A 72,089-nucleotide genomic window follows, 5' to 3' on the forward strand; every position below is an offset into this window, starting at 1 on the left:
TTGCTGTGTCAAACTGGATCCCAACAGGTTCTACAGAAAGCTGCAGCCTCCAGAAATGAGACAGTGGTCAAAACCATAATCAGTTCTATGGTGACCAACATTTCCAAGCTGACACATTCAGCTTCCCAATGTTCATCCCTTTCACCAGAGACCAGTATTAGCAGAGAAGCAAGTGAGATCGTTGATGAGGTGATGGGTGATATTAGAATCACTAGTGAGCACAACAAAGAGGCAACACCCAGTGCTCAGTCTTCTGAAGTTTCTCTTGTTTCTTCTGAAATAGTACATGGAGTCACAGATAATCTGCTAAAGAAAATTCAGCTAAACTGTTTCAGCCCTGAGTCCAGTACTGAAGATCTGAAGAGACCTCTGCAAACCTTGAGTGAAATGGTTATAAGTATTACTGAATCTGTGATCATGCAGTTATCAGCTGTTCCAGGAATTACTATAGGCACAGCTGAGCATGACAGATGCGTCTTTCTTCAGCCTTCGGATGCAGACCAAATGATTGAAAAAGTGTACAATGACTTGCTGCAAGAAAATGGCTCCCTTATTGCATTATACTGTACAAAGCAGTAATGTCCAAAAATCAGGAAGTGTCCAATGCCATTATTGTATCTTTGGTTAAAGAGCTCTCAAAGCTCTACTTTTCAACAGCTGAGTCTTCAGCCTCAGGTGTTGGACGCGTTGTGCAGTGGACTGTTCATTAATTGTATGTCTGGCAGGATGGTGGCACTGCTTCACACCAGAGAAAATGATGGAAGGCAACTCAGGGGTAGCACTAGGTACCTGTACATCTGGGTTGTCCTGGGGTGGCACCCTTTGAGTCTGCTGAAGTTCGACAGGTGCAGTTGGAGGGAGACATTCTGTCTGTGGAAAAGCAGGTGTCAAATAAGCTTTCAGACGGTTGTGATGAACAACTTGGGTAGGTCCATCAGGGGAGTCTTTCTGTCTAATGACATACAGCACCCCATCTCCATCAGCAGGACGTATTAACTGTATGATACAGTATGGCCCTTTCCAACGTGGCGCCAGTTTACACCGTAAATGAGCTGGATCGTTCAACCAAACTAAGTCTCCCTTGTGGTAAGGTGAGTACTTTACTTTTTTGTCATGCTGGGTCTTTTGTTGTAGATGTGCAGCTTCACAATGTTCCTGGCTGGACTGATAAGCATGCTGGAGTTTACGACAAACAAATGCAGCATATTCAGCTGGTGTTCCTGGAGATGCAGATGATAGTTCAGCCTTAGGCAAAAATAACAGATGAACTGGCAACCGAGCCTCACGACCATGCACCAGATAGAATGGTGTATACCCAGTGCTAGCATGTACACTTGTATTGTAGGCAAACTGAATGGATCTCAGCAACGTGTCCCAAGCTTCATGTGTCTGATGATGGCCTGACACCTGCCGGTCCCAGTGTAAAGGTTCATGATAACCGTGGTGTTGTTGGTATGACCTGGCACCAGGACTGGGGCTTGCGAAAAGGTCGGCTTTGACTGATGCAGCTGCGTGAAGGAGATCTGCCTCTGCTGTGGTCTGGGGACTGTGGTCTCCTACGTGCAGCAGATGAAGACTGGACCTCCGGGGAATGAGAATGGGTACATGCCTGGGTGCGAGTCAGTGATGTTACAGCTGACTGCAATCTGTCCACTTGAAGTGTAAGTTTGTCTAGCTGGGCTGCTAGCTTGTCAGCACTGGTATTAGTCAAGCTATGGACTGGGGTGGAGAGAGCAGGCGGTGGAGTAGTCATTGACACTGCTGCTGGGAAGATGCCATGGAATGTGGAACGCGCTCTCTCACACTGGCCAGCTACCTTAAGAGCTACCAAGAGTGGTAACGCCAAACTCGTACAATTTTGCTTGTAACTCAAGGTCAAGTCCAGCAATGAAACGCCTCAGGATTTCTCATGTAATGGCAGTTTGCCCATAATCTGGGAAAGCTTGCAGTACAAGGCGACGCAACTCTGCTGCATACACCTCCAACCAAGGTTCATTAGGCTGACGCGGCCGTGCATTCAGATATGTTTGAAATGTCCTGAGTTCCTGTTTTTGTCCGAAAAAGGATTGCATGTGCTTGCAAGTGTTATCATAATCACATTTCACTGTATCTGGGAGACTGTCCCAATAACTAAATGCAGCACCCGCCAATCTCGATGGAAGAATTTTAGCTATTTGTGTTTTATCCATACCTGAAGTCTCACAGCACACTTGAAAACGTCTAACCCACTGTGAAAAACTTTCGGTTCCTTCACCAGTGAAATCCGCCGGCAAAACGGCTTTGAAGTGCACCACAGCAGTGAATGTGTCATCGTCAGACATGTCTGTAGACATCCTCAGTTTCAAAACTGTGACTTTCTCCTAACGGATTCACTCAAAGAATCTTCAGAAATATTATAGTGATTTTGGCCGGACGAAAAAAAAAAAACCAACAAATCCGTATGCAAAGTACAGAATAACACAAAGCCAAAAAAAATATCCAAAATGCGATCGGAGATGGCAGTATTAAAGTTAAAAGTTCTTAACTTGAAGATTTTACTTGAGGCGAACAAGTAACGAATTGCAGTACGTTTCGTTTCAAGGTAATATTGATAAAAACATATATCCTAAAGTCATTAAAATACTCAGTCAGATAATGATGCTCATCCTACTGAATCCATGAAATGCCAAAGCAGTGTAGTAAACTCACGTGTAGTCCTTTTGCGAACAGCGAATCATCCAAAAGAAATGTCCAAACGGCAAGGCACGGTGCTGAAGTTTTTGTCCGTGAAGACCCCACACACAAAAATAAAAAAAAACCCGCCGCTGCCACCAAATATGTAAAATCCTGGGTTCGGTAAAATGTTTCAGGCATTCAGGTGAAGGACAACAGAGCTTTTACTGGCCGATTATCAAACTTAATTGGTAAAACAAAAAAAAGTAAACTAGCCGATCAAGCAAGAAACGACAAAGAATCAAAATAACGGACACAGCGCGAGCCTGCATTCTGTCCTCAGCCGTCCACACCACACTTTTCCCTGGGTCAGAGATTAAATAAGACTTCACTCGCACCAAACAAACTACCACACACTGAACACTGAACATGTTAAACCAAATATGTCTCACATTAGACCCACCGTGGAAAAAGAAACGTCCACGTTTCTAAGTAACATTCCTATAAGTAAATAAAACCTTTATTTTATTTAAAACCTAGGGGGGACCTAGGTGGCAGATGAAGAGCAGCCCTTTCTGTATGTAAACCATTTTGGGATCTCTTGGATGAAAAGCACTAACAAAGACATTATTTATCAAGTAATAATTGCAGTAATAGTAATTAATTAATGCAGAGCAAGAAAAGATTAAGTGACAGCCATATGGATATTAGAGCTGATATTGTTATGAAGTTCTCTGTATTATAACTTCTCCAGAATACTGTAATTTGAAGTTTAGGAGATACTCTTATCAAGGGTGACTTGATCCTTCTCCAGAAGGTAATTACTATACTGTATGTTTACTTGCTAGAGCTTTATTGCCATTGTCTCTTCAGTTTGACTTTTACATGTCCCATGGTAGCATCTTTTAATGCATATAATGTGAAACAAATGTAGTGGTGACTTTTAAGTTCTATGCTCTTAAAATTTGTCTGTTCTGCCTCTTGCATTTTTAACATACATTTGACAAACATTGCTTTAGTCTTAAAGAGAAGCTCGCTGCCAACACCAAGGTTGAATTTGATACTCAATGTAACTCAAGGTGATACTCAACGAGACATTTTCAAGAAAAGTCAGGAAAAGTCTCAGACCTCATAACCTCAGTGAGCAGGTGCCCTATCCCATCTGGACAAGAAGAACTCATACACAAGACTACTATTCATCGACTTCAGTTCAGCTTTTTACACTATCATCCCAGAGAAACTAGTCAAGAAACTCAGTGCACTGGGTCTCAACACCACCCTCTCCAACTGGATTCGGGACTTTCTGACAGGCAGACCTCAGGCTGTCAGGCTTGGAAACCACACCTCCGGCACACTAACTCTGAACACTGGGGTCCCCCAGGGGTGTGTGCTTAGTCCATTGCTCTACTCCCTCTATACCCACGACTGTAAGGCCAAACACAACACCAACTCCATCATCAAGTTTGCCGATGACGCCACAGTTGTAGGTCTGATCACAGACAATGATGAGAGGGCCTACAGGGAGGAGGTCAATCTCCTTACAACGTGGTGTAATGACAACAACCTCACCCTCAACGTCAGCAAAACCAAGGAGCTGATCGTTGATTTCAGGAAACTGCAAACCGGACATGCCCCTATCCACATCAACGGGACTGAAGTGGAAAGGGTCAGTAACTTGAAATTCCTTGGCGTCCATATCAACGAGGACCTCACAAGGTCTCTCAATGCCACCTGCCTGATCAAGAAAGCGCAACAGCGCCTGTACTTCCTAAGACGGTTGAAGAAAGCTAAGATATGTCCCCAGATCCTCACTAACTTTTACAGATGCACTACAGAAAGCACACTGACAGGCTGCATCACAGTGTGGTATGGCAACTGCAGTGCTGCTGACCGCAAAGCCCTACAGCGGGTGGTGAGAACTGCCCAGTCCATCACTGGGGCTGCCCTCCCATCTATACAGGACATTTATGAGAGACCGTGCTTGAGGAAAGCTCTAAGCATCATCAAAGACCCCACACACCCCAGCTACAGACTTTATGATCTACTACCATCTGGAAAACGGTACTGGAGCATTCGGGCCCGGACTACCAGACAGAGACAGTTTTTACTCCCGCACTATCAAACTATTAAACTCCCAGCCTCTCTCACTCTCACCTCACCTCTCACCCATGATCTGAACCTCACAGTGCCTTCTTTCTTTCTTACCAAAAACCACAAACACACATTGAAAATCTACCTCTACCATACATCTCAAAAGCTCACTCCCCATAATTTCTATCCCTTTATTTCATTCTGTTGATGCATGTTCTTGCACATAACCAGTTACCTTTTTGCTGTTTTGCACACTGCCTGTTGTCTCTGTCTTTCTTTTGTTATACAATTGTATTGTTGTTGTTGTTTTTTTTTCTTTGTACTACTTATGTCTGAGAGCTAGCTAAATAGCATTTCATTATACCATATACCTGTATATGAGTATAATGACAAACTTTAACTTGAACTTGAGGTACTGAGGTTATGTGCAGAGCAGTTCTGTACTGTATTTCATTATGTTTTTAATACGTGTATGAATCAGCAGAAATTACCCAGAATTGGGGAAACAGGTAACAGTCATGCCACTTGCAAAACACAAATGCCCCAAGATTAAATGATTTCAGAGCAGTGGCATTGTCCTTTTTAGTTATAAAATGATTTGAGTAAATTGTAAAAAGGCATGTTCCCCACCACTTAGAGCACCTGCTGGTCAAAGATGCTACCCTAACATTACTGAATCTCTTATGAATTAATTCACATCTGAAAGGTCCCAAGATATGCCAGAGATTGATTTATACAGTAGATTTCGGATCAGCCTTTAGCACCATTCAACCATGCTTGTTAGTGGAGCGATTACTCTCAAATTTTAATCTGGACTTTAATATTGTAGTCTGGATCTTAGACTTTTGACCAACAGATCACAAAGAGTGAGGGTAAGTGGTCTTGTATCAGGGCAGCTTTGTTCTTCCACGGGGTCTCCTCAGGGCTGTGTGCTGTCCCCTATCCTGAACATTCTGTATACAGACAGCTGTAGAAGCCCTTTAGTGGACAGGCACATCATTAGGTTTGCTGATGACTTGTCAATTTCAGTCTCCTCCAAGACACAGACACTGATCATTGGCCTGTCGTGGGTTATTTTGTTGATTGGTGTAACAGCTCCTTCCTTCAGCATAGTGTGTCAAAAACCAAAGACATGATCATCGATTAGAGAAAGCAACCACCAGCTGCAAAACCAACAGTTATTGAAGAGCAAGAAATTGAAGTTGTCAACAGTTACAAATATCTTGGCACTGTTGTTAATTACAAACTAACCTTTGAGGAAAACACAGATTCCATATGTAAAAAGAAATAACAGTGATAGTTCCTCCTAAGAAAAATCTGCTCTTTTAATGCGTGTACTACAACAATGACTTTGTTCTTTAGAACTTTCTTTGAATCCGTCTTAACATTCATTCATACAGGTGTAATAAAACCAAACTGAGCAGGATTGTGAAGCTAGCTAACAAAATTATTGGTGTACAACTACAGCTTTCAGACAACTACATCAAGCAAATAGCGCTAAAGGCCAATATAATCATTGATTGTCATGACCACCCCTTGAACAGTGAATTTCACTTCCTTCCATCTGGATGTTGATTTAGATGGCCCAGATTCTAGACCAATAGAACTAAGTCATCTTTTATTCACACAGTTATCTACCTGCTTAATTTAGATAACTCACTGTACATTTATTTTATATATAATGCAGTCTGTAAGTATTTGGACAGTGACAATTTTTCTTGTTTTGGCTCTGTACTCCAGCACATTGGGTTTGAAATGAAACAATGGATATGAGGTTAAAGTGCAGAATGTCAGCTTTAATTCGAGGGTATTTACGTCTATATTGGGTGAACCATATAGGAATCACAGCCCTTTTTATACATAGTCCTCCTATTTTAGGGGACCAAAAGTATTTGGACATTTGGCTGCTCAGTTGTTTCTTGGCCAGCTGTGTGTATTTGCATCATTAGTTCATGCGCAAGAGAGCTAACAAAAGGTCTAGAGCTGGTTCTAGATGTAGCTTTTGCATCGAGTCTGTTGCTGCTGTCTCTCAACATGAGGACCAAAGAAGTGTTAATGCCATTAAAGTGGGTCATCGTGAGGCTGGAAAATCAGAATAAATCAATCAGAGACATAGTCTTAATTTCAAAGTAACAATTTTACATTTCAAAATGAAAAACTAATTGAATACAGATGCAGCCATTCAAAGTTCGCGGTACAAACCCCATACCGCACGCAACTATGCACAAGCCCCCGCGCCGTACCGCGGTACGTGATTGGCTGGCCAAAATGCCCAACAGGGGCACCCATGGGGCATTGATCGGTAGTGAAAAGATTTAATCATTTCATCTCTTTACTGTGCACATTTTAATCCGCTTAGTATTGAATATTTATATGGAATTTTACCACTAAAGGGAAATTTTAGTAGCTGAGCATAAAAAGAATAGAAGCATAATGCATCTGGTTATAGGTCATAATGTTTATGTTACTAAATTAATATAGTTTATGTAAAGTGTATATTGCTGGTATTGGTAGTTTAAAGAAAAAAATACACACCAGTATTCCATTTCTTCCTAAACATTTTAAGCATCAAAGTCTCACATGTGGTTATTTCGGAAACGTTTTTACGTGCTCCTTCTGACCATATTGTTTATATACTTTGTGAGAAAAGTGATATTTTAACCTCTTCTGCGAATACGCTCGCTATCGGAGTAAACAAAAGCATACTTATAGAACTTGATTAATAGGGAATATCATATGGATTCACGTATCTAAATAAATTAGATAACTATATTCATGTACTGTTGCACAAACAGTAGTATAAGACTTTCTATTGGTATGTGTATGGCTCAGAGCACTGGGGCCATGAGTTCATCCTCAGACCTGGGGTTTGTATGTTCTACATGTGTTTGCTTGGGTTGTCTTCAGCTAATTGGCTTTTGTGAAAATTGTCCGTGATGTGAGTGAATCCTGCTTCTGGCTCCCCTGTATTGGATAAAGCAGTTAGAAAAGGGATGGATTAAAACCTTCATAACCTTTATAGAATTCTTTCCTTTACCACTAATTTTACTACTGGAAACCACTGTAATTTTAAATCATATCCATTCAGCTATCAACTATTTTACCACAATAGTACATTTTACCTGTTGTACTGTACATCCTTCTGAAACAGTGCTGCTGTGCATTCCATTGCAAAAAACACCACCTACAGTACATTCTGCTACCTGAGAGTCGCATTGAAACACTAAAGAAAACATACTCATTAAGTGCAATTTGAGACTTTACATCTCATTTAATATGGAGACCATAGACTGACACTGACTCAGTACATACAGTGAAAGTGGTTCAAGCTTTTAGAGACATCCTGTAAAATCTCACTGTCAGCCTCTGAGTCTGCAGATTGATTAAGACGCACAGTCTTTGGGGTGGGAATTCTTTCTTATTGGCTTATTTGCTGACGAGGGAGAGTTGACACATTCAAGAACACCATCCACAATTCAGAGGCAAGGTTATTAGATCTGCAGCAGGTGATTAAGAGACTCTTCTCCGGCTCCTCTTTTCATTGTACAGGGAGATGGCTGGGAGCAGCACTCTGATAATGGACACTGCCACCCACGCCACTATATTCTCCACCATGTCATTCAGTTCTTCCATTGTTGTCCGTTTTAAAGCAACAGCATGAATGTAGGTTAACCACGGAGGACTAACATTGTCTTTTATTGCTTTTAACAGGGTGTCAGCTGAGCATTAGACAGGATTCATCCATTCTCCCAGCAAACAGTGATAGGCTGATTTCTTTTTAAGGTCTTATTTTGTTTCAACTTCTCCTTGGAATATGTCATATTCTATTCTCATTTTTTCTACAGCCTATTCTGGACTTTTCTTTCATTTCCTTTCCCTTCTTACCTCTCTCCCTCCTATTCCTTCTCTCTCCCAAAACCAAACCATTGTGCATTTTACTACACTGTATTACAATTAAAACACAAGATGAAAGGTTCTTATAAAATAGCTACAAATTATTTGTTTCTGGTACTAAATCTGGGTTTTGAAAATCATACTGCTTGGGGCACATTGCATTCTCTTCTTCTGACAAGATACCAAGGGTTTTGAGTCCCAGCTGGGTTTCTTCACAAGTCTTTTTCATAGGAACCCAATTCAAACAGATTACATACAGTAATTTCTAATTTTCTCAGGCAATGCAATAGATGCTGTTAATGGAATACAAGTACATTTTAAAAGACAACCTTAGATAATGTGACAATCAGTGCACTTCTTTTCAGTCCTTCAGATATCCCTTGTGGTGCCTCCGGGGGAAAGTTTATGTAAATGAGAGAAGTACTCACACCACACTTTTCTTTCCTGAGTTTCGTGGCGTTTCTTCCTCCAATTATCTTCCAAATCCAGTCCGTAATCCGCTCTCTTAATCCTGTTCCGATCCGAGTTACTAAAATCCGTAATAAAGCCAATCCGCGATGTATCCTTATCCACTATCCGCAATCCAAAAACCATAAACCTTTTCTCCTTTCAGTAGTCCGTTATTCCTTAGTCCGATCTTTATCATAAACCTCTTTCCTCTCTCTTCCTCCAAACCGCATTCACCTGATCGGCTTCCGCCCTGTTCTTATATTCACTTATATTTCACTTCAATTTCGGTTCCTGATGCGGCTCAGCTGTGTCTCATTGTTTCTCAGGGTAGACCCTTTCCATATACCGGTCAGCTGATTCTTTTTGGCAGCCATTTTGCTTAGGTCCATATCTAGTATTTTAAGTAGGTAATTCCGAAAATCCCTGTTATGAATGACCCTTCCCCTGGTCATCTTACACCCTTTACTTGGCTGGCCTGTAATGTGGGTGTTATATTCTATGATTTTCTCCTCGTTTTATTTATTACCTTGTCCAGTAGGTGGCAGAATGAGCACAGTAAGGAACTAGGCTTAAGGAGCAATATTTGTTTAATCAAACTGACATCTTCCTCTAAAATATGTTTTTTTCGGTAGTGGTATGAAAAACACAACCTGAAAATATAGTAATGAAAATGAAAAGTCAAAGCTTGTGCAACCAGGTGATGAGCAGCTGGGCCCGGGAATCGGGAACAGCGCCTCGTGCAGGCTGGTAGACCCTCGCTACCAGCCTGCTGTACGCCTGACTTGTACGTATCTCTGGAAACTCTCCCATGGCTCTTTCTAATTTTTTAGGTAAAATCTGAAGTAATAAGGCTTTTTTAAAAGGAATGTAAATTTTTGTTTACTGATGTCATAGTTTCGGTTTAAGGTTTACGCGTTTATATTTGTTTTAAGAGTATCAAAAGTGTATTCGGGCTCTGCGGGTTATCAGAGACGAAATTGAACTTCGTTAGCTAACTGTGTGAAGTCGCTAGATGAAAACTGTCTGTGTGTTGTGAGTTAAGTTCTTAGTGAGTTGAGTTGTTATGTTGTGTCGCGTTTAAATGGTGTTATAGTAAACGTCTTAAACAGGGGAAAACAACATGTACGAGGGTAGGAGTCAGACTCTCGCTACCAGCCTGCTGTAAACCTGACTTGTACATATCTCTGGAAACCTTCCCGTGTTTTTTTCTATTTTTTTATAAAATAAACTTTAAAAAAGGGAGCCGTGTGTGAGTTCCTCTTGCGCGCGCCGGTGAGTGCACACGATCAACGGTAAAGCTGCCAGAACTGAGAGGGCCCCGCTAGAGGTCACCACAGCCAGGCAGAATAGGGACTGTGACGTAAACTTGAGCAGTGCGTTATGGGAGTTGTAGTTCATAAAGCCAACGCGATGTCCGTGAGCAACTATAGCCAGTTCTAAAACCCAGCTCCCCTTAAGTGAGGATTACACTTGCATTCCAGGGTTTTCAACCATCTTTTCCTTTTCCAACATTTCCTAAAATATTGTTTTTTTCTACTGCGTTTGATTGAAACAGTTCTTACATAAAAATAACACAAATTTTTAAAATCATTTAGAATTATATTTTAATAAACACGAGGGTGCATTCATCATTTAGCATAATGCAGAAAGTTATCTTTTTAGAAATAAAATTGGTGAACGTGTTTCATTGAATTTGATTCCAGACGTGTGCACCTTATGTAGGGGGTTTGCGTCTTCTCCCTGCTTTCACATAATCTTCCTTTGGGTGATTCCCTCCATCTTCCATCTTCAACACATGCTTGTTCGGTTCACTGGAATGTCTACATCGCCCTGTGTGTTTGTGTATGTACCCTACAAGGGGACAAGTATACTACTAATGCCGAGTTACACCTCTGGGATTCTGGGATAGACTCCTGGTCAGCAAACCCTTAAACAGGAATAAGTAGCGTTCTGATAAAGGGTGGATAAAAGACAATTAATCAAATAGATCTTAATTTCACGACCTGTTGTTCACCAGACTGCAGAATAAACACAAGCAGGACTAACAGTTCCCAACAGACAGTCAAGTAATCAGAGAGACTACTGGAAATGAATCAGATGCCAGTTCTTCAAAGACAAAATATTATAGAAACGGAGTTCTCGTATCCTGCAGGTGATCAGACCAGCAATGTGATTGTCAGTAAGACTAGGCTAAAAACAAGCATGTGCTCATTTCATACATTCAGGATATTAAAATAATAATAATAATAATAATAATAATAATAATTGCTTACACTTATATAGCGCTCTTCTGGACACTCCACTCAAAGCGCTTTACAGGTAATGGGGACGCCCCTCCACCACCACCAATGTGCAGCCCCACATGGATGATGCGACAGCAGCCATAGTGCGCCAGAACGCTCACCACACATCAACTATTAGTGGGGAGGAGAGCAATTTAGCCAATTCATAGATGGGGGTTATTGGGAGGCCATGATTGGTAAGGGCCACTGGGAAATTTGGCCAGGTTACACCCCTACTCTTTTCGAGAAATGCCCTGGGATTTTTAATGACCACAGAGAGTCAGGACCTCAGTTTTACGTTTCATCCGAAGGATGGCGCCTGTTTACAATATAGTGTCCCTGCTGAGCTTCAGTGGGTTGCCAGTTGTGAGTTGCAGAGTGATATGGCTGCTGGATAAAATGGATTGTATGCTCTTTTTTTACTAGGGATTTGAATTTGAAGGACTGTATCCACATCTTATTGCACCCAGCCTGACCGTGTGGCTCTGCAGATCAATCAGTGAACACACATTTTGTCAGCAAATTTGATCCCTCTGTCATCCACTGAGTCTTTTTCAGACGTTCCAAGCTTTGGCATTTGTATTATGTAATCTTGGTCATAAATCCGAATGCAGATTCTGTCCAAAAGAAAGGATAATCCTCTTGCAACTAAACAGATAAGCAGTATAATTGTTGATGACTGTAATTTTCTTTGCTCTCACACTGCAACAGAAATGAAGAAACTGACCTCTGGTAATTGCAGAGCCCTTCTCCACAGCATTGAATTGGATCAAGTGATTAGACAATGGATGGATAATATTCCATGTGTCATGCTGCTGTGACTGAGAATATTGAGGACAAGACCTGTATAACTATAAATGGCTGCAATACCATAATTTACCACAATTAAAATTGCATTTCTACACTTCTTTTCCACCCCAAAGGATCCCAAAGTCCATCATGCATTGTCCACCACTATACCAGCAGTTCCTCGGAGCTACAGATGAAAAGTGGTTGAAAAGTGAGAAATTTCTTCACCAATTGTTTAAGGAAAAACTTTAGGTAGGCCAGATTAAGAATTCCAGAGTGAAATCTAGCCAGAATACAGAGGGGTTAACACACCTATTCTTATAAACAGGGATCTTAAATAACCAAGTATGAAATTTAAAGCACGGCATTGCTACGGTACAAATACCTTCAGCCGAACCGAAAACAACCAGAACACATCTCGAGGCTGAGGAATTAGGAACCTCGTGAAATGGCCGTTCCGTTGTGACGTCATCCTACCGTCGCACCCAGATTTGTTTTTAAAAAGTTTGTCTGTGCGTTTTCAATCCCTTTCTGCAGCTACCCAGCTACAGATACCAGTTTACCAATTTAACAGCTTCTTCCTGCAGATTAGGTGCCGTTTTAGACATATCTAGAAAAGACACATCAACCGCCAAAAAGCAAGACTGGGCAGAGAGAGGATGTTTTCATCCTTATTTCACCGGTGAAGCCCGACTGAAAGGAACGAGGAGACAGCAGAGTGCAAGAGTAGCGTTATAAAACGCTTCGAAAAAAAGGGTTTTATCAGACTGTAAAACCTACTGTATATACAATATACTAATATAAGAAATTAAGTCTGAAGGTGAACCGGACCCCTCGTCACATTACGGACACTACAAAAAGTAGTTATTTTTAGGATATTTTCTTCAGCAGCGCCACTTGCTTTCTATAACAAAGTAAGGAATTGAAGGGCGTATCGCGGTAGTCACTGAAAACTAGGTCTTGATATACAGAAAAAAGATACAGTTTTTAAATATAGTATAGTTGGAGATTTCCGTATGTACTGTGGCCACTGTCTTGTTATGTTGCTCTGTACAAATTACTAATCAGTCCGCGCTTTTCAAACAAGGTGTTTATTACTTTGTATTATTATTATTATTAGAGGTGTAAATTATTAAAAGGCAAACCGTGTGTTATATTTTTGGGGTCTCCAGGCTCCACTGGTAGAGCCAGACTGTTTGGGACGTGCGACCACACAGGTTTGATACCGTGAAGGCTTTGAGTTAGAATGGCGACATTCAAATTAAACATTAAATCGGACATCGCCCTTTTGTCTGGATTTTCTAATGAAAACCTAATTATATATATATAAAAAACAAGTCCGTACAGGGACGAATACTGTAGCTTCCCTGCTGCAGCTTTTAATGACGTCTTTACTTAACTTGTACACGCTGGATACGTCAGATAAGGCAACTGCTTTGCAGATCTGACGTAATAATAGACAACATTTTGGTTAGACAGTGGTTTATGCTCAAGTCCGTATTATACAAAATAAAGTTTAAACGCTCACGAACACGACGGAATTGTTTTCTCAAAATAGATTAATTGATTAATGGATTAATGGAACGAGATCAGGGATAAAAATGGAGAGAAAGAAACCGGGATCTGGAGCTGTGAGTGTACTATCCATACGTTTATATATTTCAACTTTTAGGTAGTGAATTGTAAAAAAAAACAGCATTAGTTTAGCTTTAAAATGTAAGGTTTAGTAAAACAGTAAAAACGTAGTAATATTTCTAATACTGTTTTAAAAGCTCTAGAAGGTAAAATAAATGGAACGTGATTTTAAAATTCCAGCTATGTGTTCTATTTCTGAAATCGTGGGTTAATAATTTATTGTTAACCCTTTCTGTATTTTATGGGAATATACGTACTGTACTTTTCTTTTGTTGTCTTAAAATGTCTTGCGTGAGAATATGCCTTCCCAATCTAAACCTCTAAACAGACTTAGATCCTTAGCCCAGATGCAGAGAATCAACTCGTTTGTGCAGAAGAAAAAAAAAAGAATGTTATGAACTGATTTAGCCCTCTAAACACCCTAGGGTTACTCTTCTTACCTATCTTTAAAAAGATATGTCAGGAACCGTGACCCTTAAATGCAGGGACTGCTTTTAAAAGTTAGTTTTGTAGCTGATTATGCCACCTAGCAATTCTAAAGACCTTTTCCCCCAGCAACAAGTTCTTTTTATCTTCCAGAACCACAAGTGCATCCACAGACCAGACAAGACAGTCATCCTACATAATTTCCATTTTTATTACAGTACTTTGCAATTCCAGTATCTATTATAGCCTAATCCACAGAACACATATGACAACTTATCCACTAGAGGTACTTACTTACTCACAGAACACATTGCAGACCAGCTCAAGAGCCCCATTTGAGCCCAGTTACCAAAACCAGAGTTCCAAAGGAAAAGTCCAGCTGCAAATATTCTCCCAAACCCAGTCCCAGTTGGAGACCTGGTGTGCCTGCTTCTGTCATAGCAAAGACACTCTGTGTAGTCTTAGGGATCCTCCTCAGTCCTGGCTGAGTCTGGTTTTTAATATGCCCCCCCCATTTGTCTCTGAGTCAATTTTTTGAGTAGAGAGGGGAGGAAGACAATGCTAAAGCCTTCCTCCCTTGCTCACTGTAGAGAGTCCCTGGTGTCCAAACCCTCTCCTGGGTGCTGTGGTACAAATTGGTTATTCCTGTTTCTTCTGTTTCTGTGTGCTCTGTCACTGGGGTTATTAAAGCCCCCCTACCTTTCTTGGGGGAGGTGGGGGTTGATAGTTTTGGGTGTAAGCAGAGCTAACTTCTTGGGGCTCATTGATCAAATGGCTATATACAGATGGCCAGGTGTAACATTGCTCTAGAACATTCTAGATTTTCTAGAATTGTTATGTTCTAGACCCACCTCCTCAGTCTGAGGCTCAGCTAGGCCAGTTTTGACATTCCATGTGTCTTCTCTGAACTGTGTGGTAATTAACAAGCATCTTTGATCAGTAGGAAGCCCCAGAACAAAGAAAGACACATATTACCACCCTCATTGAAGTCACTGGTCATTCTATGCAAACTTCAAGTCAGCATTGTCCTTGATACCTGCTGTTGCCCCCACAGCCATTTTATTTCACTCTGTGACAGATGAAATAATTTCTGCCATCAGCTCTGCTTGTTTTTTCTGGCGTTTTGGCTGTGGTTCTGTGAGGTACGATAGCTATGTTCTGTGTTTCAGGGCTGCTACACCATGCTGTATGCACTGCGGGGAGAGCAGCAGCTGTTGGAGAGACCCGTCGGCACTAAACTGCCGTTAATCCCAGGGTCTAAACCTCAATTTTGCAGGACTGCTCTTTTGGAGAAAGTAAGTGTAACCTAAAATGAAAAGCATGAATACATTCTCATTTAATTCTAAACATTTAAATTGTAAAAAATGACATGTTTATTCATGGTTTTCTTTCTTTTTAGGGGTAAACCAACATGTAAAATGTTATAATATGAAATGATACCTGGGACACATTAACACATTTCTGTGTGTGTTAGTATAATGTGGTTGCTGTAATGATTAAACTGTAAGCAAACTGTCCTCCCTTGGCATCTTTGTGCATATAACATCAGGAGTAAGGTTATATATTTTTCTAGACGCAGTATATTGATCACATTATTGAAATTCAGCTGTACTGTATGCCTTAAAGCTTATTGTGCTTACTGTCTTTTTGCAATTTAGTCAGTTTTAGTAGGCTACAATGACTGAGAAATTGGAATTTGATGTTCAAGAACGTAGGAAAAATGGTAACAGTGATTCTGGAGTAGTCTTCCAAGAAACTGGCGACAGCCTTCAGAGGGGGGAGAAAAAAACATTCTCATTTTTATGTTCAGAAACATAGGGGGATACATATCTGTGTTTACCTATACATATCATGTTTTAATAAAATACTTACCTTCTATTTCAGCTGCACCAGCCATCTCCTGACTTCACTCTGACTGATCCCCGCGGTTTCCTTTTGGATTCGAAGTACAACAGCCTCCATGACCCCCACCTGCGCACCTATTACCATCGCAAGGGCATGCAGGAGTCTCTGCAGAACAGAGGCTTAATCAATGAGCAGAAGAAAGTAAGGCTGTTTGCAGTTTGTGCAAAGAATGAGGCTTTTTTGGTATGGTGAAGGAGTGAGGTGTTGTCAAAAAAAAAAAACATAGACCAGGTTCTAGCTCATTTAGCTGTAATAGTTTCCAGTAGTGTGATTTAACTCATGTCTGCACTACAGCATAGATGTATTCGGTGTGCAGGCCTATGGTTGTAATCAAAGCATGTAATAGTAGATGTAATCAAAGCAGGCCTATGGTTTGTGCTAAAGTCCTTATGCTCAATAAATATTCAAACACAGAGTACTTGACTGTGCTCTAGATTTGTAAAATAAAAATAAAAACATTTTCTTTAACCTCCTAGACAGTACTTGAAACATGTTTTGTCTGTTTTCAGGTCCTCTGCTCTTTGAAAGAATACAATCAATATCGTAACTACCTAAGCAATGTGAAGTTGCAGTATGACAAAAATTATGCGACTAAACAGGTAAGTGTGATGTTTTTAAACAACCGTCCATCTGATTCTGACTCTTCATCATAGACTTCTGCCTTTATCCAGCCCTCAATCAGTAACGTTTCTGGATGAAGGCTTCCATAATATCTCTCCATTATGCACCTTTGAATATACTGCTGTCATCATGTCTTCTTCAAGGAGGTCTCTACCTTGACTGTGTTTGTATTCTAAGGATCAATTTCAGTTTTTTCTTTCAGTTTCTTCTCTAATTGCTATAAAGCTCATTTCTGTTTTAGTGTTTTGACGCTGATGATGTTGTTGCTTATGTTTGTCACTGCTCTAGCCTATTTTAGCTTCTTCTTGTTAGTTCAACCATACTGTACATCTTTTCATGCTATTTTGTGTTGTTTATAGCCCATATAGTCCTTTCTGCAAGCAGGATATGGGTTTCATATCATAAGAATAGTTACGAATGAGAGGAAGCTCCTTAGCCTGTTTGGTAATTACTTGCTAATTGGTCTGTGAGTCTCATCCAGCTGTTTCTTGAAAGAAGTCAGCGTTCAACAAGCAGACTTGTCTGTGAGGATTTTGAATATTTGAAACAGGTCTCCTTGTAGTCGTCTCTGTTCAAGATAACAGAGTTAAAAAAAGAGAGTTTTTTTTATTCATTGAGGCTGGGCAATATATCTGGATGTCTTTCTTTGTGGTAAACCACTAATTGTACCACCCCAATCGGAGCATTCAGTGCTTATCTGTACTGCTCTGTAGAGTTTAATCCATTTTCAGTGCAAACAAACGTATTTTTCCAAACACGTTAATACAGGCAGCTTTTGTGTGTAGTCCAAAACAGAATTTATAAGTCTTCTTTGCCAGACAAGGCTGAAAAACGACTTGAACTTCCATCCATCCCTTTCCATCCACGTCATCTAATCTAACTGCCTCATCTAAGGGCTGCAGGGAGCTGGGGCCTATCCCAGAAAGCAACGGGCTTAAGGCGATATACACCCTTGACCAGAATTTAGTCCATTGCACGGCACACACAGACACAAATTCACACTAGAACCAATTTTCCTAGAAACCTTTTTTTCTACCAGTATAGTATGGCTTTGGACTGTGGGAGCAAACCAGAGCAAACCGTGAAGAACCCATGTGAATATGGGGAGACCATACAAACTCCACACAGATAACAACACCTCAGGCCCAGAATAGAGCCCCTGGCCCCAGTGTTGCGAGATAACAAGGTTAACCACTGTATCCAAGATGTACATCTTAAATCGAAATGTTTAGATCAACAAACTACAGTAGCTCAGCCTTCACTCTTATACATATACAAACACATTCTATCGGTGTGAGTTCAAATGAAAAATCTAATGGAAAAAGTCAGTGTTGGTTTTGAAGTGCACACTCGGCTATAATAGTGCTTAGGAGAACTCTGCAATGAAGGGAGTGTGGCGCTCTAGTAAAAGGCTGTGCTGGCTTTCAGAAAACAATAGTGAAGAAGTTCTTGGAGCTCCAGGAGCAGAACAAGATTCCCAGGGATATCAGCTTCACCGATGTGAGGGAATGGCTCCTGGAGGAAGGATCCAAGAATATTTCAGACCAGATTATGGCTAACAGAGACAGGTAATAACATACGGAAGCTCCTCACTCTTTAACAGCAAGTTCCTGCCTTTTAGATTCCCTGATTTCTTATATTTGTATCACTTTTTTTTTGTTTCGCTGTAAATATTACTGTTATGTGGAAACATTGGATGTCAAGAATACAACTGTAAGTAAAGGTTTGCCTTAAGTGAATTAATTGTGCAAGCAAGTGGAAGTCTTGACTGAGTCAAAGTTTTCCAAAAGATGAACATTTGCTCTACAGAAATACCACATTCACAAATTCCTCTGCTGCTGTCTGACATTTTGACCTTGCCTTGTGGATTAAGCTTTCTTTGCTGTTGTTGTTTATGAAGGCACCAGGCAGGAGCTCCGAAAACCGAGGAGATATGCAGTGGTGAAATACAGCGTATGAAAGGTCTGCAGTACACCGGACAGGATGAGGTATGAGAATACAGTTTGATTTATTTTGACCAAGGGCTGCTCCTGGTCATCACCTGGATGGGAGATCTTTAATAGCTGGTTTCCTTCTGCATCTTAAACTGATTAGAGACATTTATATCCACTCTGGCAAGTGACCTTGTGACACCTCTGTAAATACAGCTTGATTGGGGAGCAAGCAAAAGAAAACAGGATCTCTAGCATAACTATTTTAAAAGATGTTGTCTTTCTGACAAGTAATTAAGCATTAATGTTGCAAAATGCTAATTAAAAAAATTCTCTCACCTTATTCTGTATATGCCTCTTCCAGCCGAACAGATTTCTGCAGAGTAGATACCCTTAGTAAATCATGTTACTTTATTGTCACACTTAGACTTCAGACACTTTTCATATGCTTTTATGAATCTTACATTTCACACTGTAGCTTAACTCACTTTTAAAACACATAGTTTATTCACTCCTTTCATTGATTTATCAGCTTTCAAATCACCAGCATTATCTATATACAGTATTTAGCCTCATCGGTTTTCTAAATCAGCTTAATCATGTTTCTTAATCATGTTTTTTTTCCACATTCTCACTGTACATTACTGTATGGTATGTTATTTTCCCAGTTATTTTGTCTTTGGGCTTCCCAGACCACATTCAGCTGCTGAATGCTCCTAATATGCTGACAAATACCCAAAGGCCTCATTTGCTAGATTGTAAAAAGGGGAGAGATTCAGCTCCACATGATCTAACAGAATCCTCAATATTTAATGTACCACCTATAAGCAGGTGACATATATAAATATAAAAGTCTAGTAGCGTAGCTGTTTTGTGCTTAACACAATCTAGCTTTCTGCTGTTTCTCATCGGCTTTGCCTTTTCACTGACGGCTCTACAGATGTGGAAAATCAGAGAGAGAGCTTTTCAGATGAGGATAGAGGAAGATGCCCGGAGGGAGGTGCGACAGGCCCAGCAGAAGAAAGAGATCAGAGCTAGAAGGCACAAAAAGGTACTGGAGTAATGGATGTTTGGATTCATCCTCTTAAGGTGTACTTTTCTTTATGCAAATTCCGGACTTGACACTGAGCTTGCAGCTATATTTTGTTGTATTTCCAAGATGACCACCTATAGGTTGAAATTAATAACCTAAACTAATACTTTTTGGATCCTCAGTGTCCACAATGAGCGTGGTATGTTGGCACCTCTTATATTGTGCATCTTCTCTAGGGTGGTTATGCCAAGATATGCTACAGAGGTGCCAAAGCACCATATTCTGGTAGTGTTTGGTGCCTCCAATTCATGGTTATAGCACTGCATCTCCAAAGCCCATGGTTTATCTCCAGCCTTGGGCACCTGCCTGTGTGGCATTTATTCTGCGTGTAGTGGGTTTTAATTCCAAGTACCATCCCAGAGACATGCTGCTTTGCATAATTGGCTGTTCTAACGTATCCCTCAGGGGTATCTCCCCAAGAGGATCCAAGAGGGTGGTTGATGATCTCTCCTCTTCATTACCTAAGCATTAGAGGAGAGATGTTGCTGCTTCAGTCTCTTATACCCAGCCTGCAAGGTTCTGAACTACACACAGAGTCTTTCATCCAAGTAATGTCGGACCCAGCCTTTCTTCTTCTGAGCTCTGACCAGACCCAGCTTCCCAGCTTCAGGGTGCTGTAGATTGAGATGAGATTGGAGTCTCCTGTAGTTTTTACTTGAGCTGGAATTTCAGTGGTGCCCAACAGCTTCTGTCTGATACTAAATTAAAATGTGACCTTATGGACGGGATGTTTTCTACTAGCAACATATTGGGTTGCAAGCTAGTTCATTTGTCATTAAATACTAGAGTAATGGAAAAACATGTGCTTTTTAATACAAGATGTTCAACAATGAGATGGACCTTTTCATCTTTTGTTGAGAGGCTTTCCTTTTTCTTTAAAGAATAGCCACTTGTGAAAGGTTTTCTGTCATTCCCAGGCATTTGAACTCTATGAAAGGAAGGTTGCTCTCCAGCAGCAAAAGCTAAATGAGAGTTTACAGGAAAGGAAGGATTTTGAGAGAGAAATGCAAGACAGTATTAAAAGGCAATATTTTAATGAAATACTTCAGTCTGGAAAACAGGGTAAGCTTCTAGATCCAATAATTTGCAGTGGTACAACTGTGATTTAGTTCACAATTTAATGTGTTTTATTTTTTTGGCCAGAAGGAATGATGCAGGTTGACAACATCTTCAGGTTTACTACTGATTACAGAACTGTAGAATTTGTTTAATAAACACCTACAATTACAAAATTCCAAAGCTTTTCAATCATATGGCTGTTTGAAAAGAATAATATGTATGTACTGAGATCAAAACGTTTTAAAGGGAAACGCGCAATAAGTTGCAGGCATCATAAAATAATACATTAAGAAGGAATCCTTCATTATCTTCAGATTGTTTAATTTCCAGCCACAACATGTAAATACATTATATTCAACATTTCTGTAATCCATATTTTGTATTTTGTGATAAAAACATTTACAGTATCTATTGATCTAAACTATCTGAAAGGACTGTTCAACTAAAATGATGTTTTCTTTGTGGCACAGCTTCAACTGAGATCATTAGCAAGGAGAATAGAGATGTTACCATTGCTAATGAGAAGAGTTCTAAAATCACCAAAGGTCAGTATTTTAATTTGTTTCTAGAAAAAATAAAGGTTTTGAAAAAAGTTATGTTTTGACAAATTTTCCAATGCAGCTGCAGAGAAATTCAGTGGGTGCTGATATACTGAAAGATATTGTGAAAGACAATGGAACATATAATCCCAAAAATCCGTTTAATTCAATTCAGTTTTATTTGTATAGCTTATTCAGATAAAAACATGTCAATTGTTTTGTGTCATTTAATCAATATTAAATGATTAATGCACAAGTGTTGGGTTTTGAAAGCTTGGTAACATCTACTGTTAAGGTTGAAGAAGGTTCCAATTAAGTCTGGGGATCTCTGGGCAGCCATTGTGCCACAGTCTGGTGCAGTAAAATTGTTGTGAGCTAAGGTGTGAAAATGATTTAAATTATATGGGTAAACAGAGAAATAAATCCTAATCAGCATCCTATTTTCTTCTATGAATAAATACATGTTTTCTGCCCATTTTGGATGTTAATTGGATTGATCACTTTTTTATGCATGTCATGAGAATTCTAATGCGACAATAATTCTTTTCCCCTGGGTCAGTTCATATTTCACCTGACTCCACTGAAGAGGTGACTACTGATTCCAAATGGTTTCATGAAGTCTCTCTGATCAGTCAGCTGTCTGATGGGTAAGTCCTACATTCTGCAGTTGTGGTATGTTAAGCATCAGTGCGTACATAAAGTTATTATTTTAATCATTTTAGTATGGTGATATGTAAATGTTTAAAGAGCAACTGTTTTCTATTTTGAGCTCACTTCTCCAGCTGAGTTTGTGAAATTGCTTTTTCTCTCTTTGCGAATGCGTGAATCAGTCTGTTAACAGTACAGTACATGTGCACATCTTTGTGTTAGCTCATGTGCATTTTTTCCAAATCCTAGATATAGTTTACCATAAACTGGCTTTGTAGTAATGACTAGAACATTGACATTGAATATTGATATTGACGATGACTAGAGCAGCAGTCAAAATACACTAACTGAACCTTCGCAAAAATAAACTGTTGTATTGTACTTATGTATAACTCTGATCATACTGCATTACAACAATAATATATTAGTCATATTAAAACAAATTTCTATCATAATAACTGACAATATGTTGTGGCACCGGTATAAAATGTGAAGTTTTGCTGAAGTATTGACAGTGGGAGAAATGTCTGGTCGTGTTTGAATGGATGTTATGTTTCAATCAACAACCACCAGAGGGCAGTAACAACTAAGTAACACTAAGTCATGAAATGTGTTGAAAACGCATTTTGGGCTTTGTCCTGAATGATGCAGCAGCAACATACAGTTGTATGCAAAAGTTTGGGCACCTCTGGTCAAACTGCATGTTTCACAGAATCTCTAAGTTCTCTAAGGTCTAATCTCTACGAAGTTAACACAATGTCTGCAGGGTACAAACATAAACATGACATATTTCTGCACATTTCAATGCAGAATTACTATTTATTTTCTGAATTTAACTGTATTTGTCATGTGTCAATTATGAAGTACCCAGTATGAAACTGGTTAGATACATTGCGCCTGACCAAGTAGTTGTTGTTGAAAACACAATGATGTAAATTACCAGTGATCTTGCTTCACATAGGAACACAATTGTACCATACTTGCTAAAGTGTTATGGAACAGTTGCAGTTTGAAGTTTAAGATTTATCATTTCCAATGTGCTATTTTGTTGTGGTGATTTTTATTTTATAAGCCTCTTATATTAAAGTGAAAAACCTAAGCAAGTTTTAGACATCCAGTAGGTAAATTGAAAAAGTACGAACATAATCATGGTTAGGAGGCCATCTTTTTTACACAGAAATGTGCTTTAAAATAGATTAATTGTTCTGCCACTAGAAAAGATGCCTATATATTGTTAATTAGTCACCATTTTTTAAGATTGCAAAATATAGTTAGTATTTTGTCCATGTAGTAGCAATGTCACACTAATTAATTTTTATGATAATGTTTTTTAGTGAAAGAAAGGTGATTGAGAACAGTTTATATGGACAGGTAAGGTACACTGCTTGTCTGAATGTAATGGATGCATTTTATTTTTCCAGATAGCTCCTTGAGGTTAAAATGCACAGTGTCATAACTAAAGAAGAAATGTAAAGAAATATGTTAATGTGTTCCTTCAGTACAGTAAATCCTGAAATTTAGTCCACCTAGCTGTTGCTTAGTGGTTCCTTCCCTGACATGTTCAGCTCAGCTCCCACTAGGTTTTGATTGTGGCTGCCCTGGCATCAGAGCCACATAGCCACTCCTCAGAGCAGAGATATTCCACTATGCCAAAGGTCTGCGCCTCTTTGCCAGAGAATATTAAGCTGTCCAGGTTCCAAGGGGGTGACTTCACTTTCTACCATAGACTCGATGCCAAAAGAACCCTTTGACACTGCCTCCTCTGGAATGAAACAGGGGTCTGCACATTGAATTATTTATAAATTAAGGGATCCACTTAAAATATGCAATACTGACCATTCTATTTCTTTGGTTAGACTGGTATTCTGTTGTTCTTTTTTCATTTATATATTAGAAATACTGTACTGTATATATTTTTCTATACATACAACAGTATATCTATAATAGATTTTTACTATACTGTATAGACAACAGTATATTTGTATTAGTTGCATCTGTGCTGGCATTCAAAATTTGGTTGCAAATTTCTAAATGTTAACATGGGAAACAATGAACCCTGACAAGTAAGTAAAAGTAGGTCTTATATTGATAGGTGTACTGTATATTGAACATTTTAGTGCTCTGTGCTTACTTTTGTACTATTGCTTTAAAACAGATAACAACAGAAGAACTTAATGGCATGGCGGAGAATATAGTGGTGTGGGTGGCAGCATCCATTATCAGAGTGCTGCTCCCCGCCATCTCCCTTTACAACGAAGAGAGGAGCAGGAGCGTGTCTCACTGCTCCTTTGAGTCCCCGGTTTACTTCAGCAGTAGTGAGGAGACACTACAGGCCACCCTGAGTTCTCATTCTCTGCTTGGTACTGAGTCGGGGTCCACATGGCAGTCCCAGAGTAGGAGCAGTAGCTTCATGTCAACGAGATGCAGGATCTCCACTCCCTTCCCTTCACCCCTCTCGTCCTCGGGTAGTTCAGGAGAAGAAACGGGGAAAAATACACCCTGCAGATTAAAATCCAGAACACCCTCGAAGGAGATTGTGGTTGCTGATAAAGGAGAAGATGCTGGAAAGCCCCTCTCGGAACCTTTGAAGGACCTTTTTGGAATCACTAAGTCTAGTATAATTACAAAAGCAGAACGTATAGTACAGGATGTCCTTAGCAGAGCCTTCATTGAAGCACAGCTTCCTGCTCAGCTGATGGAACCCCAGTGTTGTGCGTTAGGTGTCTTGATTACCCACTACAGATCCAATAACCTTGCCACTGAACTTGTGGATGGTGTTATTGGACGTGTTAAGTCTGCCTTGTCAGAAAATAAGCAAAGAATTTCCACCCCAAAGACTGTGCATGTTAATCTAGAAGCCCAGACAAAATCTGTAGCCTCAGAGGTTGCCAGTGAGATTATACAAGTTGTCTCTGGAAGACTCCAGCCTTTTTTCACAAGCGCTGTTGAGTCAGGGTCAACCTGTAGACTCCTGGGTGGCCATGGTGGTGACCTACATGCCTTAGGACAATCCCAGAGACTCCACTCAGAAGAATATGATGAGGCGGAGTTAGCGGTTACGGCAACAGAAATAATCAGTACTGTCTTACAAGAAGTCAAGAGTGAATTCTGCAAAGCAAATACTGAAAATGAGATGAGTGACGTGAAGGAAACATATTCAGGCGATAACCAGTCAATGAGTGACTTTGTGTCAGCAATTCTGAAAAATTTAGAAACAATTTCACCCTCCTCCAGCTTATCTGTGGAGAAGAACTACCTTCTTCAGAGTCCTGATGCCCAGCAGAATGAGAGAGATGAGGCAAAAGTGACTAAGAAAAGAACAAATGGCAGTAGGCCCCCATCTGTCAAATTAAAGTCTCACGCCTCGGAATCAAGTGTGGGAATGAAAAGAGCAAACAGTGATATTGCTTTTGGGATCTCTAAAGCCAAAATCATTGAAATTGCTGATCAGATAGTATCTCAGATCATTGAAAAAACAAAGCAGGATTTCACCCCTGTGGGTAACAATTTACATGAGAGTAACTCAAAAGAGTCATTATTGCTCCCAGAAGCTGCAGAAATCTCCATTTTGGAAAAAATAAGTCCAAAATCTCAGATTCCCAACAATAGGGTCACTGTTATTGCCAAGGACATTGTAAATTCTGTTTTTGAAAATGTTTCGTTTGCACTGAATTGTATTGAAACAAATAAATATCTGCAAGAATCCAATAAAAATGTTGCTGCTGCTCTTCAAACTTCTAGAGGCAGCACAGAAACAGGATCCATTGATGATACTTTTGACATTAGTTCAGTTGCAAAAGGCATTGTAAGGACTATATTTGGAAAGCTCAAATCTTTACTCACCCAGACTGAAGAAGATGTATCTAGTTCCAGTTCTCCTGCTCAAAGCAATGCAAAGAGCTCAAGTGTCAGCTCTTCACCAAAAAATTCAGTGTTTTCTGATTCTGTGTCAGATATTTCAGATTTGTGCACCTATACAGTAGAAACTGCTGGAGCCATTTGTGAAGCAATGAAAAAGGAGTTAGACCAGGAGATTTATTGCACAACAATGGCAAAGAAGGCTTCAGATGAAAGCCTTCTGGCTAGAGAGGTTGTTACTTCAGTTTTGGAGTACCTTGAAGAGCAATATATTTTAGACACCATTAAAAGCCCTTCACCATATCCTAAAGACTGGGAGAGAGATGCTTCTACATTTATAAGAGAGGAGAGTAATCCAGATCAATCAAAATCCCAGATATCTCCTGTTGAAGAAATCATATTATCTGATATTGATAAGGCAACAGGACAAGTCCCTAATCAAATTACAATGGAGATTTGTAGATATCCTCCAAAGGTGGTGTCATCTGAGAACATTTCTTCAAAACAGCAAATTGGGCAAATGGATATGAACTTGGTTGAGGACAATTTAAGTGTTTCCTCTTCTGGAGAGAGCATCATATCAGATGCAGAAAGTGAAGGATCAGAGAAGATGCCGAGGACCTCCAGCTCTGTATTCCATAGTACAGCAACAAGGATAATAAGTGAAATTATTGAAAAAGCAGCTGCAAAATGTATATCTTCTGGACTTGCCCATCTCCCAGAGCAACCAAACAGTACAGCTGATGATGTATGTAAAACACCGGATGCAACAAAACATGCTCAAGAAGCAATGTCCTCAGCCTCTTCTTCTCATGTGCAAACCACTGAACTGGCTTCGGATATTGTTGTTGATGTTTTAGAAAAACTACATTACGCTACATGCTTTGAGAAGATTTCTTTCTCAACAGACTACAAAGATAAATTCGAAAGTTGTGATACAGCCCTGTTACCAGGAACATCAGAAATTAAAACTGATACTAGAACAGCTGAGCACCTTAGGACAATGACTGAGGAACTCTTCAAAACTGTAAAGAACAAACTGAAACACTTTTGGAATCAGAAGAGCCTGTCTTTGTTCAAAGCAAGGAAAGTTTTATCTGCTAAAGAGCAGAGATCAGCAGATTCACTTGAGATGTTTCCTCCTTCAGTCCAAGTTTCACACCTGAGCTTTAGTGAACCACACTTGACTAAGAAAAGCATGTCAGTACCAAACTCGGCACCCCGTAAGCATCTTAGTGAAGATTCAGAACCTTTAGGTGTGTTAATGAACGTTGATTTCTCAAGGCAAAGCAGGACTAATCAGGAAAATCAGGCAAATTTAATCATCTGTGCCAAGGATGTTGGCAGTCAGATATTGCAAACAATCAGGAGGGAAATAAATAGGGGTGATGACAAAGGATGTTGCTCAGGAGCAAGAGCAAAACCCTCAGAAGAAACCCTTCAAGCAAGTGAACTGGTGGATTCTGTTTTATCTACATTTGAAAATCTTAAAGTTTCAGATGTGGTCTTAAAGCCCGATTATGAAACAATGCACCTCTCTGGTGAACAATATGGGAAAGACAGGATGTCTAGTGCAGAAGACACTGTCCATAAAGAGTACACTAAAAGTAACCGTAGAGAATATTCTGCTCAACGTTTCCCACCCGTAAATGTGCCTGGGATGGTGATTGATTCTTATACAGATGACACAGAAGTCATGAGTCGGGACAGTCCCTATAGAGCCCTGACTGATGCTTCATCAAAGCTTCAGCATCAACCTACACCTACAGCAGAACAAGAAAATGAATTGACATGTAAAAGCAATCGAGTTCCCCGGTCCCGGGTTTGGAAGAAACCCTCTACTTCAAATGACATGGGACTGGGTGAACAAGAGTTCATGGAACTTCCTTGCAGAAGCAATGTGATAGAAGATTCATTTACAGATCAAAACAGCTTAAATGCCGCAGAACAAAAGAGAGGCTCAGAGAAAACAACACTTGACAATGTTGAAGAAGGAGACCAGCCAAGCCCTCTCATTTCACCAAAGCTTGACTTCTCAGCAGAACACATAGCCCGTGCAGAGCCTGCAGTGTCTGACATTGAAATTGTTGCCATGAGTATTGTTGACATTATTATGGGCGAACTTGGTGTAACGGAGGCCTCAGATACAAAAAGCAAGTCTAGAGCAAGCCAAAAGAAATCAGAGTGTGCTGCTGGTCTCGTCACTGAGAATATAGCATTTCAAACCCACTCCAATAATGTTAACTTGAACATTGAAAAGCTTTCAGCTGAAGAGGCATCCTGTGCATCTCAAGTACCAGGAGCCACAGCAAAGCACAATCTCCCCCCACTGCAGACAAGGGTTTCAGAAGAGCCTAAGGACCAAGTCAGGACCTCCACAGAGAGTTCTACAATGAGTCCTATTGAAAGGAAAGTGGAACAACTTGTCTCGAGTGGATCTCTGCGTGTATTTTCAGAAGAACTTGTCAAAAATGTTTTCCATTTAATTTTGAAATCGGGAATTGCAGTACAATTGGGCACAGCTCACAAATCTAATTCAGATCCAACTTTAAAGAGCCGTCTAGTTGTTCAGAATTTATCCCATCCAAAGTCCTCAGAGCTTTCTATGCAGTTGTTGTATTCATTTACTGAGAAATCGGTGAAAAAGCTGTTGAAGCAGTGCCTCAGTTTTCCCGATTCTCCAACTTCTGACGAAAATGAGAAAGATGTTTCACTTTTTCAAGATTGTGATACAAATCCGGAATTTAAGTCTTCCCAAAGGATTTCAGAGAAAGTGTCTCTGACTGCCAAGGATCACAGACCACAGAAAAGTACTGAACCATCAGTGCCCAGTTCACAGATGTACCATGATGCAATTAATCAGCTTTCCAGCTTGCTTGTAAAGTCTGTCATGGATGTTTTGTCTGCTGTGTGTGATTTATCAATGGAGCCTGAAGACAGTGAAAATCAAGGTAAGAAGGAAATCAAATCAAATCATTTAGTAGTGTATTAACCTTTTAGTTGCTATGAAGTACAAGTTAAAAAATGTAGTGACTGCACTTTAACTTGTTTCTTGAATATACTGCATTTCTATACTGTAAATTGGAACAATTACAATGGACACTTAAAAATTGTGTTTATACACATAAGATTATTAAAATATAGCTCCCAATATTTTATATGTGTTATTTCAAAGATATGTGTAATATTGAGCAATTTCTCATAGAAAGATGTGAAAACAGAACTGAAACTATGAACGATAGAAAAAAATACAAATGTATTGATTGCTACAGTATATTGTAAGATGTTAACACAATATAAGTTGGGGGTAATTCTTGTGTTGTATTGTAAATATTCAGTACCTTGATTTTCTATCTGTTGTATCTTTTAAAAGTTTTTGATGTATTTAGACTAAGATAGTGTAGGTCATGACTATGAATGAGAGAATGAGTAAATATAGTCATATATACAGTATCTGTGAATGTGGCTGCTTCTTTGTATGTAGTTACCTGAGCTCCAAGATGTAATAGTTTTACAGGAACATGAAGCTTTATACTCAAATATTTTGTGATGCCTGTCATTCGTTACTTCTCAATATAATTTAGTTTTTGTTTCAATTGTACATACTTTCTGATATTTTGTTTTACTATCATTAAATGAAAAGCTCTTTGTTACCATAGGTAATATACCAGCAGCCAGGGTGACATCAGAAATTGAGAAGAGTTCTTCTGAGGAACTGAAAAGAGACTCCCACCTTGAAAACAGTTCTGAAATCAAACCACTCAGTGTCCCTGTAGAACCGTTGAATATTGAACCGGTTTCCTCAGTTGGGCTCCAGGAAATTTCTATGGCTAAATCAACAGAATCACTTAATATGACTTTAGTGTGTACTGAGACTGTGGAAAACATCATAACACAGCTGCTATTGCAGATATACCCTACTTTGATAAAAGAGGAAACTTCTACAGAAATCCCAGGGAAGATGTCTGTGTCTTTGCTGAGTCAGCTAGCTGTGGACCTCTTTGACAGTGTGTTGCAGGACTTGTCCGAAAACCAGGAGATAACAGTTGTGAAACAGGATAATGATGTGTTTCATGAACCACACAAGATTCAGCAGGTTGCCAGCTCTGTTCACAATGAATTGCTGTGTCAAACTGGATCCCAACAAGTTCTACAGAAAGCTGTAGCCTCCAGAAATGAGACAGTGGTCAAAACCATAATCAGCTCTATGGTGACCAACATTTCCAAGCTGACACATTCAGCTTCCCGATGTTCATCCCTTTCACCAGAGACCAGTATTAGCAGAGAAGCAAGTGAGATCGTTGATGAGGTGATGGGTGATATTAGAATCACTAGTGAGCACAACAAAGAGGCAACACCCAGTGCTCAGTCTTCTGAAGTTTCTCTTGTTTCTTCTGAAATAGTACATGGAGTCACAGATAATCTGCTAAAGGAAATTCAGCTAAACTGTTCCAGCCCTGAGTCGAGTACTCCTCAAGCTGCCATTGATATGGAAACCCGGAGCACTGAGCAGCTCATGTGCACCAAAACGGAGCAGTTAGAACCTTCACCTGTTATTGGTCGAACAGTCAGAAGTAAAAAACTGCAGTCTTCTATGACAAAGTCTCCAAAAGGCTTTTCTCCAACAGTACGAAGTGGTTTTGAAAACAGTTTCCAGCCAGAAGACACTATGGATAAGCCCTGCTCATCACGTTCCCTAGGAGAAGCTGTTGGTGTGACACCTTGTTCTAATAAGAAAAAAGATTGCTTAGCTTCTGAGACCCCAGAGAAGCCTGGAGATTATCTGGTTCAAAGAGTCCAGGATCTAGAAGGAGTACAGCAGTGTAAGGCATCAGGGAAGACAGTTAAGAAGACTAAGAAGAGCTCCTCGAGGCCACACTGTATGAAAACACAACCTCTGGAGACCTCTTCGCATGATGTGAAGGTTGATGAGCTGATGAGTGATATTAGAATCACTAGTGAGTACAACAAAGAGGCAACACCCAGTGCTCAGTCTTCTGAAGTTTCTCTTGTTTCTTCTGAAATAGTACATGGAGTCACAGATAATCTGCTAACGGAAATTCAGCTAAACTGTTCCAGCCCCGAGTCCAGTACTGAAGATCTGAAGAGACCTCTGCAAACCTTGAGTGAAATGGTTATAAGTATTACTGAATCTGTGATCATGCAGTTATCAGCTGTTCCAGGAATTATTATAGGCACAGCTGAGCATGACAGATGCATCTTTCTTCAGCCTTCGGATGCAGACCAAATGATTGAAAAAGTGTACAATGACTTGCTGCAAGAAAGTGGCTCCCTTATTGCATTATACAAAGCAGTAATGTCCAAAAATCAGGAAGTGTCCAATGCCATTATTGTATCTTTGGTTAAAGAGCTCTCAAAGCTGTACTTTTCAACAGCTGAGTCTTCAGCCTCAGGTCCTTCTCCTTCCTCCATTACAAATGAAGCCACTAATGATGTGAACAGCAGTGAAAATGACACCTTGAACCTTGGTTGCCAAAAAAAGGGAATGTCAGCTTCAGAGCCCCCTTCTGATATTCACCCACCTTCTGATATTCCACCACCATATTCAGATATTGTGAAAAAAATTGTAACTAAGCTGCTCTTAAGAATTCATCCTATTTCTCCAAAGCGGGAGGAGAAACAAGAACAGATTATGGAAAGTTTATCTTGTTGGGAGCTCAGTGAATTTGCTGTGGGCATTATTGACAATGTGCTGACGAAACTATTTACAGCCCCAGATACCTCAGAATGTAATCCAACAATGGGAAGCAATATCCAATGTGAGCTGGTTTCTGTCAAACAAGTGGCCAGCTGTATTTACAGAGAACTGCTGCAGAGTGCTGGTTCCAAAGACAACTTACAGCAAGCAGTAGCAGCCAAGAGTGAGGCACTGGCCAAAAAGATAGTTAATTCTCTTGTGAGAAAAATTATGAAGTTCCAACATTCAGATATCAAGTCTTCAGATGCTCCTCAAGCTGCCATTGGTATGGAAACCCAGAGCACTGAGCAGCTCATGTGCACCAAAACGAACCAGTTAGAACCTTCACCTGTTATGTGTCGAACAGATGCAGTGAAAGATATCATGGCAAAACTGCTTTTGAAAATTCGCCCTGGTTTCCCCAACCCAGAAAATTATTCAGGGGAAGTGGAAGAGCTGTCCGAGTCTCAGGTCAGGGACCTGGCACTGAAACTCACCAAAGATGCGCTGAAGGAATTGTCAAAGGTTTCCACTCTAACCATCAGTGAACCAAAGGCTGAAGAACATCTTCCATTACAGCAAGCCATCAAGAAAACTGTTAGCTCTGTTTACAGCAAACTGATGGAATCCATTGGCAGCAAGAAAGTATTACAAGTAGGAATTGCCTCACAGAATCCAGAAATGATCAAGGAAATGGCCTGTTGTGTGGCTAAAGAAACTATTGCAATTCATGGTTTACGAAGCGGGTGTTCAATTCCATCTTCACAATCTCTCATTTCTCAGAAAACCAGTGAGTCCACACAGGACAAAATTGTGGACACAAATGTAACTACAGTCAGAAGTAAAAAACTACAGTCTTCTATGAAAAAGTCTCCAAAGGGCTTTTCTCCAACAGTCCAAAGTGTTTTTGAAAACAGTTTCCAGCCAGAAGACACTATGGATAAGCCCTGCTCATCGCGTTCCCTAGGAGAAGCTGTTGGTGTGACACCTTGTTCTAATAAGAAAAAAGGTTGCTCTGCTTCTGAGACCCCAGAGAAGCCTGGAGATTATTTGGCTCAAAGAGTCCAGGATCAAGAAGTAGTACAGCAGTGTAAGGCTTCAGGGAACAAAGTTAAGAAGACTAGGAAGAGCTCCTCGAGGCCAGACAGTATGAAAACACGACTTCTGGAGTCCTCTTCGCATGATGTGGTTGATGAGGTATGACCAACAGTTCCAAACCTGTAAAAAGTTCTCTTATCAAAGTAGGATGGACCTGTTCTGTACCTAATTAACAGACATTTGTGTAGAAAGTACTGGAAGATGGAACTCATTTTGTAAATATGATTATAGTTATGTTGTGCATTTTCCTTTACAATGCAATAAAACTACAAATCCAGATTTGTTTTCCCTAATATTGTATAACATCTCAGAAATATCCCTATTGTCAGTTTATAGCGTACGTACAATACTAAACTCACCTGTCTGTGGATTTCAGCTTTATCACTTTCTTATTAAATTAGCACAAAAGCAATCAGGTGAGTTAATGCTACTATAGAGAGACTTGCTCACAGTATTGTCTACATTTCCAAACTGATGTCTGCATCATAAAAAAAATTGAGATGCATTATTTTTTATACATGCAATTGTAAACATTCACATTCACATTGATTTATTATTTTATATTTCATTGTCTGCCTTTATTCTAGTGTTAACGTCAGTGCTAAAATCATATACACACCCCATAATCCTTATCTTCTTTTCTGTAAGAGAAGTGTTACTTGTTTTGATTTACTTCTAAAAATGAAACAACAATCACTGAACTGTAACTTTTTGTTTTTTTGTGACAGGAGTTGCCTGGACACTCATCTTGGTATGTGTACAATCCCAGCCTTAATAAGGACAAAAATCTCAGTCCAGCCCAAAGCAAGAGTGGTCTGCACATTGACATAGCAAAACATTACATGACCCCAATGCAACTGACCAAAACGTCTGAGAGCGAAGGGCTTCTCTCGCACAGCAACATCCCCTTTGCAGTTAATACGCCGGATGAAGATGTGAATGTGAGCCAGAAAGTCAAGAAACATCCTTTGAAAAAGTTTGGCTCCATGATAAAGCATAAGATCATGGGTAATAGATCAAAAGACTTCAGAATTCAGAATGAAACAAATCCATCTTTGGAAAACTTAAGAGCCCAGGGAACATCCAGTGGACGCGGGAGCTGTGAAAGCTTTGGACCTTTTAAAGTGCCTGATGAGTACAACAAGCCTCAAAAACACAAGGTATGGATTAGTTACCCAAACTTTAATTATTAATTAACTTGGGCATTATTGTATTTTTAATATTAGCACTACAGAAATTATTGGAATAGAATGCTCATTTGTACATCAAATAATATTCTAGAAGACATTTCTATTAATTGCAATCGACAAGAATAGCAACTGCTATGGTGGCCAATGCTGAATATTCTGTATGAATAATGACTACAAATTTATCAAGATCAATACAGTACGTAACAGTTCAATTATAATACCTGTGGAAGAAATATTCCTTAATTGTTTTCTTTGTGTGCTCATAGTTCTTCAAAAAAGAAGTTTTTAGTTTGGACAGATTCAGTAGGAACAAGCCTCAGAACACTCCAGATGGTGAGTATTTAGTTTGTGACTGTGATTTTATTTTGTGTAGCACATTAGTGACCAGTGTGGTTCAGAATTAGACATTGGATGGAATTTATGTAGAATGGGGGAATTCATCCTAAATTTAGAACCCTTTAAAAAACAAACTGATTTTTACACAAATTGGCCTTAGTCTTCTGCAAACGTCACTTTTTATTGACACTGCTACCTCCATGGGAATGGTGAGGCAGAACTCTAAACTCCACTCTGATCAATTGGTTAACTGTGCAGCTCTACTCTTACCTGATCTCTCTTCTTCTAAATAGTCCATTGTCCAGTGCATCAATCTTTGGCAGTCCTCTTCAACAGTACTCTGTTTTCTCCATTTTCAGTGCCCTCCCTCATTCCCTTCTACAGTATCTCTCGGTATGGTAAATATGACTAAATGTGACTATTATGACAAGATATAAGCTAATATGTCTTACTTCTTTTACAAGTAAAGTTATGAAAACCACTTTAGAACTAAACAACAGGATCGCTCATATGAAAATAAGACCCTAGCAATATGGTTTTAGAAAAGGTCATTCTTCCTTTACCAACTTGTTAAAATTCTTCAAACAAGTCACAGCAGTAAACACACAGAACGTACAAAATGATATGATTAGATTTTAAAGATGCTTTTGATAGTGTTCTTCTTAAATTAAAGGCAATAGGCATTTAGGGAAATTCATGTATTGAACTGGTTAAGGGACAGGTAATAGTACAGATCAGGGGTGAATAGTCCAATAGAAGATGAGAGGAATTAGAGTTATGAATGTGATTGAAATGACTGAAAAACAGTTGTCTAATAGCCAAATTACCACACACCTTTAATCAAATAGCTTCTTATTGAATAAACCTGACATTAAGATGCCGCTGGGAAGAACTGTATCCAAAGTCTATCTGACCTGCTGCCATGGAATAAAGAAACTCGAACAGTGACATGTCAAACCACTCTGTGTTTCCAGGGATCCCTGTAATTCCAAACTCCAGGAAGATGCCAAAAAAAACATCTTTGCTGTCGAAGATGTCGACCGCTTTATCCAGAGCCTTCCTGTAAGAATCAAAAAAGGAGTTCTATTGATGGGAACCTCATTTGCCTAGCTGATCTACTGTTTCTGAAATAAAAATAATTGCATTCATGTTTTTGTATAATGTTGTGTTATTCAAATAGGTGAGCACACTACCACATCCATGACCAGACACTTTTCAACTAAATCACAAAATGGTTTGTTAGTTTTAATGTTGTCTGTAAATATCTTATTGGTGTACTACACCATTAAAAAAATAAAACAGTCTTAGCCTTCATAATTCTATTCATAGTTATAGCAAGTAACTATTCAAACTATTCAAAATCCTCAAAGCTACTGACCTACAGTAGTGCACTTCATAAGATTGAGTAGTGAAACACGAACTAGGGGAAACTATTTGAATTTTTTTTAAATATAAGAGGTTTAAATAATCTACCAAACAGGGAAATGCATATTTTTATTCAAAGGGTTTGGGGCCTGGAACAAACTACCCAACTATGATGTGGACGCCGATATCCTGATGTCCTTGAAGAAAGGGTTAGACGAGTTACGTGAATGACTTAGCCACTGAATTAGCTACTGAAAAACCAAGCAAGCCAGATGAACTATCAACGTTCTACTGTGCAACAACAAGTGCACCTAATGAACTTTTGTGTGATTGGCAAGTTGCAATGCCTCACTGCACAAGCTGTATTGCTGGTCAGAGGGCTTAAAACAAATTGACAACTTTTTGTGAAAGTACATAAGCTATAACTATAATATTCTCATTCCAGAAAATGTTGCGTTTCTTTTTTCCATCTATACTGTATATATAGAACTAGGAACTTATGTACTCTGCGTCTTTGGTTTCCCTTCGGACCGCTTAGGGGAGCGAACGGTAAACGGACCGCGGTGAGCAACAAGTTTTTTTTTTTGCTTTTCTTTTAAATTTTTTTAAATTTTTATTTATGCTTAACAAAAGAACAAACATTACAATACAAACAAGAGTACATATAACAATTCAAAACAAAAATATCGTTAGGGGTACATACTACTACATCAATTCAAGTTATGAAAAAAGATTAAACAAATTAAATAAAAATAATGTCCGCACCGCTTTCATATTTTTGCATTTCGAAATAGTCTCCAAATACCCCTTTACTTCCATTTTAAAATACTCAAACACAGGGTACCTCCCAGACCACTTCATTTTATGTATGTGATAACGTGCCAGTATAATAATTAAATTTATTACAAACGAAATTTTTCTATTGTTTTCATTGGGGCTGAAACTTAACATAATATCTTTTTCAACAAAACAAATATCAATATTGGTCTCTTTTTTAATATAATTCTGCAACTTAGTCCAGAACATTTTTACCCTGGGACATAACCAAAACAAATGCTGAATAGTTTCAGGGCTATTGTCACAAAAAACACATTTGTCATCTATATTAATTTTAAATCGTTGGGTAAGAAGAGTTTTAACTGGGTAAATTTGATGAATTATTTTGTATGAAACCTCCTTAATTTTACTGGTTATACAATATTTATTGGGCATCATCCAAATTTTTCTCCAATCAATGCGTTTTCCAAATGCAGAATTCCAATATATTGAAGTCGCAAGTAAATTATCATTTTTTAACAGGGATCTCAAAAATTGGTTATTACATCCACAATTCGCAATATCCTTTCCTTGTAGTCTAATATGAGCTGTAAATTCTTCCAATGTTTCTAAAGGACTACTATTACAACTCCTTAAAAGAGTTCATATTTCCCCAGAAATCGCATTAATTACAGTAAAATACTGATCCAAAGTAATAGAAATATTGTATCTATTAACAAACTCGGTGTAACTATATATTTTACCATCAGCCTTGATTAATTGTTTAATCCAAATTATATCATTCTTGACCCAGTTTTCAAAAAATAAGGTTTTATTTCTAATTTTTATATATTTGTTGTTCCAGATAGTAAATCTATGTGGGGAAAAGTTGTTTATACATAAGTGACCACGTCAGAAGTACTTGTTTATGAAAACTGGCAAGTTTCAAGGGGATTTTTCCAATGTCAAAGTTACACTTTAGTAAAAACTCTAGACCCCCTACTTCTTGAAATATCAGATTGGGGATTATATGCCATATACTTTGCTTATTTTCTAAATAGTTTTGTATCCATTTAATCTTAAAAATAGCATTAGATGTCCTAAAGTCTAAAGCATTTAAGCCCCCTTCTGCCTGTGGACAACAAATCATTTCTCTTTTAAGATAATGGGGTTTATTCCTCCAGATAAATTTGAAAAGTTTGGAGTCAATTTTCCTAATAGTTGCAGGTGGTACGTCCAGAACCAGTGAAGCATAAACTAATCTAGATAAACCCTCAGATTTAGACAAAAGTATTCGACCATTTAAAGAAAGGTCTCTTAACAACCATAAGTCAAGTTTTTTTTCAAATGAATGCATAATTGGAGAAAAGTTTAGATCATTTCTAATTTTTGGATTTTTGGAAATCTTCATACCTAGATATTTAACTACATCTTTTACAGGAATATTACATATAGATGAAACATCACAGTTCCCAAGAGCCATCAGTTCACATTTTTTTAAATTAAGAGAAAGACCAGAAACAGAGGAAAAAACATTTATACACTTAATTGCCTTCTCAATCTCTGCATGGTTTCTTAAAAATAGCGTTGTGTCATCAGCTAATTGGGAACACTTAATCTCTCTATCCTGTATTTGAATACCCTGAAACACATCTTGTTTTATATGAATAACCATAACTTGTGTGACCAGCAGGAATAAGAATGGGCTTATGGGACATCCTTGTCGAATTCCCCTACCAATTCTAAATCTATGAGAAGTTCCATGAGCCAATTTAACAGAGCTGTTACCTTGATTGTACAAAGTTCTAATTACCTTTTGAAAATACTCACCAAAGCCAAAAAAATTGAGAGTTTCAAAAATAAAAGAATGTTCAATTGTGTCAAAAGCCTTATAAAAGTCCACAAATAGAACAAAGCTATCCTGACTAATAAGTTCACCATAGTCTACAAGGTCCAACACCAAACGAATATTATTACATATATGTCTTCCTTTCATGAAACCCGACTGTGACTCATCAATAATTGAGTCAAGGCCTGTTTTCAGTCTCTCTGCAAAAACAGAAGCAGGAATCTTTCCATCATTATTAATCAAAGTGATAGGCCGCCAATTATCTATCAACAAATGATCTTTATCTGGTTTTGGAGTTATGGTTATTAAGCCCTGAGTCATCGAGGTTGGTAAGACTCCCTTGTCAATTGACTCCTTAAACACCAGAAGAAGAAATTCAGCCAAATCATCTCGAAAGGTCTTATAAAATCCAGTGGTAAGGCCATCATTACCAGGAGATTTGTTAACCTTGAGCTTATTAATAACTTTCTTAATTTCAAAGATGGATATCTCTTTATCACAGATGGCTTTAAACCCTTCGTCTATAGTTTTAAAGTCTTCTTTTAATGAGTTCAGAAAATCACACATTTTTTCTGTAGAACATGCCTTACTAGTATATAACTTACCATACAAATCTGATACATATCTTGAAATTTCTACAGGATTTTGAGTTTCACAGCCATCTATGTTAAGTTTACTAAGAGATGTATAATCTCCATTCTTTTTTTCCAAATTATAGAAGTATTTTGAGTTTTTTTCGCCTTCCTCCAACCATCGTCTCCTGGATCTAACAAAAGCTCCTTTTGCTTTTTCTATGTATAGTTCATCCAGTTCAGCTTGCAGTCCAATTAATTTACAAACATCTGTTTGATCAGTATTGCTGTCATCAGTAAGATCACAAATTGCCTTAATAACTTCCTCTTCCTTTATTTTATTAGAGCGGACAGCTTCTTTACTTCTTTTTATAGCAATCAATCTTATCTTATAATTCATAAATTCCCAGTTTTGGCTATATGAATTTGTTAATTGAGCTCGCCTCCAATATGTTTGTATAATTTCCTTCATTTCCATTTTAAAGCTGTCATTTTCCAAAATCATATTATTGAGTTTCCAATAAGTCTTAGGGACTTTAGAATCCTCATTGTTACTCAAGTTAACAGAAAGATAAATTGCTTTATGGTCAGATAGTACTAATGGTTCAATAGAAACCTTGTTAATCTGTCCTTCTAATGCATTTGAACTTAACCAAAAATCTATTCTTGATTGTTTAGATCTGTCCTTGTTACACCACGTGAACTCCTTTAGTCCTGGATGTTTACATCTCCATATATCACTAATTCCTAAGCCTTGACATAACCTGTGCAACTCCATATCAGGAGGGGGAGATCTAGCAGGTACAGGGTATCTATCCAACTTAACATCAAAGACTGTGTTAAAATCACCCCCTAAAATAATTTCAATATCCTGGAACTTGTCCTTCACCTTATTCACTTCTTCTTCAACTTCAAGAAACAAGTCTCTGCTATATTGTTCATTATTAAAAGCATATATATTCCCCAGCAAAAACATTTTCCCATTAAGAGCCACTACAAGAATTATCCATCTGCCCAAATGATGAACTCTACTACTAATAAATTTACCTTTAAATTTACCCTTTAATATTGCAACCCCCGCAGATTGATTACTACCAAATGATAACCAGACATCACTCCCCCATTGACTCTTCCAAAAATTCAAATCCGAAGAACAAGCGTGCGTCTCTTGTAAAAAATAAAAATCTGCATTAAACCTCTTGCAGTACAAAAAAAATAGCCTTTCGTTTTGTCAAATCACGAAAACCCCTGACGCCCTGCCCCCTGGTACAATGACCATCTGCGATCCATGAAGGCAGCCTCTCGCAAACTTGAGCGTAGGTGGCGTCTTTCCGGCCTACATGTACATTATCAGGTTTGGAGAGGTTACTTATCTGAATATAAGGTTACTATAGAGTCTGCTAGATCCACCTACTTCTCTCACATCATTGAAAATCACCAAAACAATCCCAGACATCTTTTCTCCACCATCAACACACTGCTCAAGCCAAACTGCCCCACCACATTACCTGCCTCATCACAACTTTGCAACACATTCTTACATTTCTTTAGTTCTAAGATTGACAACAGTATGTGTGCATTTGTTTTAACCACTTCCTTCACTGCTTTCATATCTGATCTTAAGTCTCTCACCTCCTCCAACGCGAAGTCCACTGACTTTTGTAAGGCAGCAACTGTCATCGTGTTCTTTCGAATCAATGCCTCCAGATGATCTGCTCTCTCATTAATCTTCCTGGAGAGAAGCACCACGATGTTATTCTGCATTTCCAGCAGAGACGGCTCGTCTTTCATCCTCTTCATGAGGGGCTTTTCCGGAGTGTCGGGCTCAATGTCTCTGTCGGAGTCGAGCAGCTGTTCCAGCTGCGGCTCTCCGGAGCTCCTCTCGCTGTCGAGGGCGGACGAGTGCTCGGCCTCGGGGGCGCCCCGGCTCCGCCGCTCGCCCCTGCTGCAGGGTGCACCTGCCCTCCTGAAGGCCGCGGCATTTTCTAAACGTCCTTCTCTTTTCGCTTCTTTCCACCAGTGCTTTTTTCAGAGATCGAATCCATCCTAAAATAACGGGGTTTTTTTCCAGTAGTGCAATTCAGAGGAAAGAAAAAAAAATCGTATCCAAGTTTTAACTTTTTGGGTTAGAAATAAAATTAAAACTCTCCAAAAATTGACATAAAGTTAGTCAAAAATCATAGACATCCAAATCAAAGCAAATTTTCTCCTTTCACCAACAGTTTAAGGGAAAAAGACTCCAAATTTTTCAGCGCTTAACAAAACACGTGCGAACTGGTCGCCATCTTGCCGACCTCTCCGCGGTGAGCAACAAGTCCTGAAACGATTAGCCAGCATCTTGGTACTGTCTGCATGAGAGAGTAATTTTAATATAATTTGTGTTCCTGAAGATCGATTTAGATTATTCGAGAAATACAAACTACGATCATAACATTTATATTTATAGCACATACTCCAAATATGGCGTCTCGCTCTCCATCGTCTTCCCCCGACTCTGCTACGGGTTCAGGTACCGACCCGGCTCGGCCAGACACAGGAGAGCTGCTCGGTGGTTCAGATTCGGACTCAGACGGGTCTCGGGGAGGAAGGTTGCGGTGCTGGTGACCTGGGGTATCGCCTGGAAGAGACAGAGCTCGAAGCCGAGTTTGAAGCGGCAGCTGAGCGGCTCCGTGGACTGGTGCAGACAGCGAGCAGAGAACAGCTGCTTTACCTGTACGCCAGGTATAAACAGGTAAAGCAACCCCAAACCTTTGGCAACTCTTTAATAAACTGCAGCAAAGGCGTGTTTGATGTGTTTTCGGGCTCAGGATCAATTAGTTTGAAACCTTCCAAATGTGCACTCAGCATGTGCATAATCAGTTTCTGTCATATAGTTGGTGACAATGGGGGATAACCTTCGTGTTTATAAAGTACTGAGTACGTTTGGATGTAGAAACCACTAGCAATATTTTCTAGTTTCCCAAGGGATCGTTTTAACTGACGAACGTTGAATAGAAGTGTACAAAACGACTTTTCTGAAGTCGCGATTTGTGCGCAACAACGGGTTGGCTTGTTGCTTTTCTTGAAGTCTGTGACGGGGGAAAGTTCCCACTTTACATCTTCAAGACAACAACTGGCAAGAAGCAGTTTCCTCATGACATCTTGAAGTTGTCAGTCAAAGACTTATTAGGACCAAGATCTGATCGGCAGAAGACTCGGATGATACCTGTTTAAATTCGCAATTTTAATGTGAGGAATATGAAAGTGCTTTAAAAATCGTTAACAAGCTCTCGCGTGACATCAGATATATAAAAGTGCAGAAATAAATACTTTACACAGCCATTTTAAAAGATATTTGGGTGGACACCAATAATAGAGTTTTCACTGGCATGATAAAAACATGCGACACAGGGATACGTACTATGATTGTAAGCTACTAAATGTGTATGAATCAGATGGGAAAGCAGCTCTGGTCTGGAGAATTTGGAACTAGCAGTAACAAGATGTGAATCCAGTCTGTGAATGCAAATTCATATTTGAACGTTAATCCTTATTTGAGCCAAATACGCCTATCTGAGACATGCTGACCTATTTAAATGGAATAAAATGAGCAACTATAAAGGCAATGACATCACACACTGTGTTTCCAAGGACACATTCTCATTTTGAGCATAATCTCAAAATGTTCTATTTCCGTGCTGCTGATGGCAGCAAGCTCTTGTGACGTACAGGAGAATAGAAGTTCAGGACTTGCTCTGCTTCATGAGATCGACATCGCTTAATAAATTCTTTAACCAGTTTTGTCTTAAATAATTATTGTTATATTTTATCACTTCAGTGCTTATTTTTTGTTTCTCTTAATTCCTGAAATTTGTAGAAAGTGCTTAAAATAAGATTTTTTAAAAAAAGTTTTCACCTTCTTACTGCCATTTTTAAATTCAGTCCTGTATTTCCTGCAGAATGACCTCAAACATTGTTTTCATAATCTTGATACAGTACAATGTTTGCCGCTTGGACTAAAATTTGTTAAGCACTTTATGATGATGCTTTCTAGCAATAGAAACTGTAAATTAATTGTATGTGATAAAACTTTTTTTCAGATTTCAAATTCTGTCTGGTTTGACTTTTCAGGTCAAAGTTGGAACATGTAACACAGCAAAACCAGGCTTCTTTGACTTTGAAGGACAAAGGAAATGGTAAGTTTGAATGAACTACAGTTAAACTGGTTTAATTGGAAACTGTCTTCTTAGATAATTGTTTGTAGAACTACGTTGTGATTATAAGCATAATCCATCTACAGTACCTCCTTGTAGTACTACATTGCACCTGTGACATTATTTCTCCTGGTAGTCCCCAAACATTTTGTATTACTGACAAACCTACTGGCCATGTATACTGAGTTATATACATTATTTATATGCAAAATTTAGAAATAAGCAGTTGGCATAAATGAACAGGGTAATACAATATATATCTATATATATCATATCAAGCACATTTAAAAAATAAATGGAATCATTTTCCACACAGTGAACATATTGCCACTGTGAATTTAAAATAGGAATACAGTTAAATTCCAGTGGATTTGCTGTTTGAAACAACCATTGTTATCCTCTGTTCACATGATGACTAGCTAATCATATTCTTAAAGTTTGCTTCTTCTCATTGATACCTTTTCAGTTGTTGAATATGTATTCCTTTTAGTAAGCGATAGCTAAAGTATTGTGCACAAACTCATTTTAAGTTACACGAGGCAAGAGACAAATCTGTGCGAGTCCACAAAACCCACACTAAATATAGGTTTCAGTGTTGTCCAGAAAAAAAGAAAGGTAAATGTGCGAACTTTTACAGTGATTGTAAGAAACCCAACAGACCAGGGACTGTAAGTAGGATTTCAGTTGTTAAAGGCTAAGTAACATCCTAGACAAGTAACATCTGTCTGTCAATTTATGGGATAGACTGTGACTAGATTACGTACCCGAGAAGATGAGTTCTAGCATTGACAGTCTCCTTGCCGAACTGTATTAAAAATAGAAAACAAAACATTTGTCCTACTGAAAAGCTGTTAAGAGTGTGGTTTCTACCAGCTGGGCTCTGTAAGGCTGCTGATGGGTTACACATTGTGCTGTGATGTTGCAGGCAGGCCTGGAAGCAGCTCGGGGACATGAGCAAAGAACAGGCCATGCAGGAGTATGTAGCGTGTGTGCATTCTCTGGACCCAGAAGGAGGCCAGAAGGTAGTGTAGGAACTTCTGACTCAATATTGCTTAAACCTGCTATTTGTTTGGTGTCAGCTTTTGGGCGCCAGAATGACGTCATGCATTGAGAGGGTGAACTGTCTCTGGGACAAGCTGTCAGATTTGTTCTAGAGATAAACCTGTTCCTGGGATTCCTACAGTACAAGAGACAGTTTCACATGATTCATCAGTAAACTACTAGCTACTAGCAACCTAATGAATACGGTCACTTGAGCAGCCCACTTGTGTCTGTAACCTCTCTTGCGTTTTTCTGTTCTTGGTAGTTTGTATATTGAAGTAATTCTGGCAGTAATTTGTAACATTAACCTCTCTCAACACAGCAACAACGATAGTGACAATCATCTTACCTAAAACAAACGTGAATATTGATGATCAGAAACTAAGGCCCACTTTAAAAATCACAAATATGCTCCTTAAAAAAAATCACAGAATCGGGTTCCAGATAGCAGCATGTTTTGCTTACTCAAAGAGCAAGAGGTCTGTTTTCTACCAAATGTTACCAAAAACATCCCTGCCCATTTGCAGCTGACAGGACTTGGCTGTTTCCCCATATATACTGTATGCCATATATATCCAGTGAGTATAATATGAAGAGGGGTGGATCAGGGATTTAGTGTTCACTGTTGTCCCTTTTGTGCTACATTTAAGAAAATAAAATAATTTTTCAGTATGCAGTGTCTTACCTTTATGACTACTGAGAATAAGTACTCTGGAACACAATGAAAAGAAAATTAAAATCTATATAAAGGGCCAGCATGGCTGTGGAGTGGATAGCGCTTCTGCCATGTAGCACTGGGGCCCTGGGTTCAATTCCAGACCTGGGGTGCTGTCTGCGTGGAGTTTGTATGTTCTCCCCATGTTTGCGTGGGTTTCCCCCCACAGTCCAAAGACACGCTGGTAGTTTAATTGGTTTCTGGGACAGTTGGCCTTGGTGTGAGGTTGTGTGTGTCTATCTGTGTGTGTCCTGTGATAGACTGCTGTCCCCTCCAGCGTGTATACTGTACCACCTTGCGCTCACTGCATGCCAGGATAAGCTGCAGCTCCCTGCAACCCTGTATTGGAAAAAGCAGTTAGAAAATGGTGGGATTTATAGTTTAAAGTGTGAAGAGTATGTAGATAGAACAGTTATATTTCAGAATAAACAAGTATTCCATGTCTATGTGGAACAATTATTTGTTTATATTTTGGGTATCAATTTTGAGGTGACTAAAGGATTTACAAAACAGTAGTGCCTGGATTTTAATGAAGAGGATATGGCATTAAGGAATTAAGTTGTTTGAATTCAGCATTAGCTCTTGTGTAGATTTAACAGCCCAGTTCATAGAGGCCACGCAGAGTGGCCTCGATGTGTCAGCGTCTCTTACGATCATTGGTGCTATTAGTTGCAGTTCATGCTTGGCAAATTTGACATCTTGCCCAGAGTGGTGAGTGCAGTATTGCAAGATTTTCTCTCTTCACAATTCTCATGACTATGCATTGAAGGACAATAATAATAGTATAATGTTAATTTATGAGTGTTTTTAAATAACCCTCAAAGCTCCTTACAGTAGTACACATAATACACAAAAAAATAATGGCACATATCAATATTATAGCATTAATTTTTCAGCTGTTGAGCTAATATCAGTCTTGTCACGGTTTGCTTTCAGAAATGTTTCTTTTGTATCTATATCTTAATTTCAGACAGACACCTGTAAAGTACAGAAACCAGAATAGTAGTAATCCAATTTGATTTTCAAATTAATCTGTCAGCAGGATAGCAGTGAAACCCAAGCCCATAATGGTAAAAACTTTGCCCAAGAGCCAGTGTATAAATATTAAATAGTTAAGTTTCCAGTACAAATCTCTATGTAATACCTCGGGTTAGTGCACTTTTAACTAGGATTGATGAATTTGTTTCTGGTTGTGGTATTGATAAATAAGAGCTAAACCAAGGAAGGGATGTGCCAGATATCCCAAGATAAGTTTCCATGTGATCCAGTGTGGGACTGTGATTGACACCAGCAGCATTTTAGTTGAATAAAGAGCACATTAAGTGATCCAGAAGCCACTGGAAAATCATTAACTGACTTAACAATGGTAGTTTCTGTACTGTGGATCCAAACTCCAACTGAAGAGGTTCAAAGAGCCATTAGATACAAGATGCAATTAGAATTGAGTCGCATTGTCCATTTCAGAGTTTTTGTGAGAAAAGGCAACTTGAGCACATAGTGGTAGTTAAGTGCTTGAGGTCCTAGGTCAGTTTTTTTGCAACAGGTGTCTGTTTCAGTCTATGAATTGAAGACCCAAATGTCTTAATTTCACAGTAACATTCTAGAGCTTAAGGATAGAGACAAAAATGTACAGACAAACCTCGAGTTACATAATAGTTCCGTTCCAGAAACCCTTACGTAACTAGAAATTTACATAAGTCGAAATGCCCGTTAATCACACCCCACGGGCTATGCATACATGTGTACAGTACATCAATATGTCAGTGAACATATGATGTTATTTCGGTCAGTTTCTTTCATATGAAGCACACATAGAAAATTAAGTTCAATAATTATTAATGCAGTGTTCTATAAATAGAAAAAATATCTAAACAAAAAAATAAATTCCAGTACTGAATAGTACATCGTTATGTCAATGAACATGTTGTAGAGGTTTTCTGTCATTTTTTTTCATATGATGCATACAGAAAGTTAAGTTCTATAATTTATAATGTAATGTGATATCAATAAAAAAACTGAAAAAACCTGTTTGCCCGGATCGTGGTCACTGGTGACCACGCCTGTCCCCCCAGATGACACTTTTTATTTTTAAGATAAACGCAAGATAAACAACATTTTTTTTAACTGCTCCACAAATTTTCTCACATGCACGTATTCTCCAATATCATCACAACAAAACCATAAAGTTTGTTTCCACAGATATGACACTGTTATGCAATAAACCAATAAATTAATGAACTAGCAGAATCCCAATAAAAACACCCGGCTAGCACAGCATGTCAATATCATACATTTTTACCAACAAAACAGCAAAAGCAAAAACCAGCGTATATATACAGTATATATATTCCATGTTTTTACCTTATTCTGAAGCATGATATATATCCAAAATAACCCAGACTAGTTTATCTCCAGTTTAACTCTTGAAGGTTATTGACTTCGTAGTAAATGTTTGAAGAACGACCGCTAGAACTAAGGCGATCTGATTGGTAAAAACCACTGTCATTCATTGTATTTTCAGCCATTCAGAGCCCTTAGGGGGTAAGGCTTCCTCTAGAAGCCTCCAGCTGCATTCCGCCTGCCTTTTAGCTGTCAATCATTGACTCAGAAGGGGTAATCAATCAGTTTCTTATCAGTGCTCCTTTTTTTCACAGCAGAAGGCAACTCTGAGGTTTTTTTCCATTGCATAACAGCAGATAAAGGCTCTCTAGCAGTGTCTAATGGTTTTTATAGCAATTGCAATGGTTATTATTCTTATTTTCAATATTTTTATGATTTTTTATTATAGGCGTGAAATTTCATTCCAGGTTCAGTCTTCACAAAACATGATGTAGAATTTTTTCTAATTGATCAATTTTTCCCAGATTTGTATCCAAGCTAGTAGTCACCTAGAACAAGGTTTTCAAATCATTCCCAGGCCCTTGACATGCATATAGTTGAAAAATCTGACCTCTGAAGACCAAAAAAACATTTTCGCCTCCTGTTTTTTTTTCATATGTTTGTCTGCTGAGTGGACACATTAAGAAATATAAGAAATTTGACTGTTCACATTCAATGCCAAGGGGGTTACCTTCAATTTAAGACCTGAACCAGGCTCCTGCTATGTTCTGCTGCAGAGATATAACAAATGTTTAAGGAGGAGGAAATTGGCTAAATGTGTCAATGTTAATAACAGGTTAAACAAAAATTGGAAGTGTCAAACATTTTTCTCCTACATTTTTATGTGAGAAAAACAAAACAAAGAGTTTGTTACCTGTCAAGGTAGGTGGGGTGTTCACTACCTCATTATTTTTAAAGCAACTTAAAACGTAAGTGTACAAATGCATAAATTAAGATTCAAACAATCAAAAGACAGTACAACAATCAAACAGCAAACTGGAACTATTTCTGATCAAATAATCTGTTCTCTGATAATAAAATTGTTGTGAAAAAGTAATGTTACATTGATAGTTCAGGTGGGTAGCTGCGTCAGCATGCGTAGGCTGCAAAGGAACAAGTAATAGGTTTATTCCATGCTGAAAAAAAGAAGAAAGAGAACAACGTTTCGGCCGTGGAGCCTTCTTCAGGTGTGACTCCAGTATTTAATTATTCACCAGTTAAATGAATCTTCAATTCCAACTCGGCTCTTACCTACCCAATTAATCTAATTATTTGCTTAGCCACAACGGTTTAATGTCCTTCCCCAAATCTCTGGGTGCTTCAGAGATAAAAGCCATGTCCCAGTTCTCGACCTGCGCCCTAAGCCATTTCTACAAGTCCGCACTTCTGTGATGTAGCGCAAGTGTGAACTTCAAGTGCGCCAGTATTAAAGGGCGCACTAGTACAAAAAGGTAAAAAGCACCCTCGCGTGATGTCACTGTTTTGTCACACGGCTCAGGAGGGTCAAAATCCAAGTCGGCTGTTAATTTTTTCGTTGTCCGCTTGCAGTTTGATTAAATTGAATTTTATCTCGTCAATCCCTGTACAAATGTAGTGACACTGTGTTCATTCATGTTGAAAACTTAACCTCGATTCATAACAGGCGAAGTAAACTAAGGAATCACTGGCAATATTGCTGCTTATTCCAAGCTGTGTACCATTAAATACATTTCATATCGTCTGTCCCAGTACAAAAATGACAGTACGAGGAACATAACGCTTTCATTCAACTAAATAAGGTAAACTTGGCTATACCTCAAAGCTTGTACTATTAAATACGAGCACCATTAAATACTCCGTGTACAGAATACAAAGCAGGTAAATGAATAAATATACATCAGTCGAAATGGGGGTGACGAAATAAAAGCTTTATGTCAAAACTTCGTACGTAGAATACATACAGTTTGAATCTAAAGTAGCCTAATGAAGTTTGTTTTTTCAAAAAAATTGTAGCGCTCCGGTGTTCATGTGGGTATGCGCCCTCTCCTCTGCCGCCTCAGGTCGAACCCCCACCATCGGGGACTCGAACCCGGGCCTCCGGCGTCACTCAACAGGGACCCAGCCAGCTGAACTAAAGGGAAATCTCCCATCAGCCCGGCGGCTGCGGTCCCTGCTATTCACAGGGAAGGGCGGTGACGTCACCGCGCTGGTAAGCCGGCTCTCACAACCAATGGTGGCCGTATGCGTTACAATATTATGAGCTCTAAAACTTAAAAAAAGTTCAATTTTGCTAATACGTGAATGTTTTATTCTCCATGGCAACTTCTCTCCGCCTTGATACGTTAGAATGTGGAACGTCACCATTCCGCGAGCAATTGGGGGTAATTCCCTTCAGCGGAGTCCACTCCAATGCAACCCGAGATCTGCTGGATCATGGCATCCAGAACTATAGCTGGACACACATGCTTTAAGCTGGTTCTCTTTTTTCAGCTTTTATTTATTCTAAATTGTAATGTTTAATACACGCAATGAAAGAATGTGTCCATCTACTGTTTATTACAATTTACACCTCTTTGCTGTTGCATGTATACTGGGGAATTAGTAAAGGCAGAAAAACCACTCACCAGTCCACAGACTCCCCCTGCTCGTTCCTGCAGGACACGGCTGCACCAGCAGTGAGCCCACTGTGTACAAATATCATCAGCGGCCAGATCAGCAGCATCCAAACGGCATCCTAATGGAAACAAGGGCTCAAGAAATCTGGTTTGTCCTTCTCAATTGCCTACAATCAAACCATCGAATTTTACAGAAAAATGCAATAATAAATCAGTACCAAACTGTTTTCCTTCATTATAAAGTGCCCATCATTTTTTCAAACCTAGAAGCTTAACTTTCAAGACAAATTTGCATGTAGTAACAAATGTATTCATGTTGAGTCAAACCTTTCCAGCTTGTACTGTATCTCATGCTTAAGGCTGGCACACAAGACAAAGTAATATTTGGTGAAGAAAGACATTTCAGTTCACACTTCACTTCATACACAGCATTTATGGTCTATTTAAGTCTATTTATGGTCTATAAGTTACAGTGCAGTTCTTTCTTGGATTAATGTGTCATTTATTGTAGTGCAATATGGATGTAGTGCTATGCGATCAGTCATTAAATGGACATTCAGCATTTTCTATTATGCTTTCATTCCCAACAAACAAAGGTAAAAGTGTATGTGAATTCTTGAGAGATTTCCAATAAAGCCATCCCATAGTCATTTTCTAGTTTTTAAGTCCAGAACTACCACAATGGTAGAAAATGAAATGTAGGCTTGATGTTAATAGCTGCAAAAATAACAATGCAATAATGATGGAGTAATAAGGGACTCAAAGGCTACATAACTAAAGGCTAAAGTTAGGAGCCCAGATGCCAACTTAAGCAAGACAATCCCCAACTCGTACTGCAGAGGGTGAGTGAACACGGCTTGTGAACGATACTTCTTGTGTGACTAAATTCAATCACGGAACATTCTAATTCAATTTTCAAAACTAATGAAAGAAAACCAGACACTTACCATGAGTGTGGCCTTGAAGCAGGTTTTAGTCTTTCAAGACTAAGGAGAGACAATACAGGCAGCTACTTCAGTTTTCTCACTTCTCCAATTCAGGCCACGAAACCCGAAAGTGTTGCCAGACCAAAACTTGCCTAAAAGAATGCACAGAATGCCAAAAAAGGCATTTTGCAATTGACCTTGAAAGACAAGGAACTATTTGCAGTTCTGATTTTCCGGTATATCCAGTATTAGATACGTGAAAGGACACTGTAAATCAGACTATGATCTAGAGCAGAATTTCTCAGTTAGGTACTTTGATTATTTTGACATCATTAAAGCAGTTTAAAATAATATCATCACAAATGCTATTGCTACATTTGTGAAACAAAATAACATTCCAATGAGTGTTCATTTTATAACAGTCTTGATGTTCTTTCACCACAACAGGGTTTTAATTCAATAAAAAAAAATTCTGTATCCTAACTCCCAACATGCGAGGACATATGAGCATGGACAGTGATTTTGCCCGATCAGTGCAACTCACATAGGCTTAAAAAGACCTGCTGAGCGATTGCTGTATCCAGTTGTTCTTTCTTTACATCTGTGCTACTATTCATTTCAGGAACCAAAGAATTTGAATAGGACAGTGAGAGCACATTTCACCTCTATTTAAGGAAGCTCTCAAATACAACAGTGTGGTGGGTCAGCAGTGTTGATGCACTAGTTTCAGCTGAGGGGGTTCAAGCCTCAATCATGTGTACATAGACCCACGTGGGGGTGAATTAGCAAATTAGTTAAGGGTGAGAGGCACATTCTCACATGGTGTCAATTAGCCTAGGTTTGGTACAGTTTATAAATAGTTCTATGGGAGGATTTTGTTGTTGTTGTTGGTGGTGGGGCAGCTTGTGACTTAAATTTTTTCTGCAGTATTTCCTTTCTGTTGTGGCTTGTCCATATGCTGGGGCCTAATGAGGTCTGAAGAGGCTGGCTTGTCTCAAACCGCTATTTCAGTCTTCCTTTTATTAGCTTGTATTCATATTGTTTTTTAATACAGAGAACAATGACTTCATTGTATATTAGAAATGAGCATGTCTAAAAGCTAAAGATAAAATGTAGGAGTCCTTATATTAGAAGATCATTACAATAATTGACATTGGAAACAGTCTAAGGAAGAGAAACCGGAATAACTCCCACATTGAAAGGTACAGTATTGTGTTGTAAACTGAGAGGTTAAAACAACTTTATCACTTTTGGCTGGAGGATTGAAGATGTGGAGACTTGAGTATTCAAAATCCTGAAAAGAACTGAGAATTTGGACTCGGGCAGCTACAGTACTTCACATTCAACATGGGGGGAGAGAATGAAATTGAAGTCTGTGATGGAAAAGACATGCTGTGCAATCCAAATCACAGGAGTGTTACAAAGAATCTTTTATCAATAGTTATCAACCAAACAGAAAAGATGGGCAGAATATCTTTCTCTCGCTTGTAACCTTTTAACATTCCTGGGCTAGAACTTTATCAAAATTGGAAGTTTAAAACCGCACATTGAGGAAGCAGCTGTGATCAAGGTATAAGTCCCTTCACCCAGTTTTGCATAAGGGGAGTTTTTTCTGGGTTTACACTTTGTCAGAGCAATATTTGAAATCTGATCCTACTTGGAATTTTGTTTAGACAGACCCACAAAATTAAGCTCAATAATTAATTGCTTACACTTACAGTATATTGCACTTTACAGGTAATGGGGACTCCCCTCCGCCACCACCAATGTGCAGCATCCACCTGGATGATCTTGGCAATCATCTCCAAACAGTGCAAAGCGGTTTTCACTTTCTTCAAATATCAGTGATGCATTAAAATTGGACTGAACACTATACTTCCAAGAACAGAAGTTAGTGTTTTGAGTGTTTTTCTTGGTGTGTAATAGTGATTCTATTTATCTAAGCAGGTACAGTGGGCTCAAGAATTATTGGCACCCTTGATAAAGTTAAACAAAATAAGCTGTATAAAATACACAGCACAGATAATGAGTCTATCTTATGCCCAGACAATGGGAATTATTTCAAAACAAATATTTAAAATGAGTAATACATGTTTTTTCCAGGAACATTAATGTCAAAATTATTAGATCCCCCACTTTTCTTTAAGAAAACTGAACTAAATAAAATCTGAAATGAAGTTCTGCTTTTTTAAATATAACTCAGTCAAAAGGAACATTTTCTGGACTTGCTGTTTCACCAGGGTATAAAAAGAGGTAAACACACATAATAAAAACTTTGGCCATCCACCACCATGGGGAAAGGCAAAGAAGTGACAAATTAAGAGACAAATTAGTATTAATCTTCACAAATGGTAAAGAAACCAAGGGTCACAGCTGGAGAACTGCAGAGTCTGGTTGCATCTTGGAGTCCTTGAGTCTCTAAATCAATAATTAGATGGTACATCCATGCCAAAAAGCTATTTGGAAGGGTTGCCAGAAGGAATTGATAACAAGAAACAAACTGAAGTGTCTGGAGTTTGCCAAATCCATTGGGACTTTGACTAGAACCCGGTGCTATGGTCAGGTGAGACCAAAATTGAAGTGTGTGGCCACTCACACCACCAGTACGTTTGGCGTTGGAGAGGGATGCATACTCACACAAAAAAACGTATATTCACTGTGAAATATGGGGGTGGAACATTGATGTTGTGGGGTGGTTGTGATGCCACTGGGGCCCTTGTTAAGGACAAAGGTATCATGATATCTACTAAATATCAGGATATTCTGGGCAAAAATCTGGCTGCCTATGCCAGAAAGCTACAGCATGATTTGGTCTCTGGTGGACCTCCCAGCATGACAGTGATCCTAAACACACCATTTAAAAATCAACTAAGAAATGTTTGAGAGAAAACAAAATCAATGTTTTTCACTAGTTTACCCAGTTTTGGGGTATATAAAATATAAGTCATTATCTGTGCTGTTTATTTTATATGGGGTTTTTTGTTCTTCATTAAGGGTGACAATAATTTGTGAGCACACTGTAAGGTGGTAGAAGAAAACGGGAAGAAAAACAGTGCCAACAGGAAAAATAAGACATTTGAGGAACACAGCACAAGATGCTAGTAGAAACGTTTTTTTTAGACGAAATCATGTTGTGCACATTTTTTCCCAGGCAAATATGACCCAGCTCCACCAACAATGGAAGTCAGGAATATCTGCGTACCTCAGCAAATAATATGCTGTTATCTTAACTTATTGATTATAGATTAGATGCACACAACAAAAGAGTGCTGGTAGACCAGGAATTCCACTAATCTTAATATATTCAGAGCTGCGAGCACCATCATTTATTGGCTGTAGATGGGATTCGCACAACAGAAGACAAAAGCACAAAATGAGGAAAGATTTCACAGAACTGCTGGTGGTAACCCAACCAAACCTATAAAGAAAAAACATTTGCGCAACATAATTCTGATTGACATTTACAACCAGTGTCCTCTTATTTTAAATGAAGAGCTTTGCCACTACACTTCACAGGAAAAAAGCTGCTTTCTGATAATAGATGAATGGATTGATAATTGCAGTCGTTGGGTGTTTCTTTTGTGTTAGCCATCAACCCATGTTTAAACCTATACATTTTAGTTGTTCTGGAAAGAAGCACATTTGCATTTGAGCAACTATTTTTCTTGCTTTTCAGCAAACATTAGCTTCAAAATATCAAACAGCATTTGCTAAACCTGAGCGCAATTAACACTGCTCTGCATCTGCAACAAATAGATACAGAAAGAGTCAGCGTAACTGAATTGCAACAACAGGGTCAAACATTCCCCCTCTTACAGCTTAAACATGTCTCTGCACCTAACAAACCAGGACACAGCCCCCCTGAAAGCGTAGTAGATAACAGGGTTTTGTGAGCAAATAAGTCCTCCACTTTTCCACTACTGGCAGTCCTCTCTGTTTAGATCTCCAGTGCAGATCCACTGGTCTCCATCCTTCTGGGATACACACCACTTGGCATGATCAAAGTGAGAGCAGAACTCCACAGGTCCCGGCAGTTTAATTCTTCTGATATTTAAAACGTGTTCAGGAAGGGAGCAGTTCGAAGGCAGTTCATGCTCTTTTCGTTGCCAGGTTTCCGTCAACAGAGTAGTCTTTAAAACTTGCCCAACCAGTGTAGATGTCTGTAAAAGACAACCCTCAAGTATGTCAACAAAGTAGAAATATAAGGCATTTAACAGCATCTACAATGGCTCTCCAGACAGGGCTCTTTCTTGGCTTAAAGAGAAAGGAAACACTCTGTGAAAAGTAAAAAAAAAGCTCTTACCGGTCTGGAATTTAATTTTACTGCCATTTTCACATTGTATAATGAAACATTTCCCCTTACTAAATGGTTTTCAGTGCTTTGCTTTCCAATTAAGTTCTTTCAGAACTTTTTATGTTTTAATAACAATCACAACAGAACAACATAAAAGAGCTACTGGTAGTGATTGGAAAGCCCTTGTAGCAAGACAGTTTTAGAAGCGCAACATGTGTTTCTGCCCTACAGATGTGAACTACAAATGTGCAGTTTGTATGTTCTCCCTGTGTTTGCAGGGGTTTCCTCTGGGTGCTCCAGTTTTTGGTCCCACAGTCCAAAAACAACAGACTAGTTGGGTTAATTGGCTTTTGGGAAAATTGACTCTTGGGTAAGCACTGTGTGTTTTTGGCTCTGTATGCACTGTGATGTCCTGGCATCCTGTCCAGTGTGTATCCTGCCTTTTCCCCTTTGCTTGCTGGGATAGGCTCTGGCTCCCCAGTGACTTTATAGTGGATGTTGCGCACCTATCTGAGGGAATTGTGTAGATTTGTAAGTGATACAGAGCGCATTCCGGCCGTTCAGTTTCCCTGAGGACGGCCAGCTGTACCCCCTTTCTGGGAATGGAGGGAAGTGGGGGACACTGTGACTGAGCCAGAAACCCTGAGTCTGGTCAAAGTGTAGGGCTCCTGTGTGGACACACAAAGAGATATTACAACAGACCGAGATAACAGATCACATTCTATTCATTCATACTTGCAATGAACAGCAGTTAGCGATTTATGAAGAGTCAGTAGATGATGGATTGCAAGTTATTACCGTTAACACAGTACTTTGAAAAGGTCAATAATAATAATAATAATTCCTTACACTTTTATAGTGCTTTTCTGGACACTCCACTCAAAGCTCTTTCCAGGTATTGGGGACTCTCGTCCACCACCACCAATGTGAAGCCAAAGTGTACACAGAACACTCACCACACACCAGCTATTTAGTGGGGAGGAGAGCGGAGTAATGAAGCCAATTCAAAGATGGGGATTCTTAGGAGGCCATGACTGGTAAGGGCCAATGGGAAATTTGGCCAGGATGCTGGGGTAACACCTATACTCTTTTCGAGAAACGCCCTGGGATTTTCAATGACCACAGAGAGTCAGGACCTCGGTTTTATGTCTCATCCCAAGGACAGTGCCTTTTTAAAGTATAGTGTCCCCGTCACTATACTGGGGCATTAGGACTCACATAGACTGCAGCGTGAGCACCCCCTGCTGGCCCCACTTACACCTCTTCCAGCAGCAACCTTAGCTTTCCCAGGAGATCTCCCATCCAGATACTGACCAGGTTCACAGCTGCTGAGCTTTAGTGGGCTGCCAGTTGTGAGGTACATTGTGTTTAATTTAGTAGTGGCAATGATAAAGATGATACTGATGTTTGTATCCCTGGAAGCAATGGGCACAAGGAAGGTGACACATTGGACCGGAAGTCAATTAATCGCAGGGCAGATACAGACACTGAAGCTCACACTAGAGCTAATCTTTTCTCAGAAGCCAATCAGCCAACCAGTATATTTTTGGACGGGGGGAGGAAACTGGAGCACCCAGAGGAAACCCTGGGAGAAAAGACAATTTCTTCACAGATGGCATCCTGAGTCCAAAATCAAGCCCAGGGCCCCAGTGCTGTAAGATAGCAATGCTAACCACTGTACTACTGTGCTGCCTGGTTAGTAGTAGTAGTAGTAGTAGTAGTGGTAATTTTATACCCACCCAAATTAGAATTGGCGATTTTATCTGTACATTTCTGCTCACGCCCATGACCTTTGACCCCAGGTTTGTCCAACCTCTCTTACACAGTCATACACCTATTGACCTTACACAGTGATGTACAGGACTTTTCCAGCCCATCAAAGAACGTGTATTCCCAGTGCTGAGCCACTTATACTCCACTACTTTCGAAATTCTAATTGCCATAACATGGTCTTTTATAATTAATAATTATAAGTCTTTAGCAGACATTAAATCTAATAAACAATAAATCCGTGTTAATTTTATACTGATTTTATTATAGAATTTTTATTATAGTTTAATATAGAAAAATTGATTATGTTTTTGAAAGAATATTCGTAATATAGTGATACAAATGCATCACTTTCTATGCCATGCTGTGCTGTTCTATGAAATGCTAAGATACACTTCCAAACAAAAATAATTAGTATCTAATTATCAGGGTCCTTACTAGTGTTATCTCGCTAACTTGCTAAAATATCCTGTAGAATTCTTTAAAACATCTTTCTCACAATGATTTCATTATCCTAAAAAAAACCAACAATACCTCTTTATCAAAAGAGGGGCAAGAAGAAAGTGATCAGGCAACTTTTTAAAGTTATTTAAAAGTGAGATGATTTGATGAGTTTTACCAAGAATACTTTATAAACAGTTCTTCTGATTGCTTTCTTACTACATTAATAGAAGCATATTACCAGGAATATATAGATACAGGCTTGCAAACACTTATATGTGCAAGTAGTTCAGGTGGGTAGCTGCGTCAGCATGTGTAGTCTTCAAAGGAGCAAGTAATAGGTTTATTCCATGCTGAAAAGAGAAGAGAGAAACACGTTTCGGCTGTGAAGCCTTCTTCAGGTGTGCTAAAGAAGAAGGCACACCTGCACACCTGAAGAAGGCTTCACAGCTGAAACGTTGTGTTTTCTCTTTTCTCTTTTCATCATGGAATAAACCTATTACTTGTCACTTATATGTGCATGTGTGTTTATTTGCTTGGACCTCATGATATTTCTGTAATGAAAGGACAGTGTTAACCTTAGAAACAAAGGCACAATCCTTATAAAAGAACTCTGAAAGCAATCAAATCCAGTTAAAAGATGTTATTGTTATTCTGCTATTATACAGTGTATTGTAATTATGTGTTTCAAGAAAATTAGTTTGAAGGCTTACCAAACCACACGACAAGGTTATGATCTAGTGTTGCTTACTGTAGTAAACTATGATAAGAACAGTAGATTAATTAGGGAAGCATCTGGGAACTTATTTTAACTTGATTTATCATGTTAATTGCAGGATTAGAGCACAAAATATTCTCATGGATTTGCCTTCACAAAAGTCAAACTATTCAATACCATTCAACATTCCTCATTCACACCCGATCATAACTATCCTAACTTTCTGTAAGTAAGGATTCCATTGTACCAGTACATGTACATGCAATAAGGTTCAAGTTCTATGTCAATATGCAAGAGCAGATCAACTATTATCAAGGAAACAAGGCTTGATTAATACAGTGTAATACATTTAATACTTGTGTTAATTGAAGTCGCATACGTGCAGCTTTCAAGGGTGCCAGCCTGTAGAGGCAGCACCTGTATGGAGACTTTTCGGCAGCAGCGGGAGCAGTGCGACGCATTACAGGGGAGGATTGGGAGGTTAGAGACACTCCTGAAGATGCAGAAGCCGGAGACAGTGTGTACCGGCAGTCAAACGCTTGAGCAGCTGTCTCCCGGTGAGTGCCTCCCCCCACTGCGCAGGTTGCAATGCCTGGCGGAAGCTCTGCCCCCCCCAGAGCACACACCGCCTCAGGACACTCCATCCCGGCTTCTCTGCTCACCACCGCCCAGGACCTGGCTGACGCTGTCCCCGCCGTCTGTCTCCCCTCAGGGAGCACCGTTTACACAGCGGAATTCACAGACGCCAGTGGAACGAACAATTCTCCCAGATATCCAACTGTTGCCCATCACTCAAGAGAAGGAGGGGGGGTTGTACTTGCAGTGCATCGGTATAGATGGGAAAGCCAGAGCCGACCTCTACGCCGCCCTCGTGTTTGGGGTGCTTATCATTCTCAGTGCATAACAAGGAAGATTAATAAACATAAACATAATCTCATGGTTAAATAGTCAAGTCTAGCCATGTGTGAGTCTAGTCTCACAGAGCTTCAACAGCAGATGACAACTTGTGAGTTCGATTAAGAATGAATAAAAGCATTTCATTAATAACGCGTTTGCGTTTGTCTGGGTGCTGACAAAGTAAAACACAATTACTTTTTGACAATGAAGAACTGTGTGTGTGTCTCTCTCTCTGCTGGCGTTTGTAATCGTTTTTATTTTTAAATACATTTTAGCAAAGTAATGTACCATAAAAGTATTGTGAGACATATTTGGGTTAACATGTTCAGTGTTCAGTGTGTGGTAGTTTGTTTGGTGCGAGTGAAGTCTTATTTAATCTCTGACCCAGGGAAAAGTGTGGTGTGGACGGCTGAGGAGAGAATGCAGGCTCGCGCTGTGTCCGTTATTCTTTTTTTCTTTTTCTGGTTTGGTCGGATAGTTTTTGTTTTTGATTTATCAATAAAGTTTGATAATCGGCCAGTAAAAGCTCTGTTGTCCTTCACATGAATGCCTGAAACATTGTACCGAACCCAGGATTTTACAGTATTTTTTCTTTAAAATACCAATAACAGCAACATACAGTTTACATAATATGTTGATGTTCCAAAATTAATATCGTTTATGACCTTTATGACCTTCATTATGCTCTTCGTTAATGTCTAAGCCGGAACACATCATTATATCTCATTTTGTATTTCTTTTTAAAAAAAAAATCGTTTGCCCAGCCAACAGTATTGTTGTTATTGTTTTTATCCTGTAAAGCGCTTTGAGGAGCCACCTTTAAAAGCGCTATATACAATAAAGTTCATTATTATTACTATTGTTAGTTTGCTGGACAGAGAGGTGAACATTATTACGCAGAAGACAAAGATAGCGATTTACGTTGCATTGTGCATTGTGCTGCTGTAATACAGTTTTAAATAATTAAAAGTCTAAACAGTATCAGCTTTATTTATGGGTTGTAATTTAAAAAAAGTCAAAAACCGCACTCAAAATGCAATTTATAGCTTTCTGGCAAGAGGAGACACCCAAATTAATAATGTAATATGCCACTGTTTGTGCATGAATAAGGTTATACTGCTATTTCCTTAGATACTGTACGCGATTCCATGGGGTTTTTTTTGAATCCCCGGCGGAACCGGGCATCCATAAGAATCAAGTAATAGGTTTATTCCATGCTGAAAAAAAGAAGAAAGAAAACACATTCCATAAGAATCAGCGCTTTTATATGGCGCCTTTAAAGGTGGCTTCTCAAAACGCTTTACAGGATAAAAACAACAATAACAACAACAACAACAATATTGTATTTCATTGCACTTTGACAGATCGTCCTTAAATCAATTGTTGATTTAGTTTGACAGTAACCCTAACACTAACCCTATTTTATTTTTTCAAAGAAATGTTTGTTAAAAAAAAGAGTCATGGCTCCAGCTGGATTCAAACACCCAACGTGTGATGTGTGAGTCGGGAACCTAACCCACAGCGCCACTGGCAAGGCCACATAAGGACTGTTGAAAAAGCCCTACAGAAACATTATCAACAGACATCGTACAGCGTTCTTACACATTTTTGTGTTGCGGTACATGAATATAATTATATCGTTATTAATTTCTTTAGATACGCGATTCCATATTATATTCCCTTTTAAGCAAATTCTAAAAGTATGCTTGTTAACTGCGGTATCACGTTAGTTAAGGACTTCGATGCTTAAAATGTTTAGGGAGAAATGGAATACTGGTGTGTATTTTTTCTTTAAAGTACAGAGACCAGCCATATACTGTATGTTTATGTTCCAAAATTAATATCGTTTATGGCCTTCACACGCGTTACAGTATGCTCCTATTCTTTTTATGCTCAGCTACTAAGATTTCCCTTCAGGGGTAAAATTCCATATAAATATTCAATACTTAAACGGGCACAGTAAAGACATTTAAATCTTTCTACGACCGACCAATGCACCACGAGTGCCCCTGTCGGTCAACCAATCACGTACCGCGGTATTTTGCGTCATCTCGCGTCACGATGCGCGATGACGTAGCCAATTACCCCCGGTACGTGCCTGTGCCGCGCACTTTGAATGGCTGCATCTGTAAATCCAGGGTACAGTGTCTATGATTTTTTTTTGTCATAAAGAAATTACTATTGGATTTTAAAGTGTTTTTTTCCTTTCAATAGTTCGTTTTGAAACGATTCACCAGAATGTATTCTTGAGTTGAGTAATGTTTGTGAGATGCTTGCCTTGCCTCGCTTCTTTTAGTCAACTGTTGACTCTTTGTCAACTGCTGCAGTTCAGTTCTACAGAGCTCTGCTGGTTTAAAATGCAGAATATGAGCTCTAATCGCATAAGATTATTCCAGTTTTTCCACAATGCTCATGTCAAACATGGGCGACCCCTAAAAACAAGAGCTATTTTCGCTTTGTAGGCCACTACATCACCTAGAAATGATCAAGGCTGCTTGACCCTTCTTCTCTTGCCACAGGTTCTGTTCATCTCCCAGAAGCACCAGTGCACCCACAGACTGGCAACAGACACTAGTATTGTTTAAGTGCCCTTTTTATTTTCTAGTGATCACAACAGTTAACACTGTCTGTCCAACACCCAGGACACATTGTACAGTGTCACAGTTCTAGAGCAGTATACAGTATGTAATACTCTTTTATGTGTTTTTGGAATCATACAGGTTTATTCTGTATAAGCTGCCAGTCCACGATGAAGGAAGAGGTCTGCGATACCTCTACATGGATGACCATACCAATGGCTGGGTAGATGGGAAGAAATTGGTGAATGACTCCAAGAGTGCAGTGGGGCAGACTTTGCAGCCTTTTTTGTCCTACATTCATAAAAAGGTAAGAAACCTTTATTTATAATCTGTGTCATCTCCCAGAAAGTGAGGTCAGGATATACATTGTCTTTTCGATGTGTTTATTTTCACAGGTTTCTCTTATAATTCAAAAGCCTTTTGTGCAATACAAATACAAACTTTGTATTGATATTTTTTATATTCCTTCCTAAAAGACTGTGGACTTTGGGTATCTTCTATACAACGATCAACCTCCAAAGTCATTTAAACCTGCTCCTTCATCTTTTGGACACAGCAAAGGTAAGTAACATTTTATAATGTACAAGACAGAAGGAAACAGAAAATGGGGGGGGGGGGAAAAAACATCATAGACAGCACAACAAACAATATAATTGTATCCGTAATACTTGCTGGGTTTGCTTGCTTATTGCTATGATTAAAGCCAAGTGCAATGTTTGCTACATATGCAGGATGTGAATTGTTCATTTTATATATATCTAAAATAAAATATTTTAAAATTTACACTATTTCAGGGTAGAACATTTACATGTGTGATTCTGCAGATTTTGTCCAAATCATTGATTCAGTAGAAAACATTTATTTTATGATTTACTCAATATGGTCAAGACATGATGGCACGTCCGAAGTATATACTGTACTGTTTCTGAAGAATACCAACACCAGCTTTCTGTGTTTTCTGGTTTTAAAACTTGAATCATAAAGCTTTAAAGTATATATTTCCATCTTGTTTTTGTTCATTATTTTTTTTCCCATTTACATTTCTTTTACTGAGGCATCACATAAGCTAAGAACAAATCTGTTGCCATCAGAGCTTTTTCTCCTGGTGAAAATCACTGAGTTTAAAAACACTTCTGTAAGTCAATATAATACTGATGTTTATAATAAAAGATTCATCTGCTGGGTAAAACAAAACTAAAGATGCTTGTTTTGGGCTCTAGGTTTCTATTGAATTGAATTTACAGTAGCCCATTTCTAAATGAATACAGTAAATTAAATTGTTGAGATTAAGAAATAAATCTACATACTTCATGGCCAATTGTCAGTTCAAGAGAACTGAAAATAATTAATAGGATTAAGAATAGTCCTATTTTGGACTATGGTTTTCAATTCTCTTAATCTGACTTTTGGCCATGAAGTATGTTCAGTTAAATTCGGTTGGACAAAAAAGCCAAAAGTCAGATTAAGAGAATTGAAATTAGCCCAAAATAGAAGTTTTTTTGTTTAGTTTGATCAATTATACAGTTCTTGTTTGATTCTTGAACTGAATTGATTAATTGAATTCGTCAGCTGGAAGCAGGCTTGATAATGGACTCTGTTCAAAAAGAGCAGACTTGTCCTTTAAAAAGATTGAAACTGAAAAAACAGACGGATCAAAAACGATCAAATTTTGAGATTTGAATGTATCTTGTGTGACCTTTTTCAGGGATTGTGATGTTAGACAGACAGACAGGAGTGTGGCTGGTTCACAGCACCCCAGAGCTTCCAGATGTGAAAAATCATTCTACATCATTCTGGCCCTCCAGTGGGCATGAAAATTCACAGACCTTCTTCTGCGGGACTTACACATACAGCACCTTCAAGGACATAGGTAGGCGTTCACATGAACATACAGCTTTAGTATGTACATGGCATTGACATCGCAGCTGTCTATCACTTTCTGAAAGCCTTTGGTACAATTTTTCCAGATTTTAAGATTCAAGTATTGGCAGTTTTTGTTCTGGTTTGGTGCACCTGTTCTTTTCCTATTTTAAATTTACCTGTGGGGCAAAAACCAGTCTATTCTGTTATTATCTGTTGGTGGTTCAATTTCATATGCACGCTTAATATAACCCTGAGAATAGGTGGACACTAATAGACTTACACCTCATTGTGTATACAGATGAAAATAAATACCGAAATAGCCTTAGACTTTCTAATTAAATCTAAATGATGTGTATGGTGGCTGCTGAAAATGTATGTCAACATTTCAGAACTTGGAGGATAGTTTAACAAATGAAAATAAATAAAGGAAACTCTCCAAACTAATGGAAAAAGAAAGGGGGCATTTGACCTGGATGTATGAAAATGCCATGCTTACTCTTGGTTATTTTTCATTCTTGTCTCTACAGCTGTGCAACTCCAGTATATCCATGTATACTCTTTTGACTATCACATCCCCCAAACCTTCCACAGAGACCTTCAGTGTGTGGCTCAGAGAACATGCTATCCCAGGAAAGAGCCTTGGTTTATGCAGCTGCCCCTGACATCTTTAGCAGGGGAAACTTTCACCAGCTTTGCAAAATACTCTAGATTTAACGACGGTGAGCACCACTTCTTCCCTCTCGAATCTCAATTCCTTTTCATGAAGTTTCTGATAAATGCAAGTTGATCTGAAATTTCCCTTATGCAAATGGCACTACCACCCATACCAATGCCAGATATTGGTTTTAAGATTAAACAAAACGTATTTTTCTGTTCTACAACTTACTTCAGACATCCCCCTTCATTCGCATTTCTTTTCAAAAGCTGCTCAAACAATGTGTGAGATGGGGGGAAACAACATTGCGAAGGCACAAAACCTGTCAGTGTTCAGAAAAAGAAAGCCAAGGCAGAGCTAGAGTCTGCAAAAAAAATCAGTTAAGTCTATGGATCACGTTTTTTTCCCAACTGATCGCTTCTTTAGAAACTATTCTCCAATTCAAAATACAGAAACAGTAGTGAACAACACAGTTGCCATGATCCATAAACAATCTCTGTGCTTCATTATTGCAGTTTGTTCCTGGAGAAGTGAAAATGTCACATCAGCTATTTTTCTCATTTTAGATATTTGGAATCAATAGTTAATTTTTTGCATGCCTCTACATTTTAAAATCACAAATGAATTATCACAGTTCCAGACCAGTACCAGCTTGGAAGAGATGACGAAATGTACTTATTCCTTCAAAATATGTGCTATAACAGCCCCACAGTGATGCTAAGTGTCGGAGTTGGCATAAGTTGTACCAATGATGTTTCTTTCACTGACAACACTACAAGAGCACTGGTGCCCAGCTGGTCATAGAGGTTGCAGTTATCGGACGCGTCTGAGATCGCTTGGATATCCCAAAGTGCCCAGCCCTGTTGGTGTTGGTATTCTGTGAATTATGTATCACTGCTGAAACTCGGACAACAATGTCTGATTTACTCTGAACAAGCACTTATTGAGCCTCTCAGAATCTGAATTTATTTAATTTTTACAAAGTCTAACTCTATTGTATGTTGGCCGTTTCTAGCCAGCAAGACCCACTTTCTCACAAAGATTTTGTTGGAACAATATCCAGTTTATTTTTAGTCAAAGCCTTTCCCAATTGAAGATGTATTTTTATAAAAAAGCAGACTTCGTTTTGGTGAAACTTTCTCAATCTGCCACCTGGAAACTGAACTTTCCTACATGTTTCTGCGGTTACACTTTAGATTTAAGGTTTCATAGCATCGCTTTCTTTCAACAGAGATTTTATGGGATGTTAGTAAAGCATTCATTTATATTCAGTAGTAATTTAGGTTTAGGATTTGTGTCTGAGGTAGTTTGTAGGTGCTTTATTAACATTCTGTAAAGCCCAATTCTTGAGGAAATTGATTAATAGAATATTTCAATCTTTTATTCATACAACAATCTAAAACAAATGTTTTTTTCTTGGTATGTTGATTTAAACATAAGAAAGGATAAAAATATAACTTGTGTAGCTTCTTTAGATACCATTTAATACCTAAGAACACGAGAGGTTACATTTGGCCCATTTAGCTAATTTCTTAGTAGTTCATTCAAGGATCTCATCCTGCTGTTTCTTGAAAGGAACCAGGACTTAAATAACACGTGCAGTTTGTTCCATTAAACTCAACTAGTTTTGAAAAGAAATTGATTAATTGATCCAAGGATCTCATTCTGCTGTTACTTTAAAGGTTATTGGAAACGGTTGTCATATTTTATTTAAATACATTTAAAATAAAGGTTATGTAGAAAAGTAACAATCCAGTAAGTTTCAAACACCGCCCTTCAAAAGCAATATGTCACACTTCACACTTGAACTACTGTATATTGGTGGTGTTGATTTAAAAAAGAACGTTCTGGGTAGCAGCCAGTACAGTACAGCATTCAGAGAGGGGGGGGAGAAATACACATTCACTTGTTCTCGGTTCCAGTTTGACGTTTTGGTAGCAAGTGCACTTCCTGTTTTTGGTTGGGTAGAAAGTGTGCCTGGGACAGATTCTAACATGGAACCTGTGACTCTGTTCCGTTTCAGATCTCTACTCGGGTTTGCTGGTTAACTATTTAGGAGACGACTTCTTTGCCAAAAGTTGGGGGAAGCTTCATCGGCCTCTGCCGTCGAATTGCTCCGTGGCGCACAAGGTGTACAACGTGACGACGATGCAGCTGCCAGAGGCCAGGCCTTTCGGCATCATGGTGGACCACTCCGTGGTGTGTGACGAAGGGCGGGGGTCCGCACTGGACCTGCATCGCGGACACGAACCGAGAGATCAGTCAAACGAGAAGAGGAGGCGGGGCTGTGTGCACAAGCAGGCCTGGAGTGTGGAAGGCCTTCCTCACAGTAGTTGACACATTTGAGGACTGCCAGTAACACGTGGCTGGCAGAAATAGACGAACAAGAAAGGGCTGCTTTTCAAACGATACTGCATAGTTTTTCCAAGTCAAAGCAAATGGTGGTAAGTAATATGTAAGAAAACTCTGCAGTAGCTCAAGTAGGTAGTGCGTCAACACGCGTAGGCTGCAAAAGAGAAGAAAAGAAACAGGAACTGACACCTGAAGAAGACTCTACAGCTGAAATATTGTTTCTTTTCTTCTCTTTTCAGCATGGAATAAACCTTTACATGTTCCTAAACTATTCAGTACTGACCTTAATAGCAAAAGTAAAATGTATTTAGAAAGGATATGTATCATGAGGAAGTCATGCATCTAAAAAAACATTTTTTGAATGAAGTACTGAATATATCGGGGGGGAATATACGTGTGTATTAGCTTTCAACACTACACTTTTCTCAAAATATTGCAAATGCAAGTGATCTCCAGTGTCTTTTAAACATAATCAATAAGTTTGTTTTCACAGCAGTATTGTAATATATTAATAGTGTAATGCTGACAACACTTTACACAGAAACCACACAATGGATGAGTAATATATATATTTTTACTAGCTAAATCAATAACACCACAGACTACGTATTGCAAAACACAAGACAACCTATGCTTTTCAGAACAGGTGGATAAGGTTAAATAAAAACAATCACCACATCTTCATATACAGTACAGTTACTACATTATTGATCAACTTGAAGCATTGGATTATATGACTGTTTACTCTGTGGAGCTGTCCACTTCGACTGGCTTTGTAATAGGCCTGTACAGTTTAAAAGAGAGAGTTTATGTTCACATTTTTATAAAGAATAAGGTTACAGTGCCGTGCTGGTGTTTCGATCTGGTAAGAATATCTTAAGTCTATTAAACCTTCCAGCATTCCTTAATGATTTACTGATTTTTAAGTCAATGGCCATACGCCTAGCTGAAGTTAAAAAATATCTGAGGAACTTAAACCATTATCAAGCTGGCACTTGCAAAAGCAGGCATGTCTCTAATGTTGGGTAGGATTGAGTCTCCCCTTGCAGTCTTGATTGTCTGACCTGCTCAATGCCTATGACCTCACAGTGATGTCACTCACAGTCGTGTTCTTCTCCAGTGGGTGATCTCTCTTTTATAAGCTCAAAGCATGTCAAGTGGGGAAAGACTCTCTCTCATGAGTATGTCAGAGGAGTGTGTGCACATTTCCTCATCCTGTTTCAGTTGTGTTATTTTAACCTTTGCTAATCCGATAGGTAAATATTAACCCACATATAAGCCGTGCCCAGGAATGTAGACAGTGGAAACTGAAAAATGAACTTCACATGGCACAATTTACCATTCTTACCACTTAAAAAAAAGCTCTTAGTTTTTAAATAAATAAAGGAAAATGTAAAGGTGCTTTTTTTTCTGCACAAAACTGTCTTTCATAATGTAATATTATGCTATGGATTAAAAACAAAAGATTCTTTAAAAAATCCCAAGTATAAGTTGTTATAATTAGATGCCATTGTATGCTATATTCGTTTATAGTAGTGCAGGTGGGTAGCTGCGTCAGCATGCGTAGTCTGTAAAGGAACAATAGGTTTATTCCATGCTGAAAAGAGAAGAGAGAAAAGGTTTCGGCTGTGAAGCCTTCTTCAGGTGTGTCTCCACACACCTTAAGAAGGCTTCACAGCCAAAACGTCATATTAATTTATAGCCGTATCTTTAATTTGTAAAAAGCAGTTTTTGAGCAAAAAAAGATGTATTTCTAATATCACACTTAAAGAGGGAGTAGAAACTCCATTGAAACAGATGCCCACAGCCACAATTTAACGGCAGCTGATTGTCAGAGCCACCTGAGAAGTGACAGAGAAAAGCCTAATTTCACAGGGAAATGGTTGTTCTCTTTGAAAGGTTCAATTGAATATATGGAATTAATATTCTGTTTGAATGTATCTCATGAATGCTGTTAAATGATAGTACCTATACAGTACTAACTACATGCTTCAAGACTACCATTGAGCAAATTAAATTCTAGAGGCTAAATACTGTATGCAGTACAGTGGGAAATATTGAATTGTTTTGGGAAGTAAAAGACAAATTATATTTACAGTGACTACTGTTCAGGGGATAAAGTGAGTTCCTGAAGTGATTATCCAGAAATAACTCATTTATATACCATAAAAATACAGTGTTGCCAAAGCAGGACAGTTTAGTCCAAAAACCTACTGTTCCCTCTAGTGGAAATATAATGTTTGTACCGCTTTCCTTGTGCCACAAGAATATTTGCCAGTATCAAATGATCATAATGTATCTCTTCCAGGCTAAAATAAGCAACAGTAAACTCTGGTATTTAACTGGAATATAGTAGCATAAAAAAGTGGGGCAGTGGTGCTGTCTCAGAGCACTGGGGCCATGAGTTCATCCTCAGACCTGGGGTTTGTATGTTCTACATGTGTTTGCTTGGGTTGTCTTCAGGTAATTGGCTTTTGTGAAAATTGTCCCTGGTGTGAGTGTGCGCTGTGATGGACAGGTGTCCAGTTCAGGGTAAATCATGCCTCTGGCTCCCCTGCAACCCTGTATTGGATAATGCAGTTAGAAAATGGATGGATTAAAACCTTCATTACCTTTATAGAATTCTTTTCTTTTAACATTATTTTACTACTGGAAACCACTGTAATTTTAAATCATATCCATTCAGCTATCAACTATTTTACCACAATATTACAGTACATTTTACCTTTTGTATATCCTTCTGAAACAGTGCTGCTGTGCATTCCATTGCAAAAAACGCTACATACATTCTGCTACCAGAAAGTCTCATTAAAACACTAAAGAAAACATACTCATTAAGTGCAATTTGAGACTTTACATCTCATTTAATATGGAGACCGTAGACTGACACTGACTCAATACATACAGTGAAAGTGGTTCAAGCTTTTAGAGACAACCTGTAAAATCTCACGGTCAGTCTCTGAGTTTGCAGATTGATTAAGACGCACAGTCTTTGGGGTGGGAATTCTTTCTTATTGGCTTATTTGCTGACAAGGGAGAGTTGACACATTCAAGAACACCATCCACAATTCAGAGGCAAGGTTATTAGATCTGCAGCAGGTGATTAAGAGACTCTTCTCCGGCTCCTCTTTTCATTGTACAGGGAGATGGCTGGGAGCAGCACTCTGATAATGGACACTGCCACCCACGCCACTATATTCTCCGCCATGTCATTCAGTTCTTCCGTTGTTATCTGTTTTAAAGCAACAGCATAAATGTAGGTTAACCACGGAGGACTAACATTGTCTTTTATTGCTTTTAACAGAGTGTCAGCTGAGCATTAGACAGGATTCATCCATTCTCCCAGCAAACAGTGATAGGCTGATTTCTTTTTAAGGTCTTATTTTGTTTCGACTTCTCCTTGGAATATGTCATATTCTATTCTCATTTTTTCCAACAGCCTACAGCCTATTCTGGACTTTTCTTTCATTTGCTTTCCCTTCTTACCTCTCCCTCCTATTCCTTCTCTCTCCCAAAACCAAACCATTGTGCATTTTAATACACTGTATTACAATTAAAACACAAGATGAAAGGTTCTTATAAAATAGCTACAAATTATTTGTTTCTGGTACTAAATCTGTTTTGAAAATCATATGGCTTGGGGCACATTGCATTCTCTTCTTCTGACAAGATACCAAGGGTTTTGAGTCCCAGCTGGGTTTCTTCACAAGTCTTTTTCATAGGAACCCAATTCGAACAGATTACATACAGTAATTTCTCATTTTCTCGGGCAGTGCAATAGATGCTGTTAATGGAATACAAGTACATTTTAAAAGACAACCTTAGATAATGTGACAATCAGTGCACTTTTCAGTCCTTCAGATATCCCTTGTGGTGCCTCCGGGGGAAAGTTTATGTAAATGAGAGAAGTACTCACACCACACTTTTCTTTCCTGAGTTTCGTGGCGTTTCTTCCTCCAATTATCTTCCAAATCCAGTCCGTAATCCGCTCTATTAATCCTGTTCCGATCCGAGTTACAAAAATCCATAATAAAGCCAATCCGCGATGTATCCTTATCCACTATCCGCAATCCAAGAACCATAAACCTTTTCTCCTTTCAGTAGTCCGTTATTCCTTAGTCCGATCTTTAACATAAACCTCTTTCCTCTCTCTTCCTCCAAACCGCATTCACCTTATCGGCTTCCGCCTTGTCCACTGCCTCCGGGGCACTTATATTTCAGTTCCTGATGCGGCTCAGCTGTGTCTCATTGTTTCTCAGGGTAGACCCTTTCCATATACGGGTCAGCTGATTCTTTTTGGCAGCCATTTTGCTTAGGTCCATATCTAGTATTTTAAGTAGGTCATTCCGAAAATACCTGTTATGAATGACCCTTCCCCAGGTCATCTTACACCCTTTACTTGGCTGGCCTGTAATGTGGGTGTTATATTCTATGATTTTCTCCTTGTTTTATTTATTACCTTGTCCAGTAGGTGGCAGAATTAGCACAGTAAGGAACTAGGCTTAAGGAGCAATATTTGTTTAATCAAGCTGACATCTTCCTCTAAAATATGTTTTTTTTTCCGTAGTGGTATGAAAAACACAACCTGAAAATATAGTAATGAAAATGAAAAGTCAAAGCTTGTGCAACCAGGTGATGAGCAGCTGGGCCCGGGAATCGGGAACAGCGCCTCGTGCAGGCTGGTAGACCCTCGCTACCAGCCTGCTGTACGCCTGACTTGTACGTATCTCTGGAAACTCTCCCATGGTTCTTTCTAATTTTTTAGGTAAGATCTGAAGTAATAAGGCTTTTTTAAAAGGCCTGTAAGTTTATGTTTACTGATGTCATAGTTTCGGTTTAAGGTTTACACGTTTATATGTTTTAAGAGTATCAAAAGTGTATTCGGGCTCTGCGGGTTATCAGAGACGAAATTGAACTTCGTTAGCTAACTGTGTGAAGTCGCTAGATGAAAACTGTCTGTGTGTTGTGAGTTAAGTTCTTAGTGAGTTGAGTTGTTATGTTGTCGCGTTTAAATGGTGTTATAGTAAACGTCTTAAACAGGGGAAAACAACATGTATGAGGGTAGGAGTCAGACTCTCGCTACCAGCCTGCTGTAAACCTGACTTGTACATATCTCTGAAAACCTTCCCATGTTTTTTTCTATTTTTGTAGAAAATAAACTTTAAAAAAGGAAACCGTGTGTGAGTTCCTATTGCGTGCATCGGTGAGTGCACACGATCAACGGTAAAGCTGCCAGAACTGAGAGGGCCCCGCTAGAGGTCACCACAGCCAGGCAGAATAGGGACTGTGACGTAAACTTGAGCAGTGCGTTATGGGAGTTGTAGTTCATAAAGCCAACGCTATGTCCGTGAGCAACTATAGCCAGTTCTAAAACCCGGCTCCCCTTAAGTGAGGATTACACTTGCATTCCAGGCTTTTCTATAGAAGCCCGTTTCCGCCAGGGAGTAAAAAAATCGCGCTATGGTATCTCAGAATTCCGACTTAGCAACTCAGAATTGCGACTTAGCAACTCAGAATTGCGACTTAGTATATCAGAAAGTACCTCAGTTGGCAGGACCTTGGTTTGAGCCAATGCAGTGAGGCACAAACTAGGGTGGGAGCAGCGAGGGCACAAGCCCTAGAACCCGAATCCGTTACAATAACAAAAGGACAGACAATGAAATATGGGCTATTTCGAAGTCGCAAATGTGAGATATAAAGTCGGAATTCTGAGTTACTAAGTCGCAATTCTGAGATACTAAGTCGCAATTCTGAGATACTAAGTCGGAATTCTGAGTTACTAAGTCGCAATTCTGAGATACTAAGTCGGAATTCTGAGATACTAAGTCGCAATTCTGAGATACTAAGTCGCAATTCTGAGTTGCTAAGTTGCAATTCTGAGATACTAAATCGGAATTCTGAGATACCATAGCGCGTTTTTTTTTTCTCCCTGGCG

General features: G+C 39.0%; 2 protein-coding genes across 2 annotated transcripts; both read left to right on the top strand.

Annotated features, from left to right (window-relative positions):
* The first annotated feature begins 15,400 nt into the window (after positions 1–15,400).
* Positions 15,401–25,020, top strand: LOC148823758 (fibrous sheath-interacting protein 2-like). The gene is made up of 8 exons (XM_088928122.1): positions 15,401–15,514; positions 16,104–16,265; positions 16,634–16,723; positions 18,174–18,313; positions 18,646–18,733; positions 19,617–19,727; positions 24,171–24,408; positions 24,983–25,020. The coding sequence occupies exons 1-8, from the start codon at positions 15,401–15,403 to the stop codon at positions 25,018–25,020; spliced, it is 981 nt and encodes a 326-aa protein (XP_088784248.1).
* A 7,487-nt stretch (positions 25,021–32,507) lies between these two features.
* LOC148823759 (uncharacterized) lies at positions 32,508–35,261 on the top strand. The gene is made up of 4 exons (XM_088928123.1): positions 32,508–32,768; positions 33,398–33,829; positions 34,126–34,192; positions 35,170–35,261. Exons 1-4 carry the CDS (start codon positions 32,508–32,510, stop codon positions 35,259–35,261), a joined length of 852 nt encoding a protein of 283 aa, XP_088784249.1.
* Positions 35,262–72,089: the final 36,828 nt, after the last annotated feature.

This window comes from Atractosteus spatula, chromosome 11 (assembly GCF_055471065.1).
Source record: "Atractosteus spatula isolate fAtrSpa1 chromosome 11, fAtrSpa1.hap1, whole genome shotgun sequence".
NCBI lineage: Eukaryota > Metazoa > Chordata > Actinopteri > Semionotiformes > Lepisosteidae > Atractosteus > Atractosteus spatula.

What these genes read in the sequence shown, in the direction of transcription:
- LOC148823759 (XM_088928123.1), top strand. Translation starts at nt 32,508, where the DNA reads ATGGATAAGCCCTGCTCATCGCGTTCCCTAGGAGAAGCTGTTGGTGTG. An exon ending in CGCATGATGTGGTTGATGAG is followed by an intron (nt 32,769 to 33,397) that starts GTATGACCAACA and finishes TTTTTGTGACAG; the next exon opens with GAGTTGCCTGGACACTCATC. An exon ending in GCCTCAGAACACTCCAGATG is followed by an intron (nt 34,193 to 35,169) that starts GTGAGTATTTAG and finishes CTGTGTTTCCAG; the next exon opens with GGATCCCTGTAATTCCAAAC.
- LOC148823758 (XM_088928122.1), top strand. Translation starts at nt 15,401, where the DNA reads ATGCTGTATGCACTGCGGGGAGAGCAGCAGCTGTTGGAGAGACCCGTC. An exon ending in AAAATTATGCGACTAAACAG is followed by an intron (nt 16,724 to 18,173) that starts GTAAGTGTGATG and finishes GCTGGCTTTCAG; the next exon opens with AAAACAATAGTGAAGAAGTT. An exon ending in GTCCACATGGCAGTCCCAGA is followed by an intron (nt 24,409 to 24,982) that starts GTAGGAGCAGTA and finishes GTCAACCTGTAG; the next exon opens with ACTCCTGGGTGGCCATGGTG.